At 36.5% G+C, this 72,089-nt stretch overlaps 1 protein-coding gene and 1 long non-coding RNA gene across 2 annotated transcripts in view; one reads left to right on the top strand and one right to left on the bottom strand.

The window, feature by feature from the left end:
* Positions 1-9,768: 9,768 nt before the first annotated feature.
* Positions 9,769-11,156, top strand: LOC121733919 (bilin-binding protein-like). Its single transcript, XM_042124321.1, has 4 exons — positions 9,769-9,777; positions 10,158-10,371; positions 10,657-10,761; positions 11,008-11,156. The coding sequence occupies exons 1-4, from the start codon at positions 9,769-9,771 to the stop codon at positions 11,154-11,156; spliced, it is 477 nt and encodes a 158-aa protein (XP_041980255.1).
* Positions 11,157-52,995: 41,839 nt separating this feature from the next.
* The window catches only part of LOC121733719, a 19,518-nt gene continuing 424 nt past the window's right edge, over positions 52,996-72,089 (bottom strand). Inside the window, exons 2-3 of the long non-coding RNA XR_006036600.1 lie at positions 70,643-70,645; positions 52,996-53,086 (exon numbers count right to left, since the gene is read on the bottom strand). This is a non-coding gene — a long non-coding RNA (uncharacterized LOC121733719). The remainder of the gene's footprint in view (positions 53,087-70,642; positions 70,646-72,089) is intronic.

Below are 72,089 nucleotides of genomic sequence, written 5' to 3' on the forward strand. Positions count from 1 at the left end.
AGCAAAAAACGGTCCAGGTAGACGGGCAATAAATACACTATGTCGACGAGTACATCTACTTGGGCCAGCTAGTGTCTTTTGATAACAGACAAGGGAAGGAAGTCGATCGACGAATCGATAACTCCTGGAAGAGCTACCTGGTCAATGAAGACGCTTATGAAGGGATATTTACCAATCTCCCTGAAATACAGACTCGTCAACATGTGCATTTTGCCCATCATAACTTACGGCGCTCAGACCTTGTCATTGATCGAGTCGCAACGGTCCCAGCTCGGGGTTTGTATAAGAGCGATGGAGCGCAGAATTTTAGGGGTCAGACCAGCGGACCGAATAATAAATAGCACACTGCGCTCCAAAGACCAAAACTGCTATTGCACACGGCGGCATAAAAGCTGCCAAGCTAAAAAGGGACTGGGATCGGATCATATAAGCCGTTTGCATCGTGACCGCTGGTACTTGTACTAATATGTATTCTGTGCAAATATCACCACAGAATATGATGATGGACGACCCCGCCTTGGCTGGCCTCGAAAAAGATAACGTGATGACATAGACAAATACGAGCCAGGTTGGCCTACGGCTGCGTTGGCCTACGGCTGTGTTGGATCGAGAGGATTGGAAGACTTTGGGGGAGGCCTTTGCCCAGCAGTGGGACAGCATTGACCCTTAAAAAAATATATTAGATAGAAAGTCTGTAAAAAAATACACTTTTAATTAACCTGGTAAGTACATTTTAAGATTCAACTTCTATTCTCCAGTATCTATCTCTTATTATTGCATCAAATTCATCACTGATATAATTTATGAAATTGCTTTTAATAATCGTATTAGGGATTTTGGATACGGATTAAGACCTATTTTATACATATATAAAATATTGGTTTAGTCATTTTTGTGCAGGATCCTTAAAGAACCTTCTTAATTATAAGCATGATACTGAAAATTATAGTTCTTTCCAGCAAAATTTCAGTCTTTTACTCCGTTGTTATTACACTGATGTGTGTTTCTGTCACACTGTTACAGTCACAAACGTACTTCAAAGTTCGTCGATCTGAGTCAACACATACGCCTATGAATGTTGTATGAGCCTTTTTCAACTGTCCCCGTACTGTCGGCTATTTTGCATTTTGTCAACTTTGAGCCATGAAAGTTGATCGTAAAAACACATGTATTTGCGTACGTACGTAATAAACTTAGGTATGTATTAATGTTAATATTAGAACCGTTCGACAAATACATTTTATTATTTAATGGCTTAGAATTTTTATTGTAAATATTATGCTCGTGGCTGCAAGATGTACCTTCAGAAGAATTATTTATAGACAAATGAGCGATGTTTTTGGCAGTGTTATGCCGTAATCTATCACCTACGCGCAAGGTTACTCTTTACGATTAGCGACAATCTGGTGCTCCTAAGCTGACGACTCTATTCGTGTCGTCGGTGTGAAATCAGCCTTTTTTCATAGAGATATGCTTTGCACATCCCCAGCAGATTTGATACATTGTCCGCTCCTCTGGCTATAGCTTGATCTACCCACAAAAATTCTAAGTTGCTCCACTTTACACTTACCGCTTAAGGCTAAGTTGCTGGAACGATGAACCTCGCCGCCAACATGGAAATAGCCTAATGTCAGAGTCTCACTGATTCATCTGAGAGCTCAATATCTGAACTCATCAAACGTAGTCAACAATTAACACATTGTTTTGCCAATTGGAATTAGTGTACCGTTTGAAAATGCCGCCAGTTCACACGGTTATAGGCCTAGTTCTGTGTAGTGGTGACGGTATGTTCTACGATGTTAATTTAATATTATCTAAAGGTCCCATATGTAGGCAGAAGCAGAAAGGTGGGAGATCGTGGGACTGATCCCAGGCATAGCTTTCCAGAGTCGTGCCCACATACGGAAATGCACATAACGCCTGATGATGCCTGAAATCCGCGAATTTAAATCATAAATCCAGTGATTTTATATTCTTTTTATGCAGTTAGGGAAGGCCATTTTGGTCTACCATATATTTTTTAGTAAGACTGTTACTTAAAAGTAAATACCTAAAAAAATACCCCAAAAATATAGTTTTTCTCCCCTGGTGACTCGCCTTAACATTTTAAATATATATTTTTTTCTATCGATATCATAATATCGTAACAACACTAGCGGTTGTTTGTTCTCTGATTAACCGGGGCACGTTGAATTCGTGTTCCTTTACCTTTTAGGGTATCGGTAATGACGTCGTTATGTCGATTTGAGCAGTTAGCGGTACAGACGCGTAATGAGATGCTTCGTCAAAACTGAACATTTTTCTAACCGGAAAATATGCGAATTGTTTTTTTCTTTTACAGTCAAATCTTCTTTAGCGTTGTGCACTTCTCGGAATGGGAATAATATTTAAATTTTCATCAGGAGTCAAGACTAGTGAAATGACTGAAATTTCGTAGGACGAAAATGATATTATGTACTTTATTTATCTAATTTTCTTTTCCAAGACAAAATAATAATTTACCAGAGAAAAGTAAATATGTTTTTAACAATATAATAATAAGTTTAAGTTTACCCATTAAAACATTTCAGCGTAAACTTACATGCGAACAACATTATACGTACAAAGATTATTATTTTTATAATGGAATGAAACCCATACATAAACTTTCCTAAATAATTTATGGTAAATACTATCCAGACCTCACAATTTAATAATTAATATAACTATAGCATAATTTCTGCCTCCAGGTCTCAAAAGTAAACAAACTTAATAACGATGGTTTTTGTACCAGTTTTTGCAACGGACCAACAGATGGCTAACGCACAAGGTATTCGAATGCCAGGATAATGATGGATTGCTAAACATGATCTGCCCAACCTATTAACCTGGAATTAAGTTAAGGTATACATAATATCATATTACGAGTAGGTATGTCTAGGGCTAGTGATTACTCTTTGACAAGCAGGGAATTTAGGTATGACATAAACTAATAATTAAGAATTAAAAGTAATAAATAGAAAAACTAATTAATGTATGTAAAATTTAAAAAATCTCGCAATAAATTTAAGTAATAAATAACTAAGAAAAACAATAGATAGCTCTTTAAATAGCTCTGACTAACAAGGTTGGCGCATACTCACGTTGGCCAAATATGATGGACCAAAACAAGCAATTACGAATGTGTATCGTGTATGTTTGCCTATGATCGACAGCAATGATTGTGAGTGATAAAGTAAATTTTCATAATTATTGAGATTGCAATCATGGCTATAATTTAAAGTCCTTTCTAGCTTATCAATTTTGCAATTATCACAAAGTGTTTGTATTCAGAAGTCGACAACATAAAAAAATCAATTAACCTTACGACTCGTGTTTAACACAGAATATTTTATGGCTCATATCGAATTCTCTTTTTTACGAATAAAGAAGTGGGTGAATGAAGTGTATAAGTAACAATTTGAAAATGTTATTTTTTTGCACACATGGCTGATGGAGGCCTAGGACCGGAAAATTATTTAAATAGAAAAAAAAGTGGATTTTATGTATAGCCAGATGATAAAGCCTTGAACAATTCTTGTAACTTACCTTAAAATAAAATATAAGTTATCCTACAAGCTGACCAGGCACACGTTGTTTTGTCATATAAATTATTTCTAGTATCAATATAAAATGTAGATAAAAACCTATTCTTAGGCCTAAAGAATGTACGTACAAAATTTCATTTAAATCGGTTGAGCCGTTTTAAAGGAGTTCGCGCACAACACTGTGACACGAGAATTGTATGTATCTATATAATATTAATACGCGAGAGAAAAACTTTGGATCCCTTTTGACGAAAAATGCGGAAACGTAGGTGAATGAAATTTTGCACAGTTATAGATTATTATATAAGGTGAAGCCACTGCTTCACCTTATATTATAATCTATAACTGTACTGTAATCGATACACTTATCGAGCTAATATTATTTTGAAATTATGCTTTTATCATACATTTTTTGTAACAAATAAAACATTACACACACACTAGGAGATTTTGATTGACAAGCCTATACACACAAATTGTACTCGTTTATTTATGGTTGCAGTCTGTTATCAAATTGAAAATAGATTTAGTTTTTTTTATTGAATCTTAAATACTGTTAGACAATTATTACACGGCCAGTCTGCCATCATTTGACTTTATTACTATGAGACTGTCGCAGGAATTATATAAAAAAAAATAATAAAGTCAATATTTTGACAATACAATATCAATAGAAAAGTGTTGAAATTTGAAACTTATAATTTATTTTTTTATTTGAGGTCGATTTTCGACCATTGGGCGATCTCTAGTGAGATTAGTTATCCACTTCATCCCCTCATCTTCAAATGTGGGTGAAATTTTCATATCGTCACGAATTTTGCAAGTAAAATCAGATAACTTTTGACACCCCAATTACGAATCTACCGTCACGCATAAACTGGATATCATGTGGTGTCACGAACAGGCGTTTCTTCGGGGCGTTTTTTAAACAAAAAACTTTTATCATTATACAAGATTCTCCACTCCGATTTTAGTATGTTTGCCGTATGTGGGTTTACTTGAGCGAATTTTTTCCAACATAAAATCGCCGAGTTACGGGCGGACGTTATGTAAATGTGTACGTTTCTGTTTTCTGAAAATTCTAATAATTTTCCCGTGAAATGGCAAGTGTAAGATTTGTTTAGGATATTTCTGAGCCACTCTTTGTAAATAAACGACAAAATTATGAAGTCACCAGCAATAGTAGACGCTGATTTTCTTTCAGAGTAATAATAATAATAATAATATCTATGGACGCTTCACACCACGTCAGTCTGGCCCCGTGGTAAGTACCTGAAGGACTTGTGTTACAGGTACCAGACAACGGAAATATATTTAATACTTTTATACTATACATATATTTAAGATTTTTATTACATGATACACATATTTAATACACATCCATGACCTAGGAACTTTGAAAACTTTTTGTTCCGTCGGCGGGACTCGAACCCGTGACCCCCGGCTTGAGCTACCAACGCGCTCACCACTGAGCCACAGAGGTCGTCAAAGTAGAGTGCTAGTTTGTTAAACTGGTGCAGATTTCGAATGAACATAGTTTGTTAATAAAGCCAATAGAAATGGTATAGGAACCCGACTTATTAGCCACCAGTTTACAATTTCTTTCCTCATTCCTCAGAAATAAGATTTTAAAAATCTAAATATAGACCTTGTACTTTTCTTTACCTTCTTTAAGGAATCGTCGATCAAATGTATGGAAATGACGTAGGCGTTCGATTATAATGTGAAGTTGACGTTCGACTCATGTAATGTCAATTCATATATTTTGATCGACGATTATAATATAAAGAAGCGATAAGGAAAACGTCTTGGCTAAAGGGCATGCATTTTTAAATGTCTATTTAGATTGAGATTTATAAGATAGATAGAGATTTTAAAACAAAAAAATGTCTGCTATTCCTAAACAAAATAGTTTTATTTTGTTTAGTGTAATTTATAAGTATTTGGTGGCGTTACGAGTAATACCAACGAAGATATCTTCATTAGAAGCTATGCGACAAATGCTGACAACTATAAATCTCACGAAACGACGTCATACAGTGATATGAGAGTCATACGAGGTCATACAGAATAACATTGAAAGTGATTTTGTAAACTACCCAATAATACCCTCCTTCTTTGTGGAAACTGTATTCAATCACTAGATTTCTATGGAAATATTATTTTTTTCAGGTTTAAGGTTAATTCTAAGTTGAAACACAGATAATGGTATAATTTAAAATGAATTACGTGGGAGAGCCATGCTTCGGAGCGAATGGGCCGGCTCGACCAGAGAAATACCACGGGCTCACAGAAAACCGGCGTGAAACAGCGCTTGCGCTGTGTTTCGCCCAGTGCGAGTGAGTGAGATTACCGGAGACCAAATCCCCTACCCTATTCCGTTCCCTACCCTCCTCTATTCCCTTCCCTACACTCCTTTATTCCCTTCCCTACCCTCCCCTACCCTAGTACACGATTCCCTCTTAAAAGGCCGGCAAAGCACCTGCAGTTTTTCTGATGTTGCGAGTGCCCATCATTGGGCGACGGAAGTTGCTTTCCATCAGATAATCTGTTTGCTCGTCTGCCCCCTTTTTAGATGAAATAAATAAATAAAGGAAATAAAAATATACCAAACTATTATTTTGGTAATTTGGAATATTCCCGAAACACAAAATCCTACATTTCTAGTACTCTTTAAAAATATATTATTATCGCTAAAACAGTCATCAATAATAATAATATCATATTATCATATTCCCAAACCGAAATAAAACTTTTACGACCTAATTTCCATACAATAAAACATCTTATAAACGCACATGCGCAATAAAGATAATGGAATTAAATCTACATTCTACATAACCGACGAGAAAGAATCCGCAGATAATGGATATATTATGTTGTTATTTCAGTTTAATAAAATTATAAAGATATAGAAGAGAATAGGCTCTATGGAGTCTAAAATTTCGAAGATCTTTATTTACTAGGAAGTTTTGTGTCTCAATTCGTTATAATATTATGGACTTTAGGAATAATATAAAGAGTAGACGCTGAACACAATTTTCAAATCACATAAAAAATATGAGAACCTTATTTAATCGAAACAAAAATGTGCAAGATGATAATCTGTGGAATTAAAAAAGAGAAAAAAAACACCTTTTGAGCGTGAATACGTTTAGAAAATTTTGTACTGCGTCTACTCTTTCTTCACAGACTGTATTCGTTGTCGGACAATGTGAGGCAGATCGAAGCAACTTTCGAGTCATAAGAATAGTGTTGAATTCAAGGAAAAATATCGTGTCGAGACTCGAGTTAAGAAAAATTTATTTTACGAAGACATTATTCTATATTTGACATCATACTTCAAACAGTAATATTTTAGATTACTAATACGAACTAAAGAGTTCTTATTACAACAAATAGATACCAGGGAAATCACGGGAAACGGCTATATCACAGACACATAAAAGCAACTCACACTTGGCTGATCTCAGTTGGCATGCGGCATGTAAGTTTTATTCGTGACTTCGCTTTGTGTTTTCTATAATTATATCTTGAACCGCCACCGAAATATTTCGTTAATTCGACGGCCTTTTATGGTCGGATCTGTTTTCGTTCCTGGGATATTTTGGTTTAGGTAATCCTGCGATTTCTTTTATAGCTGTATAGTCCTTGCAATCCACGAAGACGCGCCCCACTATTCCGCCTAATCGTCTATAGTATATATGTGTAAGCTTTCGCCAATGTTTGAGTGTTATCGGTACACACTAATTACCTATGAGTGCACGCGCACACTACAATAAGTAGACCAAGAAACCAAGAAAGCGTCACGGTCAAAAGGAAAGATGCTCACCCAAAAATTGGTGGGGCGCGTCTTCGTGGATTGCACGGGCTATATTATCAGATAACGAATATTTTGTCTTGACGGTTAAACTTAGACGACCTAATTCTTATTTTAGACCTTTTCAAGTTTATACAACAAATATGAGTCTGGAATCTTAATCGATCAGTGAAGTGAGCTCTAGTTTTCGATAGTTAATCGCAATTCGCAACGTTATCGAAAATGATTTTAAATAAAAATTTTACTACTTACATTTATTTGGAATTATGTAACGTTATAATTATAGTAATTGGGTTTTTTTTAATGAAATAAGGGTGCAAAGAAGCAAACGGGTCACCTGATGGAAAGCAACTTCCGTCGCTCATGGACACTCGCAGCATCAGAAGAGCTGCAAGTGCTTTGCCGGCCTTTTAAGAGGGATTAGGGTAATAGGGGAGGATAAGGAAGAGAAGAGAATAGGGGAGGGTAGGGAAGGGAAGGGAATAGGGGAGGGTAGGGAAGGGAATAGGGTAGGTGATTGTGCCTCCGGTAAACTCACTCGGCAGTCGGCGAAACACAGCGCATGCGCTGTTTCGCTGAAGCATGGCTCTCCCACGTATATATTGCGCCCATTTCATGTTCAAAACAACATCGCCATAGAAAGGGATACTTTAAAATTAATCAAAATATAATTGCCACAAAATAAATTACCAAGCTTTCTAATGGCTTTACCCTTACGAGTAGGTCTGTATTAGTGGTTTGATTCACAAACGACTCCTTTTCCCCACAACTAACTGCCATCTAAAGTTAATAATAATGATAAGGACACAATAATGAAGTAAAGAATAATATATTTACTAAACAATTTAATCAACGTAATGCAATTTAAATAATTTATTCATATTTTATTATAAACAGCTCAAAACGTAAAACGTCATAGTTTGTTTATAATCCTTAATTAAGGAATACATTTCTAGGGTTCCGTACCGAAAGGGTAAAAACGGGACCCTATTACTGAGACTTCGATGTCTGTCCGTCTGTCCGTCTGTCTCCAGGCTGTAACTCAAGAACGGTAATAGCTAGAGAGTTGAAATTTTCACAGATTATGTATTTCTGTTGCCGCCATATAACAAATACTAAAAACAAAATAAATTAAATATTTAAGGGGGGCAACAACAAACATGATTTTTCAATCATTTTTTGCTCGGTATCAATGACGACAACAAGAAGGCACTTGAAATTTTCACAAAGGCCATAATTATATGTGTTATTTAATAATTATTAATAATATTTAAATAAAATAAAAAATTAAGGGGGGCTCCCATACAAAAACACAATTTTGGCCGATTTTTGCTCTATAACGGTACGGAACACTTCGTGCGCGAGTCCGACTCCCACTTGACCGATTATTCTAAATCCACCACAGACACTATTATCGTTCTTCTTTGTCATTTATATAAGACTAGACTAGTAATAATATTATAAGAATTTATGATTTATTTTAAGATATGGCCTGGATTTTAAGCACTTACAAATCTTTGAGCCCAGATGCAAATAAGCAGCCATTGAAAACATACTCCAGTCTAGTAAAATTATTGACAATACAAAGTTCTTTTGGGAAAATTTCACGAATGTTGCTAGCACTAAAGACGTTTAGTTACGGAATTTAAGTCCAAAAAAATAAAGTTTCTTATTTAATAAGAACAACCAAAAAATATACAAATGGTGAGAAGAAAATTTTTTAATTTTGCAACATACATTTACGATTGATAGCTGATTTTATTATAATCAATTTCCTACAAACATACTTTCATTTATGTATACAACACATGTAACATAAAATGGTTAATAATAATTATGTTATATGTGCTATAAATCTTATACGGTATCGTTTTCATCGCTTTATTTTTGAAGTAAGTACTCACATATTAATTAAAAAGACAAAAAAAAAAAGATACATACTTACAGCCGAACGTATAACCTCCTCCTTTTTGAAGTCGGTAAAAACTTAACGAGATATATTTGATCGTAATATATTGTTAGTTAATTAAGTTACCTAACGTAATAATTAACAAGGCATAAATAAGCAATAAAGTTAAAAAGAAAATGTTATTCATAATTATTATAACGTTTCATTTTTAATTCAAGAAAATAATTAATTGATTGCACATAAGCCTTGTTCCTGGAACTGTAATATAAATATCGTTTCCAACTTGAGGTACAGCAGTACAATTGAAATCGTCATAGCTTACAAACAAAAAAAAACGCGAATTGAAGAAAATAACCACCATCTTCTAAAATTTTAAGTCACTAAAGATGTTTAAGTATTTGTGTGTAATTTTCGGTGCTCTACCACTAGTTCTTTCACAATGTCCCGATGTCAAGCCTGTTCAGAATTTCAACATGTCTGCTGTAAGTTATTTGATTTTAACTTTTTTTACACTGTACAGGACTTAATAGTACGGGAGCCCTAGAACAATTATTTGTTTTTGATTACTAGCTAATTTTTTGTGAGTAGCTTCATTTTGATAAGTCATAAGACGAACAACATTTTTATCTGCGAAAAATCTTGAAAGTGGTAGCTAACAGAAATAGAAAGGATTTCATACTTTGACTTGATGATCCTAAAATATGGATTGTTCTATTTGTAGGACAATGTTACTCTTAAATTATATAACTATTAACCTATCAATATACAAAAAATCTGCTTGTTAAGGTTCCGTTTTAGGGTTCAGTAGTCAACCAAGCTTTGTTGCGAACTAAAAAATAATTGTCTAACTTTAAATTTACAGTTTGAAGGAAAGAATTGGTATGAAATAGCGAGATACAATGATGATTTCGAGGGATCTGAAGATTGCACAATTATGACGTTTAAAGAAGAGAATGGAGTCGTGCTTTTTAATGTGCGAAGTACCGCTAACAATGATATCAGAAATTTCGGTGGTTCCGTCGACTTAAGGGCTAACAAAGACGGTGTCATGTATTACCATTCCAGGGTTTTCAACGGTAAGCAAAAGAATTTCTAATGTAGTGCTACTGGTGAAAAAATGCTTGTTATAAAAATATAAATATTATAATATATAGGTAGTCGCGAGACGTAATGCCTCATCTTTTTTGCTTGTGCTTAGTTTTAATCAAGTTTGAATTCAATTTAAGAAAATATATTATGTGTTTGTAATTTTTATAAAAAAAAGAAAAATATACACTTAAGATATATACGACCAAGTCAAATAGTTCCGGCCACAGTTTATTTATCAAAATTGGTATTTAATTTATTTTTTCAATTTTCAGGTGAATCCGATAACACGATCCCAACAATCATAATGGCGGTAGACTACAACAGCTATGCAGTTCTTTACTTCTGTATGATCGATGAAAAAACCAAGAAGAAAACTGGTAAGAACCTTGCATGTGTATTTTTTCATAATTCGTTCATTGGTTTTAAGTTTCACACTATTTAAGGAGCTGTAGCAAACATACATGTACATACAAACTTTTGATTTTATTAATTTCTTAACTTAGGAATATACCTGTAAAAAACGTAAACCTCGGTTAATATCCTTAATCCGCCGGGAATATTGCGTGAAGCTTTCCCATTAAAAAATATATTTTTTTTAATTTCTTACTCACTTTATTTTGCAGATATGGCTTGGATCTTAAGTACTACGAAGACGCTGAACGCCGAAGCAAAAACAGCAATTGAAAACTTATTCCAAGCTAATAAAATTATTGACAAGAGCAGGTTCGTTTGGGAAAAGTTCACCAACGCTGCTTGCAAAGGAGACGTTTAAAGTGTTTTTATGACAATGTATTATTTTGTTAGTGTTTATTTTGGGTTAGAAGTTGGGTTTTGGGATTTGAGAAAGAAAATTATTAGCAGTAGTTTAGTTGATTCCCATAGTATTATATTGTGTTGAATGTTGTTGTGTTTTTACCTGTCTAGTTGTAAATATTCCTGTATACACTCACAAAATTTAATCAGTTATAAAATAATTTAAATTAAATACGTGATTATGAATATAAACCTAAAGTATTTATTTCATCTACAATTACCTTTTATATCTTGCTTTACCTATCTTTACCCGTGATTTATTTTCCTACAAAAATTAAATCTATCCAGATGCTAATTAAAAGCCAAAGTTTGGAAGAAATATTTTATGACCATCTTGTTAATCTCCAAAAGTAGGAAGCTATGTTATTAAAATAACTATTTATCAAATCGGATTGATGTATTGCCGCGAGATCAAAAATAAATAAAGGGCTTAGGGCGAAATCTGACAAAATGAATCATTAGTCGTTAGGAAACAGTTTGTAAACAACTTCGTCTGTCAGCTGGCAGATTTACAAGATTTAGTTTTACAGAATTAACACTTGTTAACAAGTTGTGACTAATAAAGTGATCAAAGTGTGCAAAAGTGTAGTTAGTGGTAGAAGTTGTCCTGCCACTGTGGTTTGCGAATTGCGGTTCTCTAAAGGTGTGTCCTACACCGCATAGACTGATTGTAGCCTTTTATTTACTTAGCGTTTTTTTTTTTTTAATCACAATTCACGAGAGACAATATGTATATTTTCTCTTAATAAAACCTATAAGCCTTTTCCCCGGACGAAGTATCACCATACAAAAATTCCTACAAGTCCGTGTAGCGGTTTTAGACATACTTACAACTAAATATTATGAAAGAAGCATAATCGTGTCTGATTTTTTAAATTAATTTAACCGATTTCCAAGAGGTTATCTTTATATTTTTTGCGAACGAGGTAGAAATATTATTCTTAGGTTTATTTCAGCAGGTACCTACTTGATTTCAACAATGTTGTTATAAGATTTTATTTCAAAATATTACCTATCTTCTCATTTTAGATTTGAATTTTGTAAATTGTAGCCAAATAGTTACTGTGTGCCATTTGGCGTTGAGTAACTTGTAATATTCATCATTTCTCAGGCTTCAGTGACTCTAAACGATTCATACTCCCGGTTCCTATTTTTCTCTTTATTTATTCCCGCCTCGATGCCAGAGAACACTCATAAAACTATACTTTCTTGTTTTACAGCCTTTTATATTTCACTATAAGAATGGCTTGTATCCATTACAAAGAAGGTATTGCGAAGGAAAGTTTAATAAAGTTTTTTTCCAAATTAAACAAAATTGCAGCGTTATTAACATTCTGCTGCGAGTGTAACAGAACTACAAAATATATTTTATTTACGTAGACTAGACTTTAACTTTAATTTTATTAGTATTGTTATATTATTCTTATTTTATATTTTACTATTTTGTTTGCTTAGATTTTTTTTGGCCTAAGCGTTTTTCGCGATGAATATTTTGTTTACTTAAATGCAAGCCATCATTGCTTAAACTTTTTGAATTAGTATTTTACTTAAAGTAGGCGAAGAACGCCTACTTTAAGTAAAATACTAATTCAAAAAGTTTAAGCAATGATGGCTTGCATTTAATTAAACAAAATATTCATTAAAAATAAGAAATTAGAATATTAGTTAAATTGTACATTAATATCGGACATTAATCTAAATTCAACTTATCTAGGTAGGTAGGTATAATATTGTAATAATCCCCTGTAATTACCTTAACAGATGGACAGACATCAATATTCTATAAATCGTTACTATTTGTATGACAGCCCCTATTTATTAAATTCAATTGTGCGGATATACTGCTCCGAAATATGACGTCACAACAGTTGATACTAATATTTATTATCACAGACATACAAATTTAAATTTTAAGACTTAACTCTAAAATATATTCTGGGCTGTAAATTGTAATGGAAGGGGAATTCGCATTGTTCTAGTTTTGGGTCTTTCTGGCGCGACCAAAGATTTCTTCTCCTCTCTCATGTATTTAGAGTACAAAATTTTCCCGTTTATATCAACTAATAAATTAGTGTTGAGGCGAGTCATTTCAAGCAAGACAAGCTAAATAGTAAAAAGTAGATACGGTGATTACCTCCAGTAACAGCTCTTAAAATATGCGCGTCCTAACTTGAAGTACCTACATCGTGAGTCATATTGACACATTTGCTTTATTTATGTGCGAACACATTTACGTCTCTTTGTAGAAGTTTACGGTCCCCACCCATTGCACATAGTGATGTAGTTATTACCCGTTGAGAGTATTTCCATGTATCATAAAATCCTGTTTCTCATTGTTGTGATTACGGGAGACTCGCACGAGAAACGCCCAAGTGCATGGGAGGAAGTCAAGAATTAAGATATTGGAAACTGTAAAGAGCTTTGTTAGTTTATTGCATGAGAGAGGAGAAAGCATAGAGACGTAAATGCTAACGGAATTAAAGAAGGTGGGTATAACGAAAAGTAGTTGCTGCTTTGATTAACCCATCAATCCCCAACCCGGCAGCCGGCTGCCGGATAACAATTGAAAATCTATTGTGTCTGCCATACCCACGATGGAGGTGCTATCGAACACACAAAAATGCAATATTTTTAATGCAACAATGAGCAGAACGTCCTATTTACCTACTTACACCTAAGACATACGTGCGATAAATAATGCTATTGAGATAGTTATTCTGTTGATGATAATTCAATTAATTCATAGCGAATGAAACAAATTAGTCCTCAAGCGACTAGTTATTAGGTTAGTAAGATTTGCAATGATGAAATATGAGCGTTGTATGATAAAAATAAAACTATAAATCATAACCAATTACCAAATAGCAACACTTGGTTTGTAATGTGCGTAAACCACAAACATCGGAACACTTGTTGCCGACGCGTTTATTACAGAACAAAACCTCGTAAAAGCCAAGGTGAAGTTTGATTGTTAAGAACAAACGAGCCAGCACTTGTTTCTAATGTGGTTTTGAGGCCAGTATCCAATTTGCTTTGATTCGGGCCAGACTACAAAGGACATGAAGTAAACAAATTAATAAACTTTTAGAATGAGCATTTACAGTCTTAACATCTAGACGATTTCCTGAATTTGCTACACTGTATAGCAAGTTTAATCATGTTATTATTAATGTAACGTTATTAATAAGGTAACATCAAATGTAAATAGCTAAATTATGATAAACCCTTTTTAGCAGTGTCAAAATTACCTCTACTAAGTAATCATTGTATCAAAAGTTTGGTTAAAGCCAATGGTGTTACAATGATTGATGTTCATTCAAATATTTTAAGAGGATATTTCAATGTTACAAAACACCTGCTAACTATTTGAGCAAAAACGAAACGAAATTTGCATTTTTTCTAAGACCCAGATGTGAAAAACTCATCTGTTTCACTTAAAGCTGTAATGACCCCCAGAGGTATACTAAACAGCGAACATTCTAAATTTGAAGAAGCAAATCGTTCGATACGCAACGGAAATAGAAGACACATGATCCCGCGGGAAGTCAAAGAAAAAACGTAAAGGAGAAACATATGACCTCATTTGTCGCGGGCGTGAATTATTATGTTTGATAGTTCTCGCTTCGTCGTCTTCGTCTTACTTTGTGTGTCATCTATAATTTTATGCTCTGCATTTATCAATTTCAGTAGCCAAATGGTAGGTCTTTTTAGGTATAGGTAAGATTTTCTACTAATGGTTAAGAAGGTTAGTCATTTGTATTTTTATTTAGTAGTTTCTAAATTTTGATACTTACTTTGAATAATGTTGAATATACAGGGTGTAACAAAAATAAGTGATAATACTATAGGGTGTGTAAGTGTTCCTTGTAGAGAGTTCACTGTGAAAGTAGCAGCGATGAAAGACCAAATTTTTTTTTCACTTTTGTATGGGGAAAGTCGTGACGTTCGAGCCCCGAGCGTCACGTAGTTCATAGTAAAAATTCTTATTATTTACCGATTTTATGCTTTTTGCTATTGGGGTAAGGTCTCAAATGCATCGAAGAATCATTTCTGCCTGTTCAAATATTTATTTTCATACAACTTCGCCAGATGCGCGGGCGCACATCGACGACTAATGACACTTGGGCGACGATGTAAACACTCAACTACAGACACTGTCAAAATCGTCAGTTCTGTAAAAAACTAAGGGTGCAGTTTCTGGTTTAGTATATTGTGTTGCACATAATAATTTGTATGACAATTTTATACGTTTATCATTTTGTTCATTAAAAAAAAACAGAATTATTCCTTTAACTAAAGATATTCACAAGGAGTGAATAAAAGGTAACATTTCGACTAGAACAAACAAATACGTCCAAAATCACAAAGTGAACTAAAGTAACAGACCTTATGTCAACGTAGCTAATATTTAATAATGGCTGCCGTATCTTGTTCGCCATTTTCTTCAACGAAAATACTTTTACAGACAAAGAAACGCCGTAACTTGATATACAAGTTAAATGTTAGCAAACGTTTTGTGTTTTGCAAAATCAAACACAAACGGAGTGCTTCACAAAAAATATGTCACGTCAAGGACGAATGGTTAAGAAGAACACGGGTTCTGTATTTTTGTGTTAAAAAGTAGATCAATTTGTTAAAAACTTTGATTTCTTTTTAAAATGCCTTATAGCAACAGTAAATGAAAAGGTTGTTTTGTAAAAACAACTTATCTCAAATTTTTAACACACTCATTTGAATATCTTAAAATGGAAATATATTCATGCGAGTACAGACAAAAATATAATAAGAAAAAACATTAATTTTATTCCTCAAGTTAGCAACGACAACGGATAACTTTTTTCATTACTAGATGACACCCGCAATTACAGTGCGCCAAAATTCGTTTATCGCATATCCTAATATGTCCTTTCCCAGGACTCAAAGTATACCAGATGTCAGTAAAATCGGTTCAGCGGTTTAAGATTGAAAAGGTAAGAGCCAGATAGACAGACATTCGCATTTATAATAATAGTATGGATACTCGTAAGTATGGACTAAACATCAGCAGCAAAACAGAAAACAATAATAGATTTAACATGTATGATGTTACAGTGTTTTTAAGTCAACAGCGGATCTCCGAAACGGGAAGGAGGTAGCAAAATTCAAAGTAAACAATAGCTACCAGAAAGTCGAGCCAAGATTATTGGAGAATTTGTTTTAAGCCACTCGGGGCTCCTGTAAATATTTAGCTAAGTCTTTCTAAGGCCTTGTGTCGAGTATTTCACCTGGCATTTGAGATTTTAAAATGTTTGTTCTACGATCAAAGGAACGACATGTTTTCTGTTTTTATACAAGCGAATGTCAATTTGTTAAATATTTTCTTATAACGCAGTAAAAATTAATAATTAAAATCAAAAAACTACTATTTACGAATTTTTAGGTTCAACATGATCTATTCCTTACAATAATAACAGAAATACGTAGTTACTACAAAGTAAAATTTTTTCGATAAATAAAATCTAAATAAAAATAATCTCCAAACGAATGAAACATAAACTTTTACTATTGGACGAATAGTTGTAGTAAAATAAGAACTGTGACATTCAATACTGAAATAAAAGTTTCTCTGCATATTGCTACACGTGTTATCAATCAGAGCGCGGGTGTTTTTGAACGTATGAACAGACAGACAGTCGTAAAACTCGATGTGTCTGATTGGAACCACGTTTGTAACGTTTGCTTTTAATTAAAGGATGTGTGCATGAGAGAATATAGACATAAAGTAACCCTGATTAGGGAATTCCATAACTTTTATGATAGTGTTTAACCTAGTTGCCTATTTGGATTCTGAGATTACTTAGAAGTTATGATGAGGAATGATCAAGTTCTGTAACCAATTACCCTGCGTAATATATTATTATTATTATATGAAAAGTAATCATTTGTTTAGCAAAAGGGCAAAGAGAATGATGCTTAGTAATAAAATATATCACAAAAATAGGTTCTAGGCTTCACTTCTAAGGCCTCGAGAGACGGGACTTAAATATAATTTAAGACTGCCTAATTGAGCTAGGGAGCTTCAATATTAGTATAAATAGAATATTGAGTACCAAATCGATAAAGTTTCAATAGATTTTACAATTGGCACAGAAATTGAAAATGTGATTTAGTTTTGCAATGTTTAAAGCGATTGTGCGCAGCAGTCGCCTCGCTTGATTCAGTGATACATTGCTGGCAAAGAGGCTTTCGCCTTTTATATTTCTATTTCATATAGCGGAAAAGATGTTTGCATCATTTTATTCTGATGCAAGTAACTTATCAAATGGTAGAAGGATTTTTTTACCAATAACAAGTTAGTTTATGAATATTAAAAAAAACATAGATATTTTATTTTTTAATATCAATTGACACTTTGGCGCGTAGCTAAAATTAGAACTAGCACCTTGTAACCCTACATTATTATACTGTCCTACTCTGTTTAGTCACTCTAAGTTGGAGTCAATATATTTAGTAATGAATAATGATGATTGATAACAAAAATGAACAGTTGATCACATTAGTTCTACGATACCACAAAATGCGATTGCTTTGAATTTGCATAATAGCATTGCTGTTCTGAATGTCCAATTTTTTCCTTAATTTTTTGCGTTTGACAATTTTGTCCCCTTGTAACGCTTGACTAGTTACCCCGTGGCAATTTCTGTTATAGATATGGGGCACTTTGCTATGGCTGATGACAACTCGCGGTCGTTTCAGTGCGTACCCTTTAGGGTTTTCGTTTTGATGTATTTTTGGTCTCGCCTCTTTACATAATTTTGAACAGCTGGAACCCAGCCCATGCAAGATAATTGTTGTATTTAGAAGAGACAAATTCTTTAATGGCACTGTAATTTTTTTGGATGGGTAAAAGCTGATAAACTCGCGTCAAGGCCCGTATCGATAACGATTAAAATATGTAAAACAAAGGGAGACTGGACTATCGGCACTGTGTAGAAGAGGAAGTATTTATTACACTACTCTATTTTTATCAAACTCACCGATCGAAATAGCAAGAAAATGTATTCTTAACCCTGCTGAAGTCCTGCTGCTTCGATTTCACTTATCTTCTTTACTGGAGAGCAACATTGTTTAGTTTTCTATTGAGTTCAACAAATTGTGCCCTGTCTTATAAACTAATATTGACAGGCTTTACTTAACTACACGTCTTGAAATTATCATCAACCTTGAAGAAACTGACTAATTTACAGGATACTTAATAGCACCAAAAATAGTAACGGGAAACAAATAACAGGAATTGTTCGGAATCATACCCACGTCCCACGCGAAAAACATACCATCCTCATCACCTTGATAAGTGGCAGTCTTCCACCGTGCGTTTCTCGCGTAACTTTCTGCCGAGCACTGTAAAACTCTGGAACGAACTGTCACCAGCAGTATTTCCGGACCTATACGACCTGCAAACCTTCAAGAAGAGAGCGTATTCTCTCTTAAAAGGCTGGCAATGCACCCGCAGCTCTTCTGATGTTGCGAGTGTCCATGGGCAACGGTAGTTGCTTACCATCAGGTGACCCGTTTGCTCGTTTGCCCCCTTATTTTATAAAAAAAATAGCAGGTATTATAGTCACATTGTTACATTGTTGCAACTTTTACAACTGTAACAATACGCCATGATTATCTTGTTACACTCGGAACATAAAGAGAACACATTGCGTTTACAGTTATCAATACTCATAATTTCTTTCCGCGGTCTTCAGACCGCAGGCTATTATCATTACAAATCAATCCTCGAAGACAGATGTGTAACTTCAGCGCTTAAAATCGTCGTCGTCTAAATTTCAACCTTAAAATAACAGCTTAAGATTCGAATTCAAATTAACTCAAGGTTCAGAGCTAGACCCGACACTATGGTCCCTATATTTAGAATGTCACTTAATAGCATACAATTTCGTCGGCAATAACATCGATTGTGTCGGTGCAGTCATAGGAAAATGGCCAACGGAACGGAAAATTTGTCGAAGCCATTATTCGCACTGGCGCTTTGGACGATTAAATTCGATATGCGAGTGTTAGGTAACAGTCGCGGCCAAAACTGCCTTCAATCACTGAATCGGAGCATTTATTTTACATTTCAACGCGCGTACTTGCAGTTTTTCAGAGCCATTTGGACCGTTCTTTTATTTTATTTACAACAATAACATTTTCATGTTTTATTTCTTTACCATTGTATTGCTTATCTGTTTCGGGTCCTTGATTCATTAAAATAAATTTACTTGTAACCAACTAAAATGTCTTTAAACAATTATTTTAAACAAGACGTGTTAAAAAGCTATTGCCACCGCTTTGTCTCTTTCTAGAGAAATGATACAAAATACATTATACAATCTAGAATATTATAAAAAAATCTGTCAGTAAATATTATTTTATTAAAGTCTTCTCGTCACGTGGCTTGGACCATAGCATAGATATTATAATAGATTTTTCTATTACAATAATATTATGTAGCGAATAATAATACAATACGAAATATTTCGGTGAATCACTTCGTTAGGGACAGAGTAGCCTCGACAGTCGTCTAACATCTTCGCAAAAACTTTCTTTAACATCAAAGTAATTCATAACAAGATAGATGCGGATTCCTCTCGCAATTTTAGACAAAGAAAATTTGTAGATTTCTTTTGTTTTGCAAAACAAAGGAGCTCGATAAATCTAGGGGATTCCCCGCGATTGAACCCTATGGTGTATGCAGTTGTTTCAAAGTAAACAGAGTGACCCTTCCCGGGTAAATAGGAAGTTGGCCTGATTCATTGTAGTGTTCACAAAAGCGAATTTTCGGAGCTTTTTCCTTTAGCCAATTTAGGGAAAAATGACGTCATTATGATATAACACAAGATCACAGGTTTGAAAACCTTCCAAGATTTTCGTTAGATTTGCATTCCTGCCTAAAATAATCTGGTATTTACTCAAAGTATTATTGAACTACATGGATGATGTAGAAATCCAGCAAGGCAATTTGTTAAATAAATTTTATTAAAATCTGTTAACAGCCTAGGAAAGATGTTTATGATTATATATAATAAACGAGCTTTTGCCTGCGGCTTCGCTCGCGTTCAGAAGTATTATTATATACAAAGTTTCACCACTTATTTTAACCCCTTGGGGTTGGAATTTATCAAAATCCTCACTTAGCGGATGCCTACGTCATAACATCTACCTGCATGCAAAATTTCAGCCTGATCCGTCCAATGGTTTGGGCTGTGTGTTGATAGATCACCATGACAGTCAGTCACCTTTGAGTTTTATATATATAGATAGAAGATAGATAAGTAGATAAATAAGCAATCACTACTTTGCACATAAACTTTCAGTTAAATTAAGATCCACATTGATGATTCACAAATCCAGCAAGAAATTCGCAATGTGTCAAAGAAGTCAACAATCATATTAATTTGAGAGATGAAATCTGTTTGTACGAAACAAATGTGAGAAATAAATATAAAGATGAAAGTACTCTGTCATCGCGACAGGCGGGATTGCGGTATCAAACAAAACGATTCGAAAATGTGCCACCGACTTTGGTATTAAGTTACAAATCTCATAAAGGGAACAATTTGACAAATATATTTATGTACTTTTTCCGAGTGCTCATGTGATACCGTTAAAATTTACCTCTCTGATAGGAGGATTTAATGTGACATTCAATAAGCACAAGTACTTATAGGTCTACCAGAATCTGATGGCAAAAAGTGAGAAAATAAATTAACTCTAGCAATACCGGGGTGATTGGAATAAAACACTTTGATCCTTTTTTTCCTTATACCGGTTTATTATGTGTGTGAAACATGCAAATATTAAAATTTATCTAATCTGCCATAAAAATTTGCTATCAGATCCTGGTAGACATATAATTAATTAAAGGAAAACATGGACAGACGGATAATTGACGAATAACGTATCGCTTTGGTCACTTTTGTTTTTTCCATGGCTCATCATAAAATCAACTAATAACGGTTTCGTTTAAAGTACCGTACTCTACGATAAAAATCATAAAATAAGAAAATGAAAATAATAAAAAACTATATTTTATCAATTGATACAATAGCTGAAAAGTTACAGACATAGCAAAAACTTGCAAAAGACCAGCGCTCAAACATTTAAAAATCCCGTTTCAAAAATACAAACTGATGATAAAGAACGAAATAAAGAACAGATTAACGTCTCGCGGAGCCTCTGTTTCTAGATCTTCCGAGTTTTATTCTTGTTCCGCTAATCAGATTATGAACATTGTCTGCGGCTCGGACGTTTTGAATTAATTGTAAGGAGATTTCGCTCCACTACCCTTAAATGGACTTAAATCGTTCACTTTAAATCCTCGGGTATTCACGTTTCATACTTCAATTTAAACTTCACTGAAAATGGAATGTGTTTAAGAGTTTGAGGCCGGATAAGTTAATTTTCTAATGAAATTTTGAATTAATCTCAATTTTCAAAATTGAAAGCGAATTAGATCATTTACTTCTTTAGCAAAAAATATGTTCTCAAGCATAGTATGACATTCTAGAAGGCATTCGATCAAAATCGTTTTAAAATGCATTATTTTATCTTAATTGTAAGTGTATATTTAGTTGAATCTATATTTTATTTTTAGATATACTTACAATATACTTACATATTTTTTATCTATGCACACCCTTTTTGATATTTCACATCAAATTTATCTCCGTAGGGCTGCTGGAAGAAATCTCTGTTAGAGATAAGCAGTACCTGTTGTGTCTCTTTCTTTTTGTGTATATTTTCATGTAAAACTGTATGTGCAACAAATTGTTAAATAATGAAAAAAATAAAAAAATGCAAATCCTGATAAAAACAAAGGTTACTTGCCTTCGAAATCCTTAGAGTCTAGACAAAGCAAGATCTATGTTAAAAAATAGTTTTACTACCCTTATTATAGTCAACCACGTTACTTAATTAACGGTTATTATATTACTATTTATACCTATAAGCCACTTGAGATACAAAAATAGCCACCGAGCGAGAATCTAGACTTAACATTTTTATTAATAAGTATATTCATCATAAGCAGCGGCTAAATACTAAAGAATTCCTTGAGTGATCGTTAAAATGAAACAGCCAGTCTTATGTATGATAGGGCTGAATGTCATCTAATGTAATTAGAAATAAGCTGCGATTTCTCTGCCGTCTGTATAATTTCATCAACTTTGATTCCATTCTACTCGACATGTCATGTCAATTACATGATATTAGATTAATGTGATTACTTTGTTGACAATCATAACATGTGACAAAGCTTCAGCCGGTTATTTTTCTTTAGCATAAAGTTAAAGGTGACTTATGTCCAGTGTTTGAGAATTTTTATCAGAAGTTTGTCAAAAATCAAACCAATGAACATGACTGTTGAAAAGATAAAGTCTTGTCTAAACGTACACCTTAAGGTGGCTTTCGGATTGTTGACGCAAGCGACCACGACTAACAAAAATTCAAATGAAATGCCACTTTATCAACTGGGCTGTAGGTTTCAATTCTCTACACCACTTACAAAGCGGATGCGACATCGGTCGCTAGACTCATGTCAGTAGAAAATAAATAACGCCTCCGTGGTCTAGTGGTATAGAGCGCGGCTCTTAGCTCGTAGGTTGTGGGTTCGATTCCCGCGTTGGAAACATGTAAATTCTAAGTTTGGTTAGGACAATGCAGGTTGATCACCTTATTGTCTGACAAGTAAGATGATCCATGCGTCGGATGGGCATGTAAAAAGTCGGTCCTGCGCCTGATTTCTCACCGGTCGTGTCGGTCTTCCGTCCCACTGGGTTATGAGAGTGAAGAACTGCGCACACACTTGGGCACTATAAAATTACTCCTGCGTAGCTGGCCTGGTTTCAATGAAACCGGCCACCGCCACCGAAACCGGTGTGGGAGGTATCATAGTAGAAAATAAAACTTATAATTTAGTTCATAAAGTAGCATTTTAATTAAAATTTTGTCGGTCGAGGTAACAAGTCGCGTTGATCGGAACCACACCTGTAGGAACCGGGCATTGTAGAGCAAAATTAAGTGCTGAATATTTTGCTTTCAATTTTATTTCGTTTTTATTGTCATCAACATTAATATTATCGTTTAGAATAGAAAAATTGAAAAAAAAAACACGAGGAAAGTTTTTATCATCTTTGAACCCAATGAAGATAATAATAAAATTATAACTTCTTTGTTCGTTAATCTATCAAGACTCAGCACAACAAAACGAAATGCGTTCGTGACGAAAACATAATTTTGTTCTAAGAACTACAATAATCAAAGACGAATATAATTCGGTCGGCTTTTTTTGTCCCGTAAAAGATCGATCAATTTTTTTTTGTTTTAGGTAGATATTATTTGTGAATTGTGGCTGATTGATTTAGTCCTCGTTGTTACTATTATGTAATTTTATATTTAGGATACATCTTTTTAACAGTACGATAGGTAAAAATAAATATCTAGTATTGCTATAATAGCAATACTAGATAATAGTTACTTTTTATCTGATATTAAATAGCAATGCTACTCAATATCAAATTAATGTTACACAAATCCCAGAAACTTAAGAACATATTTTTTTCTATATCTTTGGTATCTTTGCTCTCTTGTAGCATAATATATTATGCCGAAAATAAAAAAGTAAAATACATGCTATAATAATTAAGCATGATGTAAAATCTAAGTCAAATTAATAATTTAAAAATGATGAACATAATATTAATGTAATAATCATTAAACAAGCTATTTATAAAGGAACTCTTTCATACTTGTAACTACTGCCGCTATAAAATGTAACCGTCCCAACAATAAAGCTATAAGCACGTTATTAATTGTTATAGACATAATTTAGTATCGCGTATTTTGCACATCACCTACCTCCAAACATCCCCCGGGTAAAGTACCGGGGTACTGTGTGACATGAGTGAAAGAAGTGGGTAACTAACAAATTGAAAACTCCGTTCCATACTTAGCAGCGGCGTGTCAGACTTCTAACCTAACCTAACCCAGGAGCGGTCAGTTATACAAGAAAATAATATTAGCTCTTTTTAAAATCTGGAATAAACAATTTTTGATTGATTTCTTTTCGCTATAACTCTTTATCCATAGTGATATAAAGCTGGCTCCCATTATAAAAAATACTAGGCACAAAAATAGCTTTATAACGATATACGTCTTAGCGTTATTAGTAGTGGGTACATTCTGCCCGTCCTCCTTTGCTCTTGTTGTAAACTGTTAGTTACCCCCTTCATCTCACTCACGTCTTCTATTGTTGTTTTATGTTACTAAACGGACCCTCTGGGGAAACCGAGGACTAAACTTTGCTGTATCGAACTCGATAAACTCTGTATTAATATGAATAATTTTAGGCGTATCATCATTTCAGTAGAATAAATTTTCAAATTAACCATTCAACCAGTTCTTTTTATCCAAACACAGTAAAGCCAAAGGGTGATTTTGGCTGTCTATGTATGTATGTGCTTTCAAAGCGTCTAATTCAATGGTGTTTCCATAGTATAGTCGCAAGATTTTCGGCTATTGACTTATCTTTTTCGCTCAAGCTAGAATTATAGAATACATCTCTATGTGTACTGCGTGAGGTGACCACATGTTTTAAATAAGACTTTAATTTGACAGGATAGTAGCCGAATTTTCACATGTTTAGTAGTTCCATTGTAAAAAGAATTAATTTATTAATAACTTCAATTAAATTTATTTACAAGAACTGTGTTTTGTATTGATGAAACTATCGAATATAATTTTGTTTATTGCTTTTTTGATCCGTAAATTTATAAGTACAACCTTTATTTAATTTAATTTTTTTGGAGTTCAAAGAAGTTGAATGTCGACGCGTCTACCGCTATAATTCAAGTCCTTTAATTCGTCCTTACTTGACCAGAAGTAAATGTGTAATTAAAGGGCCATGTCTCTGTCATTACAACATAATTCCTTCGCCATTCTTCTGTCATTACCCACCAATTATGGTGGGAGTCCTTTATCTTATTTTACTTTATAATGCACTAAATTCGTTCACATTAAAATAACTTCTGGTACCGTAGTATGTTCGTTTTATTTTTAAAGCAGCAGCTGTACTTGTAACCAATAACCATATCAAAAGTACTTTAATTCATAAAAATATTATTGTTTCATTCATACAAACATAAAAATACACAATACACATATCACACAGTTGTCAATGTCGAGTAGGTAATGTAAGGACTCCATATTAGTTTGTTGTGAGGTTTATTTAATTTGTACTATTTGCTGTCCCAATTAAAGCTTCGGCCAAACCTATGCGACCAAAGCGACTGCGAAGCGGGAGCGTCTGCAACGCGGGAAGTTCGCGTCGGCAGAGCGGGAATAATCTACGGTTTCACATCATTGTCGCGCAGCGCGCAGGTGTGCACACCAGTTTCGCGTTGCAGACGCTCATATCCCGCGTCCCGCGTTACTGACGCGTAGGTTTGGCCGAAGAAGAGTAAAAATAAATGAAGCATGTACTATTTTGCTAGATATTTTAAAGATTTAACTGAAATCAGACGAAGTTAAAACTAACAATGGCACTATAATGCATGCACAGCCATAAAAGATCTTAACCATTTCTAAAAAGATATTATTTATATTGTTCATAATATTGTCATAAACGGAGCCAGAGTATGATATTTACTGCGTTGATTCAAGTTGAAGAAAAAGCTTATGAAGCATGGAGGAGGAATAATATAATTGCCAGGTCACATGTAAAGAAATAAAAGTGAATGAATCATTTCCATACCCTGGGACGTGCTCTACTTACAAAATTTTAAAGACTTAATCCTAAATCTTATGTAGAAAATTATCGTATCGCAGTGTTTGTTACCAAACTCCTCCGAAACGGCTGGACGTTACAACGTTAGAATATCTCCTCATTTCTTTGACGATCTAAAGCATATTTTCACACTGTATATTATAAAACAACTTTTGCCAGATCTGGCAAATGATCTATCTGATCTATCTACATAAATAAAAATGAATCTTCAATTTTGATAATCTCGCTAAAACCACAGAATAGATAATAGTACAAGTACAGAAGTCTCACTGCTTTGATGTTCACAAATGCCGCCGTTTTATGTGCCTACATAAGTATTATTAACAACGACCCGCACGCGAGCACCCGACATTGAGCTCTTTGGCGCCGCGCGAAGGTCGACTTTATTCCACACCTTGTGTGTGTTCTATATTCCGAAAATAGGGTTGTCAAAATCAAATAAGTATAAATACCACGCAAGGTAAACATACGGAAACTGTTAGGTAAATGAATAGGCCTCTTGGATATCTCTAGTGGCGCGGCGAGTGGCAGATTCAGGCAACACGTGGGTGTCAGAGCTCAGCATCAGCTGTGAAATACGGTTTACTAGTTAAAAATGAAAACACGTTGAAAACGTTAAAAAGTGCTCTGAATAAGGAAAATATGGGCGGTACGAGGTACTGTTGTGTTGTAGGACTTGTAGGGTGCAAAAATTCCCAATCTCGGATTCGTGAATTAACGTTTTATTCGTTTCTGAGACGGAATTGGGGAACGTATCGAAATCAACATGCCTATTATTAATCATACTTAAAATTAAAATGAATATTTATAAAATATCACGTGCAAGTTATTTTTAATATCATTGTTTTATGTATAATAATATATTGTAATTGAAAATACGATATAAATAAAATTATTGTCAATTCAATATTTATTACTAATTCCTTCAATATTCAATTTCGCATTTATAATATTATCATACTAATATACTAATTACTGATATTACTAATTTACTAATAATATTATAAGTGCGAAAGTGTGTCTGTCTGTTACCTCTTAACGCCTAAACTGCTGAATAGATTTTGCTGAAATTTGGCATGGATGCCATGAGCATGGATAATATATTATTAAGACTCCCAAAAAATTTAATAATAATGCTGTTTAGTTCTAAAAGTCTCTCTCCATAGTCCATGGCCGTAATGCCTCCGTAGCTTCACATTACAGCCGACTGGGCCCGCGAACACTGCATATAATTTACTATACACTAATACTGCTGCCTCGCCTCGTTATGACCTACGTGTATTAGATAGCGCTGTAAAAATTAATTTACTATGTTGTGATAGTATTTCCTAGTTAAATTTGATTTAAGAGGATTCCACACCGCCATTTTTCCCATACAAACGCTGTCCCCTGTTTCCTCCCTGGATAATGCTAGTAGAGTTATAATTTTTTTCCTGAATATCTACGGCCACTAATACAATGTCCCTATGTTTTCCTTTTTTTCATAATTTAATTATTAAATAAGATATGAACGTTCAAAAACCCAAAAAAATGGCCAGATTTTCCACTGTGTTCAAACGTCCAGAAAACAGATTTGGATAGATTATACAAAAAAAGCAAAACATAGGAACACAGCTCAAGCCTTTTTTTAATCTTTAATGAAAAAAGTACTTAAATCGGTTAAGTTTTGGAGAAGGAATCAGGGGACAACGAATCGTTGATTTTCTGGATTTTCTGCAGTTGTCTCTATCGCGTTCTGCGGTATAGGCTTGAGGTAAGGGAGACAGCTATAGATATTACACGTACTTTTTTTTCATTTCTCTAGCTGCTGTGGTATCCTCTTAAGGGGTGTAATAATTTGTAATTATTTGATCCCAGTTCCTAATTTTAAGTCGTGATAATAGTAACTTACCGTATTGTTCTGCAATTCCTGAAACAATATCAGGTTTGTTCAATAAAAGTATATTAAGAATAGGTATAAGTTTTAATATTATGGGATTGATACTTGTGTTATAAATAAATGCAGACTAGGGGCTGGACACGCCTCCATCCGATGACGTCATCCCGAGCGACTTGTTTTCGAGTGACCGTTGAGGAGAGGGGGCCCTGACGACGCCTGGCAAAGCCCTTCACTTTTTTTGCGACTTTCGAACGTGGTGGACGCTTTAGAACTATTAGTTAGATTGTGCAGTTGTTTGTTCTTACTTTGATTAAAGTTTATTGTAAAGTGTTGATTAAGTACAGTTTTGCATAATGATTTCGTGTTTTAATTTTAACTTCTAAGTTTTTCTTTGTAATATTAAAAATAGATTTCTAATATCAGAAGTTGGATGATCACGTAGCCTGCTTTAATAGTGATAACGATTGTTCTTTATTTCTTTTAACATTTTGTGATTGTGGGTAGATTACATTTCAATTACGGTCTATTTTTAGATTCTTTGTGCTAATTAAGTTTCATTTGTTGCTGGTAATTATCGATTTGATGGCATAATGACAAGGCGGTCTACAAAAAGGAATAGGAGCCGCGAACGTGATAGGTCTCGTCGTCGCAGTAGATCTAACAAGCGTCGGCGTCGTGATGGTTCTAATAACCGTCATGACAGCCCTAGTATACTGGCTTTAGATACGATACTAGGCAGGTTGAGTGCGATTGAGAGCAGATTATCTGCCACATCGACATCTTCAGTACCTGAGCGGCCACGTCCACCACGAGATTGTCATACACCAGAGCTACCAGCTTTAACGCCAAGTGTGAACTATTTTTCCTCTTTGGCAAAAGGCGCGGTAGAACAAAATTCTTTTCCAGCTCAAGAACCGAACTCTCTGCCAGGCCGAGGACCTAGGGAGCTTGAAACCGATGACGCAACGCACGCAACGAACAGGCTGGTGGGCGCGTTGACCTCTTTGATTGAAGTAAGATCGCCCCATTACTATATTTCTGACTTTGATCCCAGTGTACATAACTTTGATACTTGGTGTACAGAGGTTGATCGCGGTCGTATAGCGAATCGATGGGACGACCGCGAGTGCCTATCACGAGTGGGTAACTGCCTTAAGGGTGATGCTCGCTCGTGGTTAAGCGACTGGGTTACTGTCGATCGTACCTGGACAAATTTTAAATCGGAATTCAGATCCCTATGTCCGTCAAATATTGATGTAGCTTCTGTTCTTTTTGAAGTGATGTGTACAAACTCTAATAGATTTAATACCTACTCCGAATACGCTCGAAAATCATTGTTGCGCCTTAACATTGTTGGTGGCCTATCGGACGACTTAAAGACGGCTATTGTTATTCGAGGTATCTCTGATGTCCAAGTTAAAGCTGCCGCCTCTAATGCGAAACTTCAACCGAATCAATTAGTAGAATTTTTGTCCGTTTATAGTAAACCAAAAAAGGATTTTCAGTTTACCCACAATTCTGCCCGTTTGTCTAGCCATATAAAGGGTTCTCACCCAGGTAAACGTTTAAATCAAAATCCTGATATGCGCGGAAAATGTTACTTTTGCGGAATAGAGGGCCATAAGAGGGATGCATGTCCTAAAAAGCAAAAATCTGACTCAGCTATCGTTTCATCAGCGCCTAATACTTCTAGTAAATCGTCACTTAACTGTAGCTATTGTAAAAAGACGGGGCATACCAAAGATAATTGTTTTGCTAAGCAGCGCGCAGAAACAAATCGTAAAAAGGTTAGTGATGTTAATTTTTGCCAGAAAGTAAAAAATCCTTATAAAAACAATGTAATGGCGGTAGTCGTAAATAAAGTACCCATTGACGCGATGATAGATAGTGGCTCTGATATTTCGCTAATTTCAAACACCGTCGTAGGCTATTTAAACTGCAACAAAAAACCTACCAATAGAATAATGCGTGGTATAGGCAGCCAGGAAGTAGAGTCTACAAGTTACGTAACGGTGGTTGTCGAGTTTCCAGAAATATCATTGGAAATTGATATGTTCGTTGTTCCTTCGGATTGTATAAGCGCGCCTTTGTTAATCGGTACTGATGTCCTTAACCGCGAAGGAGTAACGTACATACGGACCAGTGATACACAAAGACTCATAAGGACCGACACCTCACTAGATATTGTCTGTAATTTGAGAAGTGTCGATACAGATAGCTTAGTAGATACATGTTTGACCGGGGAGGATAAGCAACAATTGCTTACACTTCTAAGGGAATTCAATGAGTCGTTCGTTACGGGTACTGCGACTTCAACGGTTAAAACTGGAAGCATGGAAATAAAGCTTAACAGTAATGTACCGGTGCACTACCGACCTTATAAGCTATCTGCCGACGAGAAAATACGCGTTCGTGACATATGTGCCGATCTTTTGAGTAAGGGAATCATTCGTGAGTCGCAATCTGAATACGCAAGTCCTATCATACTCGTCAAAAAGAAGGACGGGTCTGATAGGATGTGCGTTGATTATCGGGCGTTAAACGCAATCACTGTAAAAGAGAGATTTCCCCTACCATTAATCGATGACCACATTGATAAGTTAGGCACTAGTAAACACTTTACAAGCCTTGATATGGCCACGGGCTTTCACCAAGTACCTCTAAAAGATGATGAATCCATACGTAAAACAGCGTTTGTGACTCCTGAAGCTCAATACGAGTATTTAAAAATGCCATATGGACTCACAAACGCTCCCGTGGTCTATCAACGGATAATTTCTAGGACCCTTAAACATTTAATAGACACTGGGAAAGTCCTAACGTACATCGACGATGTACTCATAATGTCAGACACTATTAAAGAAGGACTTGCAATCTTGCGGCAGGTGCTTGAAACTCTTACCAAGGCAGGTTTTTCCATAAATTTAAAGAAATGCTCATTTTTAAAAACAGAAGTAGAGTACTTGGGTAGGTTAATAAGCCAGGGTCAGGTACGACCGAGCCCTAAAAAAATAGAAGCGTTAATCAAGTCCCCAAAGCCTAGTAGTGTCAAACAGGTGCGGCAATTTTTGGGTCTTGCAGGTTACTTTAGGCGTTATATAGCCAACTATGCCATAAAGACCGCGTGCATTGCAAAATTAACAAAAAAAGGTCAACCATTTATTTGGGGTGAAGAACAAGACCTAGCCCATAAGTACATTGTTGACTGTTTAACACAAGAGCCCGTGCTAGCAATATTTGACCCAAAATTGCCCACCGAACTGCACACAGACGCCAGCGCGATTGGTTTTGGCGGTATTCTTTTTCAAGAACATGATGGTAAGCGTAAAAGGGTAGTTGGGTATTTCAGTAAAGCGACAAATGGCGCAGAGTCTCGCTATCACAGCTATGAACTTGAAACGCTGGCGATAGTGAAGGCTCTGCAGCATTTTCGTCATTATTTAATTGGAATAGACTTCAAGATTATTACTGATTGCAATTCAATTAAAATGACTGAGCGAAAAATAGATCTTGTACCTCGTGTAGCTAGGTGGTGGGTCTATTTTCAGGATTTTCGTTATACTTTAGAGTACAGAAAGGGAGCGTTAATGCAACATGCTGATTTTCTAAGCCGAAATCCGGCACAAGTCTCACACATTCGTAAGCCTAAAAATTGGGCTCAGATCGCACAAACAGCAGATTCTGAAACCCAGGACTTAATAGATAAGTTGCGAGACGGCCAGCTAGATTCATCCCGTTACTTAGTCAAAAATAACATTCTGTACTATAAGTATAGCTCATCTGGCGAAGACTCTCGCCACCTTTGTTTCATTCCCAAGGGCCATAGATTAAGCCTGTTACGGGTATTCCATGATGACCATGACCATGTAGGGATTGATAAGACCACTGATCTAATTCTTCGTCATTTCTGGTTCCCAGGATTAAGACAATTCGTTAAAAAATACATCACCCATTGTATAGTGTGCCTCTCACATAAAAAAGTACCCCGAGCTAATCATCAGCCAATCCAATCATGGACTAAACCTGAATCCCCCTTTTCTAGTGTTCACCTTGACGTGCTAGGTCCCTTGGTTGAATCTAATGGCTTTAAGTATATCCTGATCCTAGTAGATTCTTTCTCAAAATACTGCCTCTTATACGCACTTTATAGGCAGGATACTGATGAACTAAAAAGGGTGTTTACGAATGCCATATCCCTATTTGGAACTCCATCTTTGATCATATCTGATCAGGGTAGGATGTTCGAAAGTGCAGGTTTTCAAAATTGGGTAACTGAAATGGGGTGTGCTACTCATTTTATAACACCAGGGATGCACCGCGAGAATGGGCAGGTAGAGCGATATTGTCGGACGCTTTTAAATATGATCCGAGTTGAAGTAAATGTTAAGGGTAATAAATGGTCTAATATTTTGTGGAAAATTCAATTAACACTTAACATCACTAAGCAGTCCACCACTCGAACTTCGCCGTTACTTCTTTTAACGGGCATAGAAGGCGCCACTCCTGTACTCCGGTCACTTGTAAGAGATGTGGCTTTAGAAGATAGGCATGCAAATCGTGAGGCAATAACTACACTCCGTAGACAGCGAGCTTCTGAATTGCTTAAAGTTAACCAGCGACAGCAAGACCGCCGTCTAAATGAACGTCGTAAAGAACCTCGATCCTATGCTGTTGGGGATTTCGTGTTTGTTAGCAAGGCCTCCCAGGCTTCTGGCAAGCTTGACTCAGGCATGAGGGGTCCATACAGGATTGTTCGTGACCTTCCCCATGATCGTTACGAATTGGAGCTTATGACAGGTTCCTATGGAAAACGAACACAGGCAGCCGCCGAACATATGGTTCGATGGCGTGGCGAATGGACACCCGATGCCTGTGCAGCCTTCTTTGAGAGTGTTGGTAAGTTGACGTCAACTCAAAGGTTTGTTTCGGCCGGTTATGTTTTGTTGAGCGAGCTCGCTTAGGGGTGTTTCCCTTAGCCTTACATGTGGTATGTGACGAGGTGATCGTTCGATCACTCCTATCGTGGCAAGCGACTGTGATGCTTCGTGCCACGGGGCATAATGAATGCATTTGCAGACCTAATGCTTTCATAATGCGATTAGGGGCCATATTACGCGACTGGGATGCCTATGTTATGGTCAAGACAATCGTGGCAAGCGACTGTGATGCTTCGTGCCACGGGGCATAGCTTTAGCATTTAAAACCTTAATGCTTTTGTTATGCGACACGACGATAAGGATCCGGAGCTTTTCGTTCGTGTTTCGTTATAAGAAATCTCAAATTTAGAATCATTCCTTGTAGAACCATTTCGACACCTAGCTGTTTAACAAGCAATTGAGTTAGGGCAGTTTCGATTGCGATGGTTTGAGTGCACGCAAGCAGTCGTATTCGAGATCGCCTTCTCCCAAAAGTCAAGCTGAAAGTCGCCCTTTGACAGTTTTTCTTAACGAATATTCATTTTTCAGATGACGAAGTATCTGACGATCATCTGGGCATGTCAGCGCACCAAGCAATCAAGGATGCCACTGACCAGGATACTGCTGTCCAAGCGGTCAAAGATACTGCTGTCCAAGCGGTCGAGGATATCGCTGGATTCGCTGGCCAAGCGGTCGAAGATAATGCTGATCAAGCGGTCGAGGACGCCGCTGACCGGTCAGGAGAGGCCGTGTTATAAATAAATGCAGACTAGGGGCTGGACACGCCTCCATCCGATGACGTCATCCCGAGCGACTTGTTTTCGAGTGACCGTTGAGGAGAGGGGGCCCTGACGACGCCTGGCAAAGCCCTTCACTTTTTTTGCGACTTTCGAACGTGGTGGACGCTTTAGAACTATTAGTTAGATTGTGCAGTTGTTTGTTCTTACTTTGATTAAAGTTTATTGTAAAGTGTTGATTAAGTACAGTTTTGCATAATGATTTCGTGTTTTAATTTTCACTTCTAAGTTTTTCTTTGTAATATTAAAAATAGATTTCTAATACTTGTTTAATAGCAGTTTCCATTACAATGTGACCAGTCAACGCGATGCATTTTTAAATAATCCTAATTGAAACTTATTAGTATTTTTGTAAACAATGTTTAGTTTAGAATGGCTTTTTTAAAAATGTATCTCACCCATAAAGTTAATCTAGGTATATTAACTTTATGATCTCACCACATCACACCACCTAATCACGTTGCAATGGAAACTTACCCTAAACGAAAGGAATAATTTGAACTGTCAATATTCACATGAATCAGGTCAAACGCGACAATATAAATCATAATAACAATTATTCACGGACTCTACAGGCTACCATTATCACGGGAACCCGAGCCAGATTTATAGCTAGCGCCAATGATGTTACACTGTATAGATATGCCTTGTGATGTTAAATAAAGTGGGTGGAAGCCTTAAAATTAACTGATTGGCAAACGTCGTTATTTGCCTTTACATTATTTCGGGTATATACACAGAAACATATATATATATATATATATATATATATATATATATATATATATATATATATATATATATATATATATATATATATATATATATATATATATATATATATATATATATATATATATATATATATATATATATATATATATATATATATATATATATATATATATATATATATATATATATGTTTCACTCTCACTAGTGCCCAAGTGCCCGTATGCGTTTTTATTCGGCGGTATCCGCTTTTCTGACATTTCACTAGATTTAGTTTAGTGAAATGACATATCACTGGATTTGTTTAGTAAGAAGACGTAAGAAACAAGAATATTCGGTATCTACCGCGATTTCGTGATATCCCTGATATCTTCTTTTCCCTGCAACATATACAGGGTGTAACAGAAATAAGTGATAATACTTTAGGGTGTGCACGTGTTCCTTGTAGAGAGTTCACTGTGAAAGTAGCAGCGCTGAAAGACCAACATTTTTTTTCACTTTTGTATGGGGAAACTCGTGACGCTCGGACCCGAGCCCATACAAAAGTGAAAAAAAAATTTTCGTCTTTCAGCGCTGCTACTTTCACAGTGAACTCTCTACAAGGAACACGTGCACACCCTAAAGTATTATAACTTATTTTTGTTACACACTGTATAAGTATTCATAAAAATATGGTATAAGACATATCTACGCCATCTATATCATTGTCGATGATGTCAGAGTTATGAAAGTGTTCTAGATCTCGTTTTCAACTGAAAAGCCTGTTAGCACTTACGTCATTGAGGTTAGTGCAATAGAACTTTAATAAGCTACGTGTGATCTTCAGAGACAAGTTACCAAGTATGCCACAAGTTACTTAAGTGCGGTGAATCTTTCTTAGTAATTAAGGAATGCTTAAGGTTGTATAAAGGTTAGCCTAAAAGGTTGAAATTAAGAAATTATACTTAAGGCCATACGAGGAGGACTAATCGCAGGCCAAACGAGCCTCACTCCTTTTGTGCATCTGTGCACGATTTCGGTTAGGTCGGCCTGCGGTCAGTCTGATCGAAATGATCGCCCTTCCCGTAAGTATATGGCAAAAATTATTGGTAGATTAGTTTAAACATTTTCATAGATGCCACTATTTTCTACTTAAGGTTAATACTTAAGTCAACCAAGGCTAACAATTTTTACGTGGTAGAGCCATGCTCCAGCACGAATGGGCCGGCTTGACCGGAGAAATACCACGGGCTCACAGAAAACCGGCGTGAATCAGCGCTTGCGCTGTGTTGCGCTGAGTGAGTGAGTTTACCGGAGGCCCAATCCCCTACCCTTCCCTTCCCTACCTCCCCCTACCCTGTAATCCTATTCCCTCTTAAAAGGCCGGCAACGCAACTGAATCTTTTCTGATGTTGCGTGGGTCCATGGGCGACGGTAGTTGCTTTCCATCAGGTGACCCGTTTGCTCGTTTGCCCCCTTATTTCATTAAAAAAATGTAGAGGCAGTATAAAATGTCAAAAAGTGTCACGTCGCTCTACATTTTCGTAATGTATAATGCATCGTCGCGTCTCGCATCGTAACGCATCGTTTTGGTGTAAAAAAGTATTAAAATTAATCTTTTACAATATGTGGAGCATGATATAATTATTATTATGGCTCGAAGAATATTACAAACGTAGTTTTGCATCAATAATATTAGTTTTATTAGCAGTAATACCAACTTTACGAACTGAACTCAACACTTCATTTAACTTTAATCCCGATGGACTCGGCAGCATCATTCCATCATGTGCACTGTTTTTAAACTAAATTTTATAGTTTCATTTAGTTATATTAGTTTCAGATTTAGTGCATTAGACTATAAATTAATGCTTTTTATAGCCAGTGTGTTTACTAAATAGTAATTTATTAACCTCTGACGAAAATATTGGTGTTATAAAATGTACGTATCTGTCAATCTGTACTCTATTCAAACGACCGTCCATTGTTTTTGATGTAGTTTAGGTTTTTTTTGTTTTGTGTTTTTGGCTTACTAACTGCTGGAAAAATTAAGGCTTATCTAGCTTTTTTAAAAACGGGCTTTGGCCCACCACACCTACCACTGTATCTCCTGTGTCGCCAGGATCGAAAGCGGTATCCAACCACGAAAGCCCTTTGATATGATCTCAGGGAGCCCCAGGGACATGCTAAAGCTGTCTTGGGGCCCGCAATTAATCAGAAGAAAATAGGAGGAAAAGCTTTTTTATATGTTGTTTTTAATTTAGAAAAATTTAATATGTATTCTAGGAACAAGAGATTTACGTCGTTGTTTTCAAGTTGTTTGCGCAGCGTTGTTTACCCGACACTGAATCGTATTCCATTGTCAGCCATCTTAAGCGAATTATTTAATCACGTGACCTACATTTCGGTGTCGCACGTTTCTGATGTGCGTAGCAAACTCGTAGCACGTACTACGCGCTACGTTGCGACTCAAATCAGCACTCCAGATTTTTTGAACGAAGTTCCTTATCGCGCGTTCGGCGTTGGGAAAGGAGGCTAGACGAAACGACACTTGACCTCGACACTTTTTTTAGTACCTGTGAAGTAGTGGCAGATGGCGTTGATAAGTATATTGAGTGGTACTTAGTATTCCTGTGCGTCAACTAGATGGCGTTTTAGAGAATAAACAGCGACATCTACTAGACGTTTAAATTTTTATTACAATTCAACAAAAGTGTCGTTAGTATTCCTGGGCGTCAATATGGCGTTTTGATAACTTCGTTCCATCCGTATGTCCCTTGACGCCTCTCATGTTTTTTTTCTAGTTTTCTTTCCCACCATCTTACGATTAAGTCACATGTCCCTGACGTGAGTTTAACACTTTTAACACACCCAAGTAAAGTCAGCAACGCCGTAAAAGAAATTGTTGCTGTAAAAAGATGATGGTGTAAGAAAAAAAACTGTTTATTAATTCTCAGACCTTCTCGAGGAGCACACATAATATATTTTTTATTTGCCTCTGTCGAAAGTCGCGGCTTTTGTCGTCAAGTGCGTACACACCTTTATGCGCTTCTTAATATTTAATTGGGAATCGTAAAAGGTTCTTATCTAAAATGGATACGTTTACGCACCAGTCCTTAGCTTTGGCGTCATCAAAAATTGATCAAGTCTCTTTCTGGTTAATCTCAACAATTCCAACTTGGTTTCAGGACCGACTTATATAGCCGTCTGTAGAACGTCTTATATAGTTTATTTATTTATTTTTTTATTTTATAGTAAAAGTCTATTTATATCAAGCTATGATCTCTGTGAGTCTGTGATGTCAAAATGTGATCCACGATATCACAATTCATGAGACAGAAATCATACCATCCTCATCACCTTGATGAGTGGCAGTCTTCCACAGTGCGTTTTTCGCGTAACTTTCTGCCGCGCACTGTAAAACTCTGGAACGAACTGTCACCAGCAGTATTTCCGGACCTATACGACCTGCAAACCTTCCAGAAAAGAGCGTATTCCCTCTTAAAAGGCCGGCAACGCACCTGCAGCTCTTCTGATATTGCGAGTGTCCATGGGCGACGGTAGTTGCTTACCATCAGGTGACCTGTTTGCTCGTTTGCCCCCTTATTTAATAATAAAAAAAAGATGTCAAAAATAATATAACCTATCACAAAGTCATTCAAAAAGTATATTAACCCATCAAGCCCCATAAGGACACCAGTGACCGCGACAACAATAGAATCCGCGATCGAGGGATTAAATGACTACTAATATTATCGACTGCATACAACCTCATTCATTTTCCAGTTTCCACAATTCGATTCAATATGGGATTAAGCTCGTGATTTTTCCGAGGAGCCGGTAAAAAGCTATTTAACTTCGAGAGCAAATAACGGCTTCCCACTTGAACGCATTAATCATGCATGAGCTATAGATCAGTGATAATATTATCCTCCGATCAAATAAAAAGGCGCCTATGGCCTTTGTTGTAGCTGAGGCCGCTGTATTTAAACGCACTGACGCACACACGTGTATCAAACTACGCTATTTGAGTTTTACTTGTGTGATTCGACTAGAAATGCAAAATCATAGTTCTATAAACACATGAACTAAATACTTACTTTGTAAAATATTACTTAATTCCATTCAGATATAACTGTACACTTACATCTCAATGCTTAGATCATCATCATCATTTTTATTTGGTTTTAATTTATGAATAAGATTTATTATACTGTTATAGTGTATAATATTTTTCGGTGGTTTCAGTTCAGTATTGTATTTCGGTGGTTTCAGAATTAATCAATAGTTTGTGTAATTGTTTTAGTCTTCTTGCTTTGTATTTCAGGTGAAGTTGATTTAGGTACATAGATGTGTTTAATCGTTTTTTCTCAAAATCAAATTAATATAATATTATTAAAATCTTCTGTCTGTGCGTACGTAACGTGGTTTTGTCACTGCTGGGGGCAGGTTTTGGGTTCAAAGTTGAAACCGCGCCTGAGGCCGGAGATTACATTAATTTGGGGGCCCATGATGAGTATTTAATCTTAAAGTGATGTGAGATTACGCCGGATTATTTGGATTATTGCGTTTAGCAAAATATGTCCCTTTTAAGTACTTACCTACATTTTATGATGAACAAATTATTAGTTGTGCGACCAGCGGTACCAAATTTTGGAATATACAGACCTATATACGTATATTTATTTAATTTTAAAAGTACTTAAGGTGACTGGTAAACACACAAACCACCAAAGAAATGGAAAGATTAATTTATAATACATATCACCATCATAATATTATTATGTATAACTATCTAGCACACGTAAAAACGGTTTAAAACATAAGCCTCTGTCTAAAGGAGTCGGTTAAAACAAACAGTTCACACCCCTAGCGATATCAGGGATTAATTTGGCGACAGTGATCGATGGAATATCATTCATATTATCAATGCATTTAGGGTTGTCAGAAACTGAAATGGCATGCATAAGTTTTCTTTAGATTTTCGGACAAAATATAAACTTTAGTTAAGAAAACCGCCCTAATTTTGTAATATACCGTACGTTTCAATAATAAACAAAAACGACTAATAGGTTCTATTTAACATTATAAGATTGGAAGTTGCAACTTTCAAGGCGTTGCGACGGTTATTTTTAATGAGACATTTGAAAGACGCAGCCCGATACTGCGAGCCCAAGTCTGTAGAGTTAAGTTTTAATGGGTCATTCAAAAATGCATCCCATTGCAACGCATCGAAGTGTAAAGTTGTAAAATAAACTGTCCCCTATTTTTTTATGATATAAGGGGGAAAACGAGCAAAAGGGGGTCACCTGATAGAAAGCAACTATCGTCGCCTATGGACACTCGCAACGTTAAAGCAGGCAAGCAGGTGCAGGCTCTCTTCTTAAAAGTTTGCGGAAATACTGCTGGCGACAGTTCGTTAAAGAGTTAAGGTGTCAGCCCTACCCTGGCTTGCGTATGTGCGTTTATCTATTTATCTCGTTTTAATGTCGCATTTAACATATTATAGTTTATTGTTTAAATAGAACACAATGGTGTAGAAAATAATTGGTCGCAAACCACATAACTATTTCCGAAGCGTTAAGCGTTTTGGTGACTGTTTTATGCTTTTATTATATTTACGGCGTTTAAGTACTTACTGTTTGGGTAAAATAAAATGATAGAGGATATTCGCTTTATCTTACGTTTTTTTTTTATTATACATTCAAATCATTTTAATTATGTCAACTGACATAGACTAATAATAATTTAACCTTAAAATAAAGTAATGGAGAAAATTAGACATAATTTTTGTTCATATTTTTTTTCGAATTGGCACTCTTTCGTAGCACCCTTTTCTTTCCAATTTTTCCACGATTTTTTTTCTTTCGCTAATAGGCGCTCCGCAAACGATGACTATAATAATATTTGATTCATCTTTTGAAGGATTGTATGCATAAGTTATTGCCTAATAAATCCTTTGTTTGTTCCTCGTGAACTTAACGGTTTAAATAATCTTTTTTCCCAAACGGAAGTCAGGGGTTATTGGTTCGAGTCCCGCCCATAAATCTCCGCTGAAGGGTCCGACGCGTAAACAAATGTTGGTGAATAATGAAAAATATAGAAAATGTTTGCTTGGAGTTCGGCAAAGTCGAAAATTTTAAGTAGTGGCAGGAACTGCTATTAGTTTTGGCTGGGGTGAAAGAATTCTCTGCAAAATGTAAAAGTGCTTTATGTACCTACTTAGTATTATGTGTGTGAATTTTCAGTAAAATGAAACCGACTGAAAAAGATACTCTCGGATCTTGTGGGTGCACAAATGGAGTGTAGGTAATACTCCCCCCACCGATTTCGGTGACGGTGGCCAATTTCATTGAAACCAGGCCAGGTACGCAGGAGTAATTTTATAGTGCTCAAGTGTGTGCGCAGTACACACTTGAGCACTCTCTATTCATTCACTCTCATAAGTCATAACCCAGTGGGACGGAAGCAGACGCACCGGACGTCATGCAATGGCTGACGACAACGGACAAACGTGCTAAAGTTGTTTATAGCTACCTAAAGATTTGCTGCCAGTATTACATCTGTCACTCAGTCCGCCCGTGACCACGGCCGCTGGAAAGCAGCTGAAGCTTCGGAAATGAAAAAGTGCTTGCAACGAAATGCTGGAAATTCTGGAACCATGAACAATATGCAAATATTGTTCATGATTCCAGAATTTGATGAACTCTACGATGATTTCTATATAATAGCTATGGACGCTTCACACCACGTCAGTCTGGCCCCGTGCTAAGTACCTGAAGGACATGTGTTACAGGTACCAGACAACGGAAATATAATACTTTTATACTATACATAAATTTAAGATTTTTATTATATCATACACATCGGCGGGATTAGAACCCGCGACCCCCGGCTTGAGCTGCCACACACTCAACCAATTGAGCCACAGAGGTCGTTCTATGAACCATAGAAATCAGTTAATATATTTTTTGTCAATTCGTGTGGCATGGCTCTTTCACACATTTTATATATGTAAAAGTTCCCGTCATTTGCATGATATCTGCCTAATCATCGGTGCATGCTGACTGATTAAGCAATTTCCCGCTCCGCTAAGCACACGCACCCACATTTCAATATATTAGTATCCTATGTATCAATCATTGTCCTTTTGTGCGTTATGGAACGAATTTACATTATTCGATCGACCAAAAACTTTCCAAAAGGGTGCTAAATAGTTAGAAAATGTTTGTGATTTTAGTGAAGTACCGAAATGAAGCCCGCATCTCCATTGTACCAAAATTCATTTTTTTTTTAATAATGTCTACACACGCTTGACGCAATGACGCTTCACACCACGTCAGTCTGGCCCCGTGCTAAGTACCTGAAGGACTTGTGTTACGGGTACCAGAAAACGGAAATATAATATTTAATATTTTTATATTATACATAATATAGTTAAGATTTTTATTATATTATGATACACATATTTAATACACATCCATGACCCGGGAACTTTGAAAAACTTTTGTTCCGTCGGCGGGATTCGAACCCGCGACCCCCGGCTTGAGCTTCCAACAGCCCACCAACTGAGCCACAGAGGTCGTCGGTCGTCGTTTATCGCAGGGGAAGCAACTTATGTCCTTTTCCGGGATTTCAAATTTTAGAAAAATCCGTTGAGCAGTTTTGGCGTGAAGAGGTACCTAACAGACAGGCAGATAAATTTTCGCATTTAAAATAAATATTATTTGATTATATTACGATGGGTACATATGGTCTCAATTAAATGAATTTTTACGAGTAGGTAATTCTAAAGAGGAAAAAATAATTTTATAGAATAATACAAAACGTTATTAAAGAAATATAACGGAACTAGATTAGTACATGAGGCATGTAATAAAGTTCCAGTTTGCAGATGAAGCAAATAAGGAAATTAATATCCGGGTTGTATTAAGGCAAAGAACACAATATTGTGGCATAGCCTCGGGCGAGGATAACCGAACTGGATGAAATTCTGAAAGAAAATTAATTAAAAACTTAATTTTGCAATATTGAATTTTCAAGATTAGACCCCGTTATTTCATTACGCGACTTAGTTTTTCACTTTATTAAAATTGATTGAAGTTAAATATTAACTGGCTTTCGAATTGGATATAAAACTTAGAATTAAGACCCTGAAACAACATAGATAAGTCGAGTTGAGTGAATTAACTTTTCCCGGAAGGAAATTTTTAACTCAGTCAGATGGTTATGAAAGTTTCGCAGTGGAATTCTATTTAGTTTTTAAAAAACCGCAGCCACATGATAACATTCAAGACGGGAATAAACCCGCGGAAAATTATTTAATACGCAAAAGTAGCAAAAGAAAAACAGACAGAAAAACGAAGAGTTTTAAAAAATAAGTTCACTGTATTTAATCTTATATCTTTGAATGAGCAATTCTTGTATATATACAATTGGAATCTCGGAATCGGCTCCAACGATTTTCATAAAATTTAGTATATAGGGGGCTTAGGGGGCGATAAATCGATCTAGCTAGTAATCATTTTTAGAAAATGTCATTTTATTCGTGTTTTATCGAATACCAAACAAAGCTTGGTCAAATAGCTAGTTATGAAATAATATTATATCGAAAACTTTTGAATAGCTAAGGCAAAAAGTTTAAAATATGACACTTAGGGCCTGTTTCACCACTTTCTGATAAAGTGGCTATTCACAACTTTTTTGACAGATTTTCCATACTTGATCTGTCAAGTTAATTGGTGGATAGCCTTATCAGGAAGTGATAAAACAGGCCCTTAGTATTTAGCCTAAAAAAAATTAAGTTTATTTTATTTATAATATATTATAATGCTTGAAAATATTTAAAAAATAAATAATTAGTGTTGAGAAGACTTATCTTCATTTATGAAGTTACTAGACGACGCCCGCAACTCCGTTGCGCTAAAATTCGTTTATGGCGCGGAAACCGTACATTTTCCCGGGATAAAAAGTATCCTTTGTCCTTTCCCGGGACTCAAGGTATCTCCATACCAAATTTCAGCAAAATCGATTCAGCGATTTGGGCGTAAAGAGGTAACAGACAGACAGACACACTTTCGCATTTATAATATTAGTATGGATTGATAAGGCAGTGTTGTTAAGTGTGTAAGCGGAAATTTTTCAGATACTACGTGTATATTATTATGTGGTGCTCGCTTTTATTACATTAAAATAATGTAAAACACTTAACATAATGTGCATTTCTTGAATATTGTACGCACCTTACGAGTACAAGGGCACTGTAATAGCTGATTTTGCCATAAATATTCATCGAACGTTACCCAAAGCAGGACCAGGAATAATTGTTGCAAGGAACGCGCAACCTGGAGCGAGGCCACAATGCTCCTGTGCGTTGCGACTTGCGGTACGTTGTCAAAACGCAATAGAGCAAAATATTGTACCCGGCGTGGAGGTAACGTCAACATAATTCAAGTTGGGGTCAGCATTTACTTCAATTGCAGCTATTTGCATAATTTCCTCTCCGTCATCCCGTCACAATTACTCGTCCTAATCTCTAAGATAAATAATTAGTGTAAATTAATAAATCAAAGAAATGATTTTACAGCTGATAATGATGAATTATGGCCAAGAAAACTTTTAAAAACAAAATTGGTTCAATTGTTTAGATACTACAATGCCTACAACAGACGCATAGATAGACAGACACTAGACAGACCCATCAAACTAAGAACACTTCTAATTCTTCTATGTTTTCGTCGGGGGTTAGTATGTAAAACGTCGTAGCAACGCCGCGTTGCGACGCAACGAATCGAAGCATCGTGGCCTCGCTCTTAAACCTGCGGATCCCATTAAACTTTGCAGAAAAGCTCTTTGCCAGCGAATAATTTGCATGTGCATTGTCAACCCGTATCGGGCAGTCGGAATGAGAATGGCCAGTCGTATAACTTTTGCTATTAACTCAATATTGCTATGAAAAATGTGGATAGAACTTGCATGAGGTACGCGAAGCGGTTAACGAATCTTACTACGCTTACCAATCAGACTACGAGTAATGTAATGTAGAGTTAAAGTAAAATAATACTGAAAATTTGACTTTGATTTCATTTTATATTTGGTTCAAAAATTGGAACTATATGAATGTGAAAGTGTGTTTGTGTGTATTATCTCTTCGGCCTTAAGCCCTGCCTGCCTAGCATACGCCAACGAGATATCTCACTCTACATGTTTTCTCGATGTTTGACGGTTTGTCTCTTCATTTCTGTTGACTCTAGCATGACAAACATTTTTTCTCGCGTAGATCTATCATTGAAATAACACATTTTCATAGAGTTTTGTCGAGATAATGTCGAGATTTTGACATTATAAGACGAGTAGTTTTTAATTATCTCGAGAGTGAGATATCTCGTTGGCGTATGCTAGGCAGGCAGACATAAATTGGTATTAATTCGATCGGAGATTCATGAAAATCTATTGTTGTCGCGGTCACCGGTGTCCTTATTGTCCTTATGGGGCTTGATGGGTTAAAACATTCCCCGCGAACATTATAATTCAGAGCAATATAAATACCATTAATAATATTATTATGTTCTCATTATAATAGAACAATGTATATTCTAAATTATAAACATTGGAAGGTACTAAAAAGAATTGGATATTCCAAGAAAGACTAATATTTTTATCGCGCACGCGCAGTCATTTGCATTTCTATACGTGTTCAAATAAAATCGTTTGGTATAAATGTATCGGAAATTGAAAATGTTCTATTCTCACAGAAACGATTTCTCGACTATGTCTTTAAGTGAATAATAATTTTATGATTTTATCGACGACTCAAATCGCACCGATATTTCTGTACATTGAAAGAAAATTTATTCAGTACCGGTTCCACTGTATTCTTCTCGTACATACAATAAAGGTATTGTAGATTATTAAAATTACTAAAGTGTACGTAAGGGACCTATGAGACAGAAAGCGGTCACGCGCTCAAGCGTTCTGCGTTCGCATTCTGCGTTCGAGCGGTCAGTCACACAGGAGGAATTCTGACGCGGTCGGAACGCCCCCAATGTGAGTATCTCTATATAACATGATACTGAATACAACACAAAGAACGCAAAACTGACCGCTTGACGGCATGAATGCTCTCTGTCTGATAGGTTCTAAGAGATTTTTTTTATAATCTGTGGCAAGTTCATAAGGGTCGAGTTTTGAGACATCATTTTCATAGCACAATATCATGTCTGAGCTAGCAAACTTTGATGAAAATAAAATTTAATATCAATAAGAAAATTTAAAAATTTTAAAAAGACTAAAAATAACAATATTATTTTTATCATTAATTATTGTAACTATTGTATAAATAACCTGATCCTTTTTGGAAGTCGTCTATGCAACGCCATTAACGAAAACCTTATTAATCAGAATAATTCAGAAGCTTCAAGAAACCAGGGGGCACGAAGGGGTGAGCCAAAATCTTTTCGTTTTTGCTTCGTTATAGAATCGCCGATAAAAATGTATGGAATTGACATAGTATAAGCATTCGTTAATTTATGACGTTGACGTTCGACTCGTCTTATGTCAATTCCATACATTTTGATCGGCGATTCTATAACAAAGCGAAAACGAAAAAGTTTCGGCTCAATGGCCATAAAGCTTTTTCGTTCATCTATATACTAATTACAACGACTACTTCACTTTACAACGTAAATATCGATATTGAAAAATTAATTAAGTTAGTATTGAAAATATTGACAGCACGCAACAAGAAATTTGAATTTTTCCGCAGCAATTTAGCGCGCGCTCCACACTACAGGCGGTGAAATTAAAAATTCCTACAAAAGATGCATGTTTTAGAAATTTTATAACAAGCACCAGTCGATAATTGAAATAACAATCTAGACGCTGAAGTTGACGTCGCTCCGACGTTTAATTTTAGTCTGTAGCAAATTACGGACTAAATGCAAACAAAATGTTATTTAGAGTACAAAAATGAGGAGCAAAATATTACATACCTTATACTTACTAGCTGATCCCCGCGAATAAACGCGAAATTAAATCTCCCAGGAACTGAGCATTTTCGTCGGATATAAGGTAGCGTCCGTTCCTGTCATCTACTCTATATCTGCGTCTTTTAGTAAAAAACCGATGCGTATTAAAGATTTAACAGTTTACTACCTATTTTCCATGACTTCGTTCTCGCTAAATAAAATCTAAAAGCAACTGTGCATTTTCGTCGGACATAATGTGGCCTATGTCCTGTCCCGTCATCTACTCTATCTTTTTTTTTTATGAAATAAGGGGGCAAACGAGCAAACGGGTCACCTGATGGAAAGCAACTTCCGTCGCCAATGGACACTTGCAGCATCAGAAGAGCTGCAGGTGCGTTGCCGGCCTTTTAAGAGGGAATAGAGTAATAGGGGAGGGTAGGGATGGGAAGGGAAGGGAATAGGAGAGGATAGGGAAGGGAATTGGGCCTCCGGTAAACTCACTCACTCGGCGAAACACAGCGCAAGCGCTGTTTCACGCCGGTTTTCTGTTAGAACGTGGTATTTCTCCGGTCGAGCCGGCCCATTCGTGCTGAAGCATGGCTCTCCCACGTATGGCATCTGAGCCTTTTAGGGTCAATTTATAATAGCCCAGAATCGAAGCGAATTCCCAAAAACTGAACACAGAAAATTCAACCCTAAATCGAGAGCGTAACGCATACATTTCTTGCTCAAGGCCAATCAGGTTATTCGGGCGCAGTCACGTGAATTCGCGCGGATGCGCGCGCCTTTTTAAATTCGCAGAAGTAATAATATAGTGCGTTAACGCTTTAGACTTAAGGTGCACTAGTATAAATTGACCCTTAGCAGAAACCGTTGCGTGGTTTTAAAGATTTAAGCATAATATACAGGGACAGACTGCCGGGAGTGCCTTTGTTTTGTACTATGTACTGATGATAGGAGCTTTCTTGTATGTTTTTATTGAGTACTAGATGACGCCCGCAACACCGTTGCGCCAAAACTCGTTTGTCTCGCGAGAACCGTACCGTTTTCCGGGACAAAAAGTATCCTATGTCCTTTCCCGGGACTCAATGCGTCTCCACGCCAAATTTCAGCAAAATCGGTTCAGCGGTTTGGGCGTGAAGAGGTAACAGACAGACAGACACACTTTCGCATTTATAATATTAGTATGGAAGTATGGATTTGGTGCTCGGAAACGGTATCTCTAAGTTTAATGATTAATGAGGAAGCATTTCGGGGAGTAAAAATAATTATTAGGTCTTATCATGTACGACTCTAGTCCACGATCCAGGCTTACATTCTAAATACTAAAAAACAATTAAAATTCCATTCAGAATACGCCTTAAAGAAAGTTTCTCATAATTTTTATAGTTCTAAAAACATCTTTTGAAACAAATCGGGGAGTATTAATTGAATCGGGCGGAAGAAAAGTTCGGCTGAATTAAAACGCAATACAAAAGTATTAAGAACTTTATCGTAGGAGGTGGAAATGTTTTTCCGATCGCGCTCCGTCTGGTTCCTAGCTGCCGCGAATGCTAAGCGAAGTAAACCGCTGAATATTAACTCGGCTAATGCCTTGAATCTATTAAAAAGTTTGTTTCAATTAGTCGGACGATATTTCGGATTTGAATTCTTTTTTTTTTTTGTGTGAGAGTGTTACAAGGTTAATTTAAAAGGACGTTAGTGAAAAACCAGTTTGGGATGCTGTGCTGGCAGAACTGCATGGGCGTAGCCAGGATTCTATATAGGGGGGGACATATATGTCTTGACTCTTGGGGGGAGGTTCTAAAAATCCTAAACTTCGAATTCGTGATTTTTAAACATATTAATATGAGTATCTCACAATAGTATTGAAGGTGAGGTAAAAATTAAAAACAAAATATGAACGAGCGAACTGGGATTGAATGCCTCCCTTCTCACCCTGCAACTCTCTCCACTCCACGTTTAGGTATGAAACTCGTGAGCATTAGTAACCAATCGCTCCTGTAGGGGGAGAGGGGGGGAAGGGGGGGGAGGGGGGGGGGGGAGGCTGGCTGCCCTCCCCCTGCTCGTACGTTGCGTAGCGGGTACAGCGGTTGGGGTTTTTAATCAAGCCACGTGCACTGTCTCCTGACAACATCATATCCTTTTACACCAATTCAAAAAGGTGGACAATGCCGCTAAACACATTAAAAAATATACAGTCAAATCTTGAATTAAACAATTGTCCATGGCAAAGGTACAAAACAAATCCAAGCCAAGAGATGACAATAATTTTCATAGCGGCGTGGGCGCTTGTCCACTTATATGCCGCTTTTAGTCCTAACAATATGGAAACATGAACATATTTCTGTATTAAGATTAACTCCGACTTATAAGATTTATACTATTATGTTGTTACACAAAGAACTTGGAGTAAACCTAGCCATTTGTAATCTTACTTAAAGTAGATGTTTCACACGACTTCATACTTTAAAGGAGTGAGCACACTGAGACAGGCCGTGCCGGGGCTCAGCGTGCCGGGGCTCAGCGTGCCGGGGCTCATCGCAAAAATCCGCCTTCATACAATTTGTATGGAAGCGGATGCGCGTATCGCACACTGTGTCGGGGCGCAGCGGATTTCCGCTTCCATACAAATTGTATGGAGGCGGATTTTTGCGATGAGCACCGGCACGCTATAAATAAATAAAATAAAATATCTTTTTATTCAAAATGGGTATTGAACACTTTTTGAAAGTCGAACGAAGAAGCTACGTTGCCTACCACCGGCTCGGGAACTACCCCGCCGAAAAGAACCGGCGTATGAAACTCGCTGTGCCCCGGCACGGCCCGTCTCAGTGTGCTCACTCCTTTAAATAACGCGGGAACCATACATATTTTTAATGATCGTGGTCGATTTCGATGAAACCAGGCAAGCTACGCAAGAGCATAGTGCCCATTGTGTGCGCAGTTCACGAAAGCTTTCTCTTTCTGCTTACTCTCATTAAAACCAGTGGGACGATTGACCGACGTGATTGGCGCAGATAAGGAGCTAATCATCTTTCTTGTCAGACCATTGTAATCAGCCTGCATTATCCTAATCCAAACCAAATTATATTTAATGTTGGAGAACCATGCTTCGGCACGAATGGGCCGGCTCGACCGGAGAAGGGCTTATAGAAAACCGTCGTGAAACAGTGCTTGCGCTGTTTCGCTGAGTGAGTGAGTTTACCGGAGGCCCAATACCCTTTTTCCTTCCCTACCCTCTCCTATTTCCTTCCCTAACCCTCCCCTATTCTCTTCCCTACCCTCCCCTATTACCCTATTCCCTCTTAAAAGTTAAAAGGCCGGCAACGCACATGCAGCTCTTCTGATGCTGCGAGTGTCCATCGGCGACGGAAGATGCTTTCCATCAGGTGACCCGTTTGCTCGTTTGCCCACTTATTTCATAAAAAAAAAACTTTGAAACAACATTCTTCTAACCCATCGAACCCGCGACCTTCGAGTCAAAAGCCACGCTAACCACAGGACCACGTAGGCATTATTACACAGACCAATGTAAAATACAGACTATAAGAATTTCAGTAAACAAACTTGAATGCATTAACGTTGCCTTAAATTTAAAAACGTCGCATATACCGTTATATACGACTCCTTAAGTGCATCTTAAGATATCATTAGGGCGTAGAACCCGACTAGATTAAGCTTCGCAGTCCTTAAGAGCGGAAATGTCTTGAAACTAACGTGTAGTTTGTTTAGCGAAATTAGAATAAAAGTATGGCTCACCGGGGATCGAGTGCAAGGAAATTTAATTTCTAAAGGCAACAATGTTTTTATTTTTCTTTCTAAATGAGTTTATGCAGAAGTTTTAAGAATAACGTTAATGTTCCGCTATTATAAGTATAACGTAAACTTGAAGCAAATATTAAATTTTCCAGTAATAATTACTTACATACTATTAGAAAACTCGATTGATCGAAAAGTGGCGGAACTTTCTAATTTAGTCGATTTATTCTCAACTTGGCTTGACATAGCCCAAGCAAAATGCGTAGGTCTCCCACCAGCTGCCTATCAACCAATTTCCTTTCTGTAAGAAAAAGAATACCTTTTGTTTATTCTCTTACCATAATATGCTACTTTCTTTTCCACCCCTCTTATTGTAAGCTAAGCTTAGTTTGGGTGGATATAATGCTACAAATTCAAATAACACGTATTACCCGGGCAAATAAAATAGTTCATTTTTATCCACATTTATTTCCACAGTCCAGACAACATTTGGACCGAAATTCGACGGGAGTAAGCAAAATATATTAGGTTGTAATGAACGTTTACGTAAATCCCTAATCTGTAAGATGGTACCAATATTTAGTAAGCCTTTTGTTGTGTTGAACAATGCAATGTCTAAGTTATATGGCTATTTGTGAACAAAATCTCATTCAAAGCGCAACCGACACAATACAATTATATACAGTAGTTTGACTTAACCCACAACCGTGTTCCTGCTATCCAATTCGCGCACAAAGTCAAGTCGGTTATCATGTCGCGTTTTTTCATGATAGTGACAATATTGCCCATATTATTATGATTGATAAGCTATCTAGAACTTGCACAATCATTTGCTATTATATTATTTGAATATAACCATGTACATTCTACACAATATATTTTGTACTTACTCTAATGGCCTGTTTCACCACTTTCTGATAAAGTGCCAAATAGGCTATTCACAACTTTTTTGACAGATTCTCCATACTTCGTCTGTCAAGTTAAGTAGTGGATAGCCTATCAGGAAGTGGTGAAACAGGACCTTACACTCTTATTAGGCCATCATGGGCCAACATCTAGATGTTAACTAGACCCTAAGGGCTGCACTACTATTGCAATGTTTTGCTCTCTAAGGGCCTGTTTCACCACTTCCTGATAAGTGACGAATAGGCATAGCTGGGCATTAACTCATTAATCCGTCAATCGTTAATTAACGAAGTTAACATTTTGATTAACGGATTAACTTTAAAGTTACCTTTTAAAAATATTAACGGACTGGTTAACTTCCGTTAATATGCAGAAGTCCGTTAATCGTTAATCCAATGCCTACAATTTTCCGCACGGCACCGCGGCGCGGCGCGAAAACAGGTTCGAAGACGAAACAAAACAATACTAGATATACATTTTCATTCGCATGCGAGTGAGAAGAGATTTGTTTCGTTTTATCATTTCATTACTCAGCGCCGGTGCTTATAGAGATTTGTTTATTGTTATTAATTATTATAAATCATTTGCATATTGATAAAGAAGAGTGCAGTATAATTTAGTTACCTAACTAAATTATACTGCACTCTTCTTTATCAACATGCAAATGATTTATAATAACAAAATACTTCTATAATTATTATATTCTACCTAGAATACAATAATTATAGAATTATTTTGTTTTGTCCCTAGCCTGTTAACTTCTAAAACCTTAAACCAACAGGTTTTGTATGTACACTAACGCAATGATATAAGTTACAACAAGGCGATATTACACATATTAACGGATTAACGATTAACGTTAACTTGCGTTAATTCGTCCGAAATATAATGCTTTAACGTTTAACGAAGCTAACATTTTTTTTAACGGATTCACGATTAACGAAGTTAACTATTTGATTAACGGTGCCCAGCTATGCGAATATGCTATCCTCCAATTACCTTGACAGATCAAGTATGGAAAATCTGTCAAAAAAATGTGGATAGCCTATCCGGCACTTTATCAGGAAGTGGTGAAACAGGCCCTAAAACTATCTGAAATCTCGCTTAAAAATATTATAATCCGTGCGCCCGGTTTATTATTAAGATCGCCTACTGCATAATATAATACTGTACAGAGCTGTAATCTCAGTCTATATTATAACCTAGGTCCTAGTGTTTACTACATTCAAACTTAATCCTCGCAAAGGCTCTGATATTAAATGAAAACTAGACTTTCACCTCAACATAATAGGATTATAGCTTATCTATATGCCTTCAAAGGCTCACAATATTTAATGTCCATTATAATATTAAAATAACCTTAACGTTGTGAGTTGTGACAAATTTATATTTAAAATACAGTATAATAATTTGACCTAACAGGTTATCACAACAAGTAACTTATTTTTTGAATTATGCTGATGTAATTTTAAGTGGTTTCTGTTTTGCATGGACCACGTCCCCATCGACATGATATCAAAATGAATCCTTGTAAGTCTGTGTTCTATGATGACAAACAGTTTAAAAATAACCTTTCCGTAGACACCACTCGCTCTTGGCTATAATAGCTCCCACACCGGTTTCGGTGATGGTGGCCGGTTTCATTGAAACCAGGCCAGCTACGAGTAATTTTATAGTGCCCGAGTGTGTGCGCAGTACACAAGAGCACTCTCTACTCCTTTCAGACCGACACGACTGGCGAGAGATCAGGCGCAGGACCGACTTTTTACATGCCCATCCGACGCATGGATCATCTTACTTGTCAGACAATCAGGTGATCAGCCTGCATTGTCCTAACCAAACTTGGAAATAACGTGTTTCCAACGCAGGAATCGAAGAACCGCGCTCTATACCACTAGACCACGAAGGCGTTGACCAATATTATAAAGCTGAACAGTTCAAGTTGAAGTTGAATGAGCAGCTAATCTCAAGAACTACTGGCTCGAATAAAGAAATATACACCACAACGTTGCGACGAAGAATCAATGGAAAATGTAAAAAAACGGGTAAAATTATTTACTTATTGCATAGCTTCTATCGCGGGCTTTGAACGCGGCGACCGAATCAAAAAAATCCATAACGAAAAAAACCTAACCCTCAACTAACGTCGTTTCAGTTCGGTGGACTTCAACTCGGTGTTTGTGTGCGTGCCACTAGACATATGAGATTTTCTATACATATAATAAAATCGTAGGAAACTCAATTCTGTACATTGAATATTTTTGAAAAATAATACTTGGAACGTGATCTACAATCGATATGGAAGCCAAAAATATAGTTTTTAGATTTTTTGTCTGTTTGTCTGTTTGTCTGTATGTATGTCCGGGATAGACTCAGAAAGTACTGGACGGATTTACTTCAAATTTTGCACGAATATTACTTAGAGGTCGGGTCAACACATAGGCTATATTTTATTACGATATCGCCTAGGGTGGGGGGGAGGGGCTCGAGTTTAATTATTTTTCGTTTTTTGCTCATATCACTAAAACTGTGCGTTGTATAGAAAAAAAGTTCGGTACGTAATGAAAGATCATAAATTTTCTACAAATTTCCCATTTACACTTTGTCTCTATCTCCACTTCTTGCCTTGCTATGAGCTTTTATCTATCTTTTCTATACAGATTTCGAGTTGTTTGATTTATATGCAGCGATCTTCGGCACCGGTCGTTTCTTTGGGGTCCGCTCCCCCCCAAAACACGTATTTTTTCATTTTTGCTACTGTTTGTTGACGCGGACAAAGTCACAGGCAACAGCTAGTCCATAAAGGTATGTCGCGCTATTTATTCAGACTTCATCATAATATTTTTATAGGAGATTATGCGCATATTTTTGTATGTTATCAAAATATACGAAACTCATACGCTTCGCGTTATCATGTAAATGTTATTACAATACACTTTTGTTATTCCGCAATTTAGTCACAGATAATTTTAGGGAGGGCTGTTATTAAATTAAATAATTTTTTTTGCCAGCAACATCGTTGCTCAGAAAATGTAGAGCGTGGGTACCGCTAATTTTTCTAAATCAAAATTAAAAACTATCCCTTAAAGAGACCCAATTAGGGTATATCTTAATTCTTACTCAAAAAGTTCGTTTTTCGGGATAAAAAGTATAATAACCTTTTCCGGGACTAAACGTAAACAAACGACGTACCTCCATACTAAATTTTAGGAAAATCGGTTCAGCAGTTTAGGCGTGAACTGACGGACAGACGCACTTTAGGCGTGAAGAGGTAACTGACGGACAGACAGGCACACTTTCACACTAATCATATTAGGTATGAATTTATTGTTCAACTTAAGTTAACTTAGAATGTCATGTGCCTACTGACTATATTATGCATCAGGTTGTCGTGGCTCGCATAGCTTTACTCACCGATTATGCACCGCGACAATAATCCACTTTATATTTAAAAAGGGTACAATATTACGATATCAAAACGGGAGACATGCAATCCAGTTCGATCCCGAAGCTTAGCTGGATATCGAATTGCAAATGGCCACGGAAAATGTAGCATTTAACGGTTCGTCGGCTGCGAACGACTTCCATTAAGTTGCGGGCTTGTTGCGTCGAATCCATGATTTAAATGGTTTAATTGTAAATGAACCATTTAGCGGTACGGTCACACGTTTCGCGCAAAAAATACAATGAAACCGAATGTATTTTTTACTGCAAACTGTGTCGGATTTATCGCGGGATGTACGTAACAGCTCGCAATTGTTTGTGCTTTATGTTTAAAAGCGACGATTACACTGTGTCGCAGAAACTTCAAGCTGCTTCGCTTTAAAAGTTATTTATTTAACTATTTCGTTTATTATAACACGTAATATTATACCTAAATATTATGATGTTACTAACATAATTTTAAGCCTCTACTGACAAGTGAGTCATTGTTACTTAATATTTCATTTTATTTCATTAGACAGGTCAGCTGATTCTTAAAAATGTTATTATGTTATGTAATATCTACCAAATAGCTAATTAAATGGAAATTAATCTAATAAAAATAAAACACCATTCAAAGTTAGAATGGTTACAAATTACAAAGTTATAAAAAGCGTGCCTAAACGAACATTATAAATAAAGTTTCTGTAGAAACGAGGGAAAATTATTCCATCTCAAAAAGCTTGTTTTTTTTTTGCAGTACTAGTATTATTGACAGACGAACAATTAGATCGACTTAGCAATGTTCGCATTTACGAGACGGCACCTTAACATTGCTTGCAATCAGACGCGCGCGACACAGTGCGGTTGCAACAGCCGCTATTGGGGTGGTTTAGAATATCAACAATACTTGAACGTGCCGCCTCCCTACGGCGAATGTGCACTTACCAGATGAGTTTTAGAAACAAGATCTTTTACTGGACACTGTCTCTTGTCTCACTATTGCATAATTGTTTATATCCGTGTGAACCTGAAATATCGAAAGCGTTTGTTGGTTTTGAATATAAGAGTCAGTTTATAATATTGGAAATTTCAACGTGAAGAGGCGATGCGACGTGAATCGTGATACACTTTTAACCTACAACCAACGTGAAGAGGCGATGCGACGTGAATCGTGATACACTTTTAACCTACAACCAACGTGAAGAGGCGATGCGACGTGATACACTTATAACCGACAACCAACGTGAAGAGGCGATGCGACGTGATACACTTATAACCGACAACCAACGTGAAGAGGCGATGCGACGTGATACACTTATAACCGACAACCAACGTGAAGAGGCGATGCGACGTGATACACTTATAACCGACAACCAACGTGAAGAGGCGATGCGACGTGATACACTTATAACCGACAACCAACGTGAAGAGGCGATGCGACGTGATACACTTATAACCGACAACCAACGTGAAGAGGCGATGCGACGTGATACACTTATAACCGACAGCCAACGTGAAGAGGCGAAACGACGTGATACACTCATAACCGACAACCAACGTGAAGAGGCGAAACGACGTGATACACTCATAACCGACAACCAACGTGAAGAGGCGATGCGACGTGACGCACTTCCAAAAATTATGAGGGTATCTATTTGTTCGGCTGTAGATATTTTTTAAGATAAGCTGTTGACTTAACTATAATATTTACTAAGTCCAGATGAGATACATTGAAATAACGGACTTGCACGCACTGTCAGGCTGCCTATTCCAATTTTGCATAGCCCATCAAAAATGCATCGCGTCGGTTCTTCACAATGTAAACTGGCCCTAACTTAACAGCTCAAAAACCCATACGTCTTGTTACTTGGTTATTTCTACCAAACGAGACCCTTTGAAAGCCAAAAATTTGATTTAAGACAATTATAAGGGAATGAACAATAGTCATTAGCAAACAGCTCCGGGCGAATGATGTTTTGTATAATGACGTCATTTTGGGGCAAGTATAGCCACAGGCTTATCTTCTGAACTCACCATACTCCCCTTTAAACTCAATCGCATTAAACAATGATGTAATAATATTAAAATAAGACTAGATGTTCCACGCGGTTATGCCCGCGTTATTTAAGAATTTCACGGAAACCGTACATTTTTCCGCAAAAAAAATAGCCTATATCCCTTCAAGTAGTCTATTCTTCATGTGTGCCAAAATATAACATAAAAATGTCTTCAGTAGTTCTTAAGATAATAAGCAATTTCAAATAGTTTGCCCCGTTTTCCCACATTTTCCTCTATTTCTTCGCTCCTATTAGTCTCAGCGTGATAATATATACCCTATAGCCTTCCTCGATAAATGGGCTATCTTATATTTATACTAAACTATATGATGCCCGCAACCGTTTATCGCGAAAGAACCGTACATTTTTCCGGGATAAAAGTATCTTAGTATGTTCCGCGAAAAATTTTTATTGGAAAAGTCGTTAATTTATTTGGATTAAAACTATTCTATGTCCTTCCCTAAAACTTAAATTATAATATTATGCATAGCTAGTTTCAGCGAAATCAGTTCAGCGGCTTAAACGCATAGAAAAGACAGATTTTCCAGTATCAACGTTTAGCATAAAGTTAATATACCTAGTATATTACAAAACCATACAGCCGCACCCGACACCGTCTCCGTGGATTGATTGCTCACTCAGTAGAAACGATATCATCCTGACTTTAAGACTTAGATCAGGTCATATTCCTCTCAACAAGTTCGGATACATGATGAAGAAGGTCTCATCGCCTAACTGTCATACGTGTGGGGTTATAGAGGACGTGTATCACGTCCTATCAGAGTGTGCACGGAACGAAGTGGCAAGAAAACATTATTTTAATTCGCGTCTTAATGATGTGGGCTATTGTAACACAATTCTGGCTTCGCCAAATACAGAAGTAGCTAATGATCTCTTAAAAGTTGTCAAAATTATTTTGAAGGATCGAGGTCATAATAATTATTGTTAATTATTATTTCTTTGTTTGTTGTTTTCTGATTTTGTAAGTCTTAAGAAATTGTTACTGAGTGGCATGTTCATTATTGAATAAGCTCATTAAATAAAGATAAAAAAAATATATATATACCTAGTATATTAACTTTATAATGTTTAGTTTCTTCTAATTCCTTTCATAAGCATTTTTATCATCATTTGATCATGTACATACAAAATATATTTTGTTATTTTTAACTATAATTTCCAAATCCCAAAACGGATTAAAAACCTTTATAAGTTTCAGATATTGCGATATACTTCTTGTAAAAAGTTTGCTACTGTGTATATGTATAATATGCATGCAAGCTTGCATTTCCGCACGCACGCACGCAAGCCCTCTGCATATTATATCAAGACATTAATCCACTAAATCTAGGAGGCTTGAAGATGCCAGTGCTATACATAGTGTTGCAAATCGACTCGCATAATACCCCTTAGGTGGCACACACTATGCCGGGCCGTAAAGTACGGGAGCGGAGCGCAAATTAACTCCCCTTAAAAGTTAAATCGCTTGAATACTATTTGTATGAATTATTGCGTAGGTACTTACGTCGGGCCGGTAGTGGTTCACATTTTGAGGCTGATATACCTACGTCCGTGCGACTAAAAAATACAAGCATTGATTTGGCTAACATGCCATCCGACGTCCGCGGTATTAGGCTGCCTCTTACAAATAATCAATAGCTTATTCAATCAAAAATGCATAGCATTGTTAAGCCACAAGAGGAATTATGTGAAGTGAAGTTATGCTTTAACAAGCACATTTTAACAGGGCACTTAAAATTTCTCATTACAATGCAGTCACCAATGTACCATCGAAGAAATTAATTCAGGCAGATGACGGCCCTACGTCATTTACTCGAGTAATGTCAATTTAATGTTAGTCGAGATCTTTTGGCTGGACTTGACATAACGCGTAACGCAACCAAATTACGTAGGTCCGCAATCTGCCTATGAATCAACATCCTGCATTTAGCGCTACGCTCCGCTCCGAGACACTGCGGCATAACGTGCGCGTGCCATTTAAGACTGCACGTGCCATTTCTCTCTCATTTCCTCTCTCTTTCTCTCTTGTGCACGTGCAGATCACGTGACCTCGCGGATTAAGCCAGCCACCGTATAATTAACTACACAAAACGCCAACTATCGGATAATATATACAAATAAGGATACGCCGATACATTTTGTCTGTTGTTACTGTTACAATTTTTAGACTTTAGATATTAACTATTAAGTAAGGGACTTGATACTGTAGGTATATTTCATTAGGGTTCCGTACCCAAAGGGTAAAAACGGAACCCTGTTACTAAGACTTCGATGTCTGTCCGTCTGTCTGTCTCCAGGCTGTATCTCAAGAACCGCTATAACTAGACTTTTCAAATTTTCACAAATTATGTGAATCGAACCCACGACCTCCGAGTCAAGATATACCCTCTAAACTACTGGACAACTGAGGCGTTATGTAAGTACAGTGCTCCCAAAGAGATAATGCGCATAGAAATTTTAGTAATTTTTCGGCAACTAATTTCCCAATTCCCGAGCGTCAAGCGCTGTTTTAAACTTAACTTTAAGAAAAACAGCGCTTTGCAGCGACGTAGAGGCGCCTGACGTTGCTTGGATGTTACCATGGTAACGCCGCGATGGCTTCCCGGCACTTATTGACGGACCGGCGACAGCGGACAGCCACCGGCTATATGATATTAACTTCTATTTCCTTTGAACAAGGTGCAAAATGCAAGAATCGACGTGTGTTTTCGTGATTACGACAATTAGCGAAGATAAGACCTTATGTATTGTAGAGCCATCATCATTAAATAATAAAGAGATACAACTACATAATATTATAATATGAATATGTAGCTAAGTAATAGTAAACTATCTTTTAGTTTCTACGGAAGTCAAATAAAATGAGGGAAATATGTATGTGATACATAATATCAATATGTCGAGAAGCTTAATATGTGAGGGATCATACATATCCCTTGTCACGTTTGCGTCTGATACACTGCTTATTTATTCCGATACTATGTTATTCAATATTAGTTTATTATAAAAGCTTTGGGTCCTGCAAAATGCCGCAGGATGGTATTTGTAGATATCTTGCTACATCATTCTTAATGGACAAGTTCTAAAATTAAAAAAAGATCAGCTACATAGATTATTGTAAATTCCTGTCTTCCAAAAAAAGATTAGCTACATAGATTGTTCATTGTTGTAAAGAAGAAACATACAGTTACTGTGTTTAGACTACTAGAAGGTCTTTAGTTAAACTCAGAGGCTGTAAAGCTTTAATAACTGTATTTATTTACTCCTACATGTTGATATTACAAGCCATGTTACTTGACTAACTATATGACACAATGAACTTGTCAAATGTATCTTTTTAAACCCTACATAGGTTACATACGTCGACTCACTGACCTCCATTATACAAGTACGCTGGACTTATAATACCCACCTGCTCTTTGTGCATATTTGAAGCGGAATCAGCGCTCCCAATGCGGGGGAAGAGAACTAAATCTGACGTAAATTGCAAATGGCCGCTTAATCGTTATTGGTTGTCATCACTAGTATTAGTTCCAAGTACTCTCACTACTGCAATCAGCGCCAATATGGCGACTTTCAAATGTCATTTTTACGCCAAATTTAGTTCTCTCCCCCCGCATTGGGGGCGCTGATTCCGCTTCAAATAGGCACAAAGAGCAGGTGGGTATTATAAGTCCAGCGTACTTGTATAATGGAGGTCAGTGAGTCGACGTATGTGACCTATGTAGGGTTTAAAAAGATACATTTGACAAGTTCAAGTAACATGGCTTGTAATAGCAACATGTAGGAGTAAATAAATACAGTTATTAAAGCTTTACAGCCTCTGAGTTCGACTAAAGACCTTCTAGTAGTCTAAACACAGTAACTGTATGTTTCTTCTTTACAAAAATGAACAATCTATGTAGCTAATCTTTTTTTGGAAGACAGGAATTTACAATAATCTATGTAGCTGATCTTTTTTTAAATTTTAGAACTTGTCCATTAAGAATGATGTAGCAAGATATCTACAAATACCATCCTGCGGCATTTTGCAGGACCCAAAGCTTTTATAATAAACTAATATTGAATAACATAGTATCGGAACAAATAAGCAGTGTATCAGACGCAAACGTGACAAGGGATATGTATGATCCCTCACATATTAAGCTACTCGACATATTGATATGTACACATACATATCACATACATATTTCCCTCATTTTATTTGACTTCCGTAGAAACTAAAAGATAGTTTACTATTACTTAGCTACATATTCATATTATAATATTATGTAGTTGTATCTCTTTATTATTTAATGATGATGGCTCTACAATACATAAGGTGTACAGTACTCCCAAATTAATAATGCGCATGGAAATATTCGCTAATTGTCTTGTTGTTTTTTTTTTTTTTGTAAGTTTTGTAAGATTGTTCATTGTTGTAAAGAAGAAACATACAGTTACTGTGTTTAGACTACTAGAAGGTCTTTAGTCAAACTCGGAGGCTGTAAAGCTTTAATAACTGTATTTATTTGCTCCTAGATGTTGCTATTACAAGCCATGTTACTTGACTAACTACATGACACAATGAACTTGTCAAATGTATCTTTTTAAACCCTACATATGTTACATACGTCGACTCACTGACCTCCATTACACAAGTACGCTGGACTTATAATACCCACCTGCTCTTTGTGCCTATTTGAAGCGGAATCAGCGCCCCCAATGCGGGGGAAGAGAACTAAATCTGACGTAAATTGCAAATGGCCGCTTAATCGTTATTGGTTGTCATCACTAGTATTAGTTCCAAGTACTCTCACTACTGCAATCAGCGCCAATATGGCGACTTTCAAACGTCATTTTTACGCCAAATTTAGTTCTCTCCCCCCGCATTGGGGGCGCTGATTCCGCTTCAAATAGGCACAAAGAGCAGGTGGGTATTATAAGTCCAGCGTGCTTGTATAATGGAAGTCAGTGAGTCGACGTATGTAGTTAGTCAAGTAACATGGCTTGTAATAGCAACATCTAGGAGTAAATAAATACAGTTATTAAAGCTTTACAGCCTCTGAGTTTGACTAAAGACCTTCTAGTAGTCTAAACACAGTAACTGTATGTTTCTTCTTTACAACAATGAACAATCTTACAAAACTTACAAAAAAAAACAACAAGACAATTAGCGAAGATTTCCATGCGCATTATTAATTTGGGATACTGTACACCTTATGTATTGTAGAGCCTGAGTTGTTTAATAGAGGTCAGTGCTACGACTGAACATACTGTATAGTGTATAACCTCAATATCTCAATAACTCAATAAAATGAACTCGTAACATTATAGTTACTTCGCTAACATTAGTGCAATTAGAGATTAATGAAGGAATCTTCCGAGTTATAATAAAATATAATAGCGACTGTTTATTTTATATCGTCATAAATAGTTGCTCGCTGTTTGACGGTACATAAACTCGGTATAAAGATCGCAAATGAGTTGGATCACATTGAAATATAAATCGTAATATGCGGTAATAGAGTTTGAATTCGAACAGGGGTGAAGAAAAAAGTTTTTCATATCAGACTGGAAACATCGGCAGCGCTTCTCCCATCATAAAGGGGAAACTTTACAAATCTTCGGATTTCTTACACTTTTAGGGGCATAAAATATATTTATCTGCCCCTCGACACATGAGAAATAACTAAAGTTCGTCATATAAAAGATTTGTTTTAGGTTAATACTTTGGATTACATTTTCTTACGTACGTTACATTTTATCTTTTCGGAGTTAACTTAACCCTTTAATGGATATAAAAGTTGCAATTATTATTATCTTCTAAGGGCTTGCACAACTAAATTTAACTTTAAGTATAACAAATTGTCAAATGAACATTAATGAAAATTATTTTAAACCAGAGATTTGACAAATCTCTGGTTAAATTCAGTAATGGGTCTGACATAATATTTGACGATAACCTTAACCACGCAATTATGTATAATTATTTTTTATGTACTCTCAACCCCACTTACTGTAGCAATCTGTCAAATTCTGTGGTCATTGTTAAATCATCTATTTCTTTCATTCTTCCAAACACGTTAAAATTATTTAAAAGAATCTCGACACAATTTATTTACGAGTATAATATTACTGTAATCGTTATTCTATACCATCAAGTCAAAATCAAATATGTAACTACAAGTCTACAAGTCTCAAATTCCCGTCCCATAACACAAGTATATCTGTACGAATGTCTCATTCAATAATCATATTCGTATAACAAATCTTCCCTGTTTTCACCGATGTGTGGTTTTACTGTCGTGTGGGGTGCGGGCGCCGTCTGGAATGAACTCATAACACTTTTATGAGTGAACGACCATACCCCGTACGGCAGAGTAAGGGAGGAGAGAGGTTCTAGCTGAAAAGTTCAATCCGTAAATTCGAAGGAGTATTTTTCAGTCTGTCAGTTACTTCTCTGGTGCCTTGTAGTTAACTAATATATAAAATTCTCGTGTGCGTATGTGCACAAAGTCCTCCAAAATGGCTCAACCGTTTTAATGAAATTTTGTATGTACATCCGTTAGGCCTGAGAATAGGTTTTTATTTACTTTTTATATTGCTACTAGTAATAATTTATATGGCAAAACAACGTTTATCGGGTCAGCTAGTTTAGCTTAAAATTGTTGAATTTTGAGCTAAACTAGCTGACCCGATAAACGTTGTTTTGCCCCACGAAATAAGATTTATGTTTGGCATTTAATATTGACCAGAGACCTGCAGACACGTATTGACTATTGACGTTACCAATTTACAAGCATATAATCCTGCAACATGATGAAGGTGCGTGTGGCGAGACCAGATCTCATAACGTGTAACTGGAGTCACCTGTTCGATTTTCACAATCCTAATAATATTATCCAAGTACCATTGTACCACACCAATTTAAAACTAACGGTGAAGCTATTGTCACACTTTCCCATCACCCATACTAATATTATATATGCGAAAGTGTGTCTGTCTGTCTGTCTGTCCGTCTGTCTGTCTGTCAGTTACCTTTTATACGTTTTATACGTGGGAGAGCCATGCTTCGGCACGAATGGGCCGGCTCGACCGGAGAAACACCACGTTCTCACAGAAAACCGGCGTGAAACAGCGCTTGCGCTGTGTTTCGCTGAGTGAGTGAGTTTACCGGAGGCCCAATTTCCTTTCCTATCCTCCCCTATTCCTTTCCCTTCTCATCCCTACCCTCCCCTATTACCCTATTCCCTCTTAAAAGGCCGGCAACGCACCTGCAGCTCTTCTGATGCTGCGAGTGTCCATGGGCGACGGAAGTTGCTTTCCATCAGGTGACCCGTTTGCTCGTTTGCCCCCTTCTTTCATAAAAAAAAAAAACCTCTTTACGCCCAAACCGCTGAACCTATTTTACTGTTCGGCATGGAGATACTTTGAGTGAAATTTTACGCTGTACAATCTCTGTTCCTGACTACACTATGCCCACACCACCTCCGAAGATATGATAGCCATTAAGTGGCCGCCAAGCGCGCAATCGCACGGCACTGTCATCTTAATTAAAATCTACAATATACTTTACACTTTTGCTGCAACCAAACGGCTGTATTAAATTGAATTGGCCTATCAGAGTTGATTGCCTGGCGTAAAAAGACACTGACGATGTCATCTGATGCTAATGAATCCTTTATTGATAATCAAGGTTTAGTTTGGAGTTATAGAATGAACTGTTTGATAATACTTTGCTAGCAAAAGACTACACGTTAAATATCAGTTGCAGATGCTGGTTCTTCTTAAGATGAGAGCACTTATAGCCCTGACTTTAATTATATACACCTTCAGGTAGCCAGCAGAGTAATCGACCTGGCAGCGAAACGTACGAAATATGCACGGGACCTAATTCCTACAATCACGACATCATGTCTAAACGGCTGGTCCGATTTTGATGAAATTATGTGGAAATGTAGAGTAAAACACTGAAAATTGCTCTATCATGAGCAACAGTTTTAATAAATAGTTTTAAAAACCAGTTTAACCTTCAAATGGTATAATCAGATCAAAAATCGAGATTGACCCTGTATTAGGGGGTATTTGTCGCCATCCATTTTAACCCCGGCGGTGCGAGCTGCCATCGTTTAGGAATGGTAATTTTTCACGTCACGATAACGCCGCGGTCAGGTGTTGGAGTGATTTGTGACCGAAAAATGCGCTCCGACGATCGTGTGCGGCTTTGATTGTGTTTTGTGTTAATTGTGTTCCTGATGTTTTATGACACTCTCAGCAAGCTGATTATGTCAGCTAGAGCTGGAGTACACCAAACGAATATTTAGGCAACATATTGTCTAAGGCACAACTGTATTTAAAGAGTTTACTTCGATCGGAGAATGCCGCCATTCACAACGGAAAGGCCTTAATTTTTTCTTTGCAAAAAAATACAATGCTTTTGAATTATTGTTATTGAACTACTAGTTACCTGTGCCTTAAACTCTGCATAATCAATAGATAACAAATAACAAGCGATTTTAGCAATGAAAAACTTTTTAATCGAACAGAAAGCAAAATAGTTTATCGTTCCATAGTTCGAGTTTTACAGTGCCGTAAAACTGAACGTTCAAACTGCATTGTTAATAAACACAGCATAAAAGATTCGTGCAACACTTCGAGCTTTATAATTGGGGGCTAAAATTGTGATTAATGTCATCTGATAACTCAAAACAGTGCAATCAGTATAGTAGGGGCTAATAAAGGACACGGTTCCGTAGAGTTTTGACTTATTACTTAGTAATAAAAATAATTATTTACAATAATATGACGAATAATAATTACTAGCTATTTGACCGAGCTTTGCTCGGTATTCGATAAAACACGAATAAAATGTCATTTTCTAAAAATGATTCCTAGCTAGATCGATTTATCGCCCCCGAAAAGCCTAACTTACTAAATTAAGCTATATACTTACTAAATTTCATGAAAATCGTTGGAGCCGATTCCGAGATTCCAAATACAAGAATTGCTCGTTAAAAGGTGTAAGATAAGATAATTAAACGAGATGACTTTCTTTTTCTGGCACATCGTATCACGTATCTTGCGAGAGCAATGCGATAGCAATTATTGCGCGATAATTGCTCCAAAATCGCAATTTGGTATCACGGATCAGCCAAAATAAAACGATTGCAATCGATCACTATACATGACACCATTGTTTGTGACATTCATGACACCCAGCAATTGCTCGCGCGATTATTGCTAGTGGATTGTTGATCGCTATTTTTACGTGATAAAGTAGCCAAAAAGTCATAGATAGACTAACGGCCGTTCCCAATATTTGATCTATCTCTGGTTTTGCCCTACTAGAGATAGGAATAGCTCACAATTGACATAAAATATATGTCTCTAATGTCTAATGTGAGCTATTTTTATCTCTAGTAGGGCAAAACCAGAGATCGATCAAATATTGGGAACGGCCGTAAGACAGCGCGGGCGAACCTTAAATAGTTTTAAGATGTCAAACTAACGTCAAACGCCTTAATCTATATCCAATTATCCAGGCCAAAACCGCAAAAATATTTTTTATTAGTTATGAGTTATGACGTATATTTCAGTTACACTATTTTGCTGTTTGATATGATCCAGACTGAATCGAAGCAGTATTAATATTGCACTAAAGCATAATTAGAGTACTTAGCTAATTGACCTTTGACTTTAAAAAAGGTTAAAGGTTAAATTAAAATGCGAATTCAACGCCACTCGATCAAGTTATACGGATTCCTAAACCGATTACGTCTAAACCAACACATTAACCTAATTCCTTTTAATTGAGCGGACTAACCGTTTGGGGACTTTATTTTCAGTGGTCATTCACAGTTAAATTACCCCTGGTGGATCCTTAAGTCGATAGCATAAAGACTACTGTCATAGAACCTTGAAGTAAAATTAGAATGGACTATAATATATGTTTGGCTAAGCTCACGTGACGGGGTGAGAACGAATAGCACGTCATGTCGACACCTATAACAACACGTATAATACAAATATTTGAAAATATAAGCTTTTACTTAGTTTGGATGAGTTATTTGAATGTAGAGATGCCTTTCGACCGATGCTGAAAAGCGCCTCCAAGTAAATATGAGGTAATAGGCTAGATGACTATTTTTTTTTCTTATTGGTAATTGAAAGGCCATTAAAAAATAGAAACATCGCTGAAAGAATGACTCGATAGCTTAAAAATTCACCAAGATATGACAATAATTCAAACATCTCATAAAATAGACCTGCCCGAAACGCTCCATACAAAGTGCTACGAAAGACTGACGTCACTCTTTCGTAGTTTGTACGCATCGGGAGACGACTTTGTTTTCATAGGTATATCAAATATTGCGTTTATGAAAGTGGTTTCATAACAAAAGTTGCTTTTAATTGCATAAGTTATCGATTGGTATACAAATATTAAGAAATTTAATTGAAAAAAAAGACTTGATTATCTAACTTCGAAGGCGCATAACAAAAAAATAAAAATGCTATCGAGCTGTAATTTTGGGAACACTTGTTTTTCACCGTGATTTCTTTATTTTATTAACAAAATTCGCTAATCTTTGACCTTGTCATCATCCCTATTAGCAGGGCTCCTACCAGGAAACCGTTTTGAGACTCAAACAATCGTACGAGAATGTCGGGTCCCACTCTACCAAACGTGTAATTACGTTATTAGAGTAGGAGGTTGCATTCACGTGCGATTGTTTGAGTCTCAAAACAATTTCGTAGTACAGGGCTCGCACCACGAAACCGTTTTGAGACTCAGACAATTGAAAGAAAATGCTGCGTCCTGTAACAAATGAGAAATGACGTTGTTAGAGCGGGTCGCAGCATTCTCATTCGATTGTTAGAGTTTCAAAACGGTTTCGTAGTAGGCCTCCTTTAACCCTACCTGCTGACGCTGCAGTCACTTTTTACTCGACTTCCAAAAAGGAGGAGGTTATAATATGTTCGGCTGTGGTTTTTTTTGTGTTTGAATATTCAGAAACCAAAACATTGCCTTGTCTACAAGAAGCAATTTTGTTGTAATTACTGATTCATTGCGACGAAACTGTTAAAGGCGCGACTACTATTTTCCGAGACAAAAATTATTCTAAAATAAACATTTTCTGATTTAATAACTATCTTTTGTACCAAAACCAAAATGGTGTTTTTATTTTTATAATTTTTATGAAGAGGTAACCTTTTGCATTTATAACAGTAATCACTACGCGTCACTAATAATTATTGTCGACCTCTGTGGCTCAATTGCTCAAGCCGGAGGTCGCGGGATTGAATCCCGCCGACGGAACAAAAATTTTCAATGCTTCCGGGTTCTGGATAATATTATACAGTGTATGATATAAAAAAATCTTAAATAAAATATGCATAGTATTAAATATATACAATTATTAAATATAATATATTTCCGTTGTCTGCAGGTAATACAGTCCTTCAGGTACTTAGCACAGGGCCTGACGTGATGTGATTAAGCGTCCATAGATATTATATTATTATTATCAACTAGCTGTGCCCCGCGGTGTTACCCGCGATTTATTAGGTAAAATATGAGGTATTTTAATAGGTCAATTAGTTATTTGTAATTAGAGAAAAAATGAATTGAGTTTGATCATCGGAAATATCAATTTTTGATAACTGAAAGATGGAAGTTGATTATCCTGTCATATGTTATTGTTTTTAACCGACTTCCAAAACTAAGGAGATATAATAGATAATATATATTTTATGTTCAGATGTGATTTTTTTATGATTTATGATTGTGAAACGATTTCCAACTTTTCGCAGTGTAAAGGACTGTGAGACGGAGGACGGGACGGACGGAGGGCACATCTATACTAATATTATAAAGCTGAAGAGTTTGTTTGTTTGAACGCGCTAATCTAATTAACTACTGATCCAATTTAAAAAAAATCTTAAACCATTTATCCAGGAAGGCTATATTAGAGTGCATCAAGAGTTTCCAATAAATTCATTTTTATAATTAATTACTAAGTTTGTTTGTACTTTGTAAAAAGGATAATTTCAACTCAGCACGACGCGATACCATTTCGTTAAAACCAACAGTTCCAGGGGAGGTCAAGGGGGGCGCAGCCCCCCCAAGCAGGAGACAGGGCGAAAGCCAGTCAAATAACACTCGAAATCCGTGTGTTTAGTTTAGGTTAGAAAAATTTCACTTTTATAAAAAATACTTCATTTGTTTGTCAAAAGGATAATTAAAACTCAGCACTAACGACGCGATACCATTTCGTTAAAAGCAACAGATTCAGGAGGGGTGGGGGGATTTGGGGGGGCGCAGCCTCGCCAAGCAGGAGACAGGGCGAAAGCCTATTAATCAATTTAAAAAATTTAAAATAACACCTTCTCTATTTCGGAAGTCGGTTAAAGATGTTAACCATTTGTTATTCCAGGATATCAGCTAACAGCTTGTAAATTTTTGTCGAAATCGGCTCACAAACGTCGGAGTAATCGTTGAACAAAAAAAATCACATGAAAACGAACATAAGATCTCCTCCACTTTGAAAGTCGGTTAAAAATGTAGCCAATGTGTAAATCCAGGATGTCAGCTACCTCCTTGTAAAATTTTGTCGAAATCGGTCCAGCCGTTTAAGCGTGAAGAAGTAACAAACATACAAACTCACAAACTCACAAACTTTCGGCCTTATAATATTAGTAGGATTACTTCACTTGCTTGTCAAAAGGATAATTAAAACTCAGCACTAACGATGCGATACCATTTCGTTAATAGCAATAGATTCAGGAGGGTAGGGGGGGGGGGTTTGGGGGGGGCGCAGCCCCCCAAGCAGGAGACAGGGCGAAAGCCTATAAATCAATCAAAATTAAAATAACACCTCCTCTATTCCGGAAGTCGGTTAAAGTGTTAACCATTTGTTAGTCCAGGATATCAGCTAACAGCTTGTAAATTTTTATCGAAATCGGCTCACATACATCGGAAAAATTTAAGCGTGAAGAAGTAACAAACATACAAACTCACAAACTCACACACTCATAAACTCACAAACTCACATACTTTCGGCTTTATAATATAAGTAGGAAGTAGGATTAGCAAACTATTAAACAAATAATGTTCTTTTCTAGATTGCAATAATTTTCAGGACCATCGCGGAACTCAGATCCTACCGTGAGTTTAATAATGATGACTATAATATCTAGGCTTTACATAATAATATATACAGGTACATAATGGCGAACAGTAATTATGTAATACTCTGAAACAATACCGAAAATATTTTAAGCGACATTCCCTAGTAACTGGCTAAGCTAGTCACGAAACTTAAGACCGCCATTCAATGTACGACAATGATGTATTAAATATATAATATTGGAGCCGAGAGTTTTGAAAATCTTTTGAAAACACTGCTGTCAATTCTTCGCTTATTTTCGGAAATTATTTGAAAGGGCTTATTTGAACGTACTGGAGTAATTTTTATGTTATTTTGGCGCACATGAAGAATAGACCACGTGAAAGGACATAGGTTTCTTTTTTTGCGGAAAAATGTACGGTTACGGTTGCTGTGAATTGTAGTCTCTGCCTCTACTTAGCAGAATGGCAAGAAAAGCAGGATTGATATAATATAATATTATTATGATTCAGAATTTTGTTGTAACTTGTAAAATTTATCGAAAAAAAACATATTTTAAGGTTTGAGGAAGATAATAGTGAACAGTGGACAATGTTGCCCTCCTTTCATCCTACACCATCTCGTTTCTCATGGCCGTGAAATACTAGAGACGCAGGCTACTTCTGAAGCTGCTGAAGCATACCTCTTGGGCTTAGCAGTAAAGATGTTTCTCTATTTCAATTTGGCTATCAGTTACCTAATTCAACGGATCAGAAAAACGCATTAAAGACCACAAAGCTTCGTCAACAAATGCCACCTCATCTCCTGTTCGCCTCTCAAATAAAATACCGCGACCACCAAAACAAAGAAACGGTCTATGTCGCTTATTATACCGTTTGGATGTAAAACTTCGGAGCGTCGCGTCGCGTTGCTGCTGCGTTGTCACAACGGTCCGACAACACTACAACGCAACGTTGCTTATGGCTTTGCTCTATGCATCAGCAGCGGGACGGTGGCGGCAGCGGCGCGGGAGCGGTGCGTTCCAATGTATAGATTTATATGGAAGTGGCCTCGAAGGCTGCGGCACGGCGAACAGCGCGTGACGTACTCGTACTAGACGACTACCCGCGCCGCGCCACCGCCACCACACCGCCCGCTGCCCGCAAAATTCAAGGCCTACAAGTTGTCGCACCATGAACAGCTTGCTTTATTTAAACCAGCTATAAACACAAAAAGCCGCGATAGAGTGACCGGTCTGATAGTCAGCACGCAGGCCGCCGCGCCGTATGCAGTGCATTGCGATGTTTCCTGCTTTTTACGTCCGTTTGTACATTTTACTTACTTGTTACTTGTGTTTTCAGGTTTTCTTCAGGTTTTTAATGTGTTGATTTGCAACTACTGTATTGTTTTATACTTGCTTTTGCTCGCGACTTGGCTGGCGTTTAGGTAGTACCAACTTAATCGCCTATTAAATATTCTCGATTTAAGGACGCGAACAGCATAATAATATGAACGTTATGTAAGCTTATAAATCCATACTACCATACTAATACTATAAATGCCAAAATGTGTCTGTCTGTCCGTCTGTCTGTCTATCTGTCTTTCTGTTACCTCTTCACGCCCAAACCGATGAACCGATTTTGCTGAAATTTGGCATGGAGATACTTGAACTCCCGGGAAAGGACATAGAATATTTTTATCCCGGCAAATGTACGGTTCATGCGCGATAATTTTTTTTTTTTTTTTTATTTCAGACTTAAGTGCATATATATTATAGCTCTTAATCAGCTATGTATGTTAATGTTGTGTATGTGTGTAGACTGAAAACTGTGAGATAATAATTATTTTAGAAAATAAGAGTTTCAAGTTTTTAATATTCACATTTTTCCATGGCGCAGAAAGAGACAAACAATTTAATATTTACATAGTAAAGGAACATAAAGTTACGTTACGTATAAACTAATTAAAAAAATCACAAAAGAAAAGTAAAAAATACCATTCAATCGAGAATTTAAGAAACTTCAAGTGGTATTATTTCATAATCGTGTGGCTCAAATGGTGGAATTCCTCGTAAATTTAAGTGAGCTAATTAAAATGAACAACTTGGACCTGGCATAATGCCATTGTTACTGAGGTATTTACAACTTAGCCAAGAAACTTTGAATCACAAGAACCAAGTTAAGCCTCCACTAGACTCGTCGTGCAGGCTTGAGGGGGAACGTGACAGAACACACACAGTTTTTTAAAGGTAGCAATTATTGTACCTGGGCCTCTATCATGAGCTCTTAAATCCATTCTTTTTACGTCCTTATCTGACTGTATAAGGACGTAAAGTGAATGGATTTAAGAGCTCATAATAGGGCTCCTGTTTAATTTGCAAACCCGCTGCAAAATTATTGTATTGGTTACCACTCCATTTTGTATTAGTTCATATTTCAATTATTGGCAAGCTAGTAAGAATCTCTTTGTCGATTTCACTAATTGTGAGTCATTTAAACTAAGCTTATAATAATTATTTACTACACAAGAAGATACGCATTCCAATAATGTG

Source organism: Aricia agestis, chromosome 14 (assembly GCF_905147365.1).
Source record: "Aricia agestis chromosome 14, ilAriAges1.1, whole genome shotgun sequence".
In the NCBI taxonomy this organism is placed as follows: domain Eukaryota; kingdom Metazoa; phylum Arthropoda; class Insecta; order Lepidoptera; family Lycaenidae; genus Aricia; species Aricia agestis.

Excerpts from the sequence above, each read along its gene's own strand:
- LOC121733919 (XM_042124321.1), top strand. Across the intron at positions 10,372-10,656 it reads CCATTCCAGGGTTTTCAACG|GTGAATCCGATAACACGATC; the intron begins GTAAGCAAAAGA and ends TTCAATTTTCAG. Across the intron at positions 10,762-11,007 it reads AAAAACCAAGAAGAAAACTG|ATATGGCTTGGATCTTAAGT; the intron begins GTAAGAACCTTG and ends TTTATTTTGCAG.